Raw genomic sequence first — 67,016 nt, forward strand, 5'->3', positions numbered from 1 at the left:
GAGCAGTCCTAATGGACAGTGTGAGGAGCATGGGGTCCCTGGGGAGAGGACTTCAGTGAGGTGCTGGGGAGCTGTCCCAAGAAGGCATTTCTTCTGCTGGCTCATGAAGACCCAGGCCTGCAAGCTGCTTCCTCTCAGAAAGTCACGTTCCCAGGCCCAGAACACCTGGCCTCCCTCTACCCAGGAGCCAAGCCTGTGGGAGAAAGGAAAACTCTAGTTCTGGCTCAGGCACCCCCCAGCAGGAATGAGCCATCATCCCTTTCCAGTGCCTCATCAGTTTCTACACCTTCAGGGTGCCCTCAGAAGGGTTTCATGAAGGAGACTGGACCGGGCACCGGGGTCTACAGGTGGGCTGTAGTGGACTCAGGATTGGGCACACAGGGGCACCATCAAAGCCAAGCCAGAGCCCAGGAGGTATTGTCGTGGGCCAGATACTGGGTGCTGTCGCAGGCTCAGGGATAGGCACAAGGAGAATCATTCCAGGGAGGGGCCTGGTGGCAGCATCCCACAGTGACCCTGGCGGGCCGTCGCCATGACCACACTGTCTCCTTCTCGGGATCCTGCTTCCGCCCCAGCTGGGTGAGCCCCCAACCCTGGGGCAATGGCCCAATCCCTGCTACCATGAATAAACAAACCATGAGTTCTAGAATTCTCACACAGGGGAGACGCCCTGCCCCACCCCACCCCCACGTCCCTTTATGAGGACCAGTGCAGGCTGGGCACCTGCTAGCCATGGCGTGTGGGCCAGGAGATCTTCAGAGCCTCACATCTCCATTTTCCTCTGCCAGAGTTGGGACCCCACTGTATTTTGAAGGTAGGGCCTTAGGGACGTGGGAGAGAGGCAGGAGGGGGCTGTTTGCCTGGGTGCTGTCCTCATGCCTAGATTTCTCTGTATCCTGAGGGGCACATTGTCACCAGCATGGTGTGCCAGCCTAGGGACCCAGCCGGTGTCACAGCCGTTCTAGTTTGTAGGGTGGCCATGACCATGAGGGAAGAGCCTTATTAGAAACTGGGAAACAGGGGTGCCTGGGTGGCTCGGTCGGTTAAGCATCTGCCTTCGCCTTGGGTCATGATCCCAGGGTTCTGGCATCAAGTCCTGCATCGGGCTCCCTGCTCAGCGGGGAGGCTGCTTCTCCTTCTCCCTCTGCCCCTGCTCCCCCTGCTTGGGCTCTGTCTCTCACAAATAAATAAATAAAATCTTAAAAAAAAAAAAGAAATTGGGGAACAAGCTAACAACCATGGACCAGATGAGCTTGTTTGGGAAGTGCAATCTAGGAGGACCAGGACTTGGGATGACAACGTGAGGCATGAGTGACCGCTTAACGCTACCAACTTAAGGTCTCAACCCCCCTGTGAGCTGGGCTTTATGGTGTCCCCATTTCACGAGAGGAAACCAAGGCCCAGGGGACTTAAGTGACTTGTGGAGCCAGGATTCAACACCAGTTTTTAGTTGACTCTCCGGGGTGAAACATTTGGGCCACCGTGTGACAGAAGTCCTCTTGGCTCCCTGCTCTAAGCAACCATGTGTGATCTGCTGGTGGCGGCCCTGGCTCAGGTCACCCGCCCGCTGACCGTTCTTCCACTTGGCAGGACACATGCTCGCATGGCATCTGTGAGTAGGGACATGTCCCTCAACTCAGGGACCTCGCCTTTCTTTTTCCCCTCACTGCGCAACTCCCCTTCTCAGACCAGTGCCTTGTAGAGCGAGCGAGCGAGTGAGCAAGTGTTCTCCCACTCCCACTCTAGGCTGCCCCTAGACATCGGGGACATTTTAGGATGGTGAGGACGGGCACTGCTCCACAGAGCTGACTGAGGTGCCTACAATAATGTGGGAGTGGGGGTGGCAGGCTGTGACCTTACAGAGACAGAGGTCATTGAGCCACAATAGGTCTTCCTGTCACCACAGGTGAGTGTGGGCCGCGACATCAAGGTGCGGTTTGTAAGTGGGTGTGCTGTGACTTCCGGGCTCCAAGAAGGGGTAGAGGTCGTCTGCAGTGGAGTCCGTTTGAGCCCCCGAGTGTCCCCTCTGTGTGGGATGGTGAGGCTGGGCCTCTGGCGAGGTTGATCTGTAATACCTCATGCCCCCAACCAATCCATCATGGCTCCCCCCAGATGGGGGGGGGGTGCTGGCATCTCCAGGCTGAATCCTGCCATTCCTGCATGAGGTTTCGAGGAAGGAGGTTGGAGTTGGTGTTGTTTGGGACGTGAGTTCTGAGGAGGGCAGTTCTCTGAGCCTGGGGAACCCATGAAGGGTGTGGAGCGCAGAGGCGAAGCCCACGCCTGCCCCCTAGGACTGTCACTTTTTAGGTGCTGAAGGTCATTCTAAGGAACCCTGGTTCTGCAGGGCCCACAGCTTTGTGAGAAAGGAAAGGGCAAGCCTCTGGAACTCCTCTTCCCTCCCGGAATGGGACAGTGTCCATGGGGCAGGCTGTAATCTGAAACAACAAGGTAGCCATGACCCCATCACAGCACATGAGAGGAGCTGGAAATGTGACTCCCACTGGGGGGGAGATGGAACATAGGACGGCAAGCCATCGGACAGGGACACGAGCAAGAAGGGAGCAGGGAGAGAACAAGGCAAGACAAAAGTCCATGGAGATGTGGGGGCTCGTGAGGGTGCCCGTGGACCCCTGTGGAAGGCCCTGGTTGAGGGTAAAGGTGTCCAGCCACGGAAGTCTGTGGCAAGGGAGCCGGCCATCTACATGTCATTGTACCAGGAGCCTTGGGACATGGTAGAATGGTTTGGGGGGAATTTCCATGAGGCAGGGCCCACTAGGTGCTTCTGCTAATGTATATGGACCACCATAGATTATTAGCCTTGTTCTGTTTATTAATGAACCCCTCCACCAGCATTATGGACCCTCCCTAAGCAAGGACAAGCCTTGGTTACTGCTGCTGAGTCCCTGATGCTCTGCTTGGCGTGCACACGGAGGGAAACAGACTTTCTGGAACCACGCCAGCTTCCGACGGGTGTAAACACATGTCTAGCTTTGCCTCTGTGAGGATCCATGACTGTGTGTTAACAGCTTGTTGGCCAGCCCAAACTTGACAGAAGGCCATATACATAAAAAACCTTTTTATTTGTCTTTCATCTTGGTCTCCAACCTTTGCTGTAGAATTTCTCCCTTTCCTGTCCTCAACAATGTTCAGTTAATAAATACCAGTCCAAGATAGGCCAGTTCAAAGCCTCAGTCTCAAAACCAGTTCCGTGTAGCTCCTTCTGCTCCCACTCCTGTTGTTGGGGACAGGGAGGGGCAAGGAGGGGACCGACAAGCATCTCTACTCACTTCCTCATATGGTCACGGAGAGCACACCCTGGGGGGGCTGTGAAGGCGGGTGCTGGAGTTGGACAATGCCACATCCCTGCACAGCTACAAGCCATCCTGCTCACTTGTGCCCCATCACCTACCCCCTGACCAGCAACTCACTCCTGGGATGAGTCTCCTCCTTTGCTACTCTAACCATTTGCCTGTGTAAACAAGCACACAGAGATAAACCCTGGGGTGGTGGTTCCTAACAAGCCCTGGAGGGGCCGGCCGGTCCCCCTTGTTTGGCGGATTGCTCTATCAGGTGGGGCACTTGCTGCCTCTGGGCCTTTGGTTGTCATTTTTAGGGCTGTATGAAACGCCCTCGCCCACCTGTGCAATGGCTGGAATGTGGCCGTCTCTGCCTCGATGGTCTGCTGTGTACGGCGCTGGGAGGGCCGCTTGAGAACCTGCTCGGGGCTGGCACAGTCCCCTTTCTACCTTTTTCCTTAGAACCCTGGTTGCGGACCTGCGGTCACACCAACATCGCCTGCAAGATGGTGAAGGGGAAGCTGGTGGAGGTAGGCAAGTGGCCATGGCAGGTGAGCATCCTGTTTCTGGGCACGTACATCTGTAGCGGCTCCCTCATCCACCATCAGTGGGTCCTCACGGCTGCGCACTGCCTGCAGAGGTCAGTCAGGGCACCCAGCCAGTCCCAGGGGCTTTGCTTTCTGGCCTGGGGGCCCCCTCGGTAAATCTGGGGATCTGGGACTAGGGGCCTGGCTGGGTTACCCTGTGCTCAGTCTGTGTCTCTCCAACCACTTATGGCCTCACTGCTGGCAACCTGCCTCCTACCCGTGGCCTTGCAGATCCAAGGACCCCAAAATGTACTCCGTGAGGGTGGGAGTCCAGAGCCTCCCAGACAACGGCACCCAGCTCCTGCTCACCCGCATCGTGATTCACGAGGATTTCCACAACCTCATATCCCAGGACATTGCTCTCCTGAAGCTCAGGGACCCCATCTCCTGGTCCCCGCTCATCCAGCCTGTCTGCCTACCCAGTAACAGATTCAAGCCATCTATCGGAACCATGTGCTGGGTGATCGGGTGGGGACATAAAAGCACTGGAGGTGAGTGAAGGCAGGCAGAGGTCCCAAGACGCTGGCCTCTTCAGAACACAACTTCAGCATGGGGTCATTTGTTTATTCCCACCTTTTTTTTTTAAAATTAATTAATTAATTAATCTACTTGAGAGAGAGTGAGCAGGGGCTGGGGAGGGGGGAGAGAGACAAAGGGAGAGAGAGAATCCCAAGCAAGCTCCATGCCCAGCCCGGAGCCCAACATGGGACTTGATCCCACGACCCTCGAGATCATGACCTGAGCCAAAATCGGGAGTCAGACGCCCAACCGACGGAGCCACCCAGGTGCCTCTTATTTGTTCATTCCTTGATTCACTTGTTCACTCCATCAACAAACATTCCTGAGGGCTCACACATGCTGCACACTATCCTGACCTCTGTTGCTAGGAAGATACACACAGTGCTCTCGTGTAAAAGATGCACATGGCTTCCATGAACCTCCGTTGCCAAAGTGAAGTTAAATCTAGTGCCAAGCCCTCACCTTGCAGCATGGCAGGCAATCAATCTTTGGCTATTAATGGGGCTCTCTGTCTGCAAGTGGCACATGGGCCATGGTCTCAGGAAGCAGTAAGGCATTGGGCTGCAGTCATGCATACTTGTTAGCTCCAGGCACCAATAATTCCTGAAGATCTGGCCTCTGTGGGTGCCACCATCGAGTCCTAGAATCTAGGAGTGTTTGTGGGATCCTGCCTTCCAGGGGGTAGCACATTTAGGGCTCTGGGGTCTTGACATCTTGCCAGGTAGCCATGGGGCAGTGAGTGCTCAGCCCCCACCCTCAGGAAACCTGAATTATTGAAGGAGTCTCTCCTTGTCCTCATTCAGTGCCTAGATGTTGCTCAGGGGGATACTCTTGCTTCAGTCTTTTGAATGAGCTTAGGTTTTTTTTTTTTTTAAAGATTTTATTTATTTATTTGACAGAGAGAGACACAGCGAGAGAGGGAACACAAGCAGGGGAAGCGGGAGAGGGAGAAGCAGGCTCCCCGCAGAGCAGGGAGCCCGATGCGGGACTCGATCCCAGGACCCTGGGATCATGACCTGAGCCGAAGGCAGTCACTTAACCAACTGAGCCACCCAGGCGCCCCTGAGCTTAGGTTTTTTTTTTTTTTTTCCAAAAGTCAGGCTGTGGGGATGGGGTCTTTACAAATTACCATCCCAGGAAATGGCCCTGCCTCCCACCCTAGTAAATCTGGACAACTTCAAGATGGAGGCATGCCAAATGATTGAAGGGATGACGAGGCAGGATCTCTCTCTCTCTCAGTCTCTTCAGTAACCCCAAAGACTCCATACAGTCTTCAGGAGGTGGCTGTCAAGATCATAAACAGTGAAACCTGCCATCAGCAGTACCAGTTCCTCTTCTTGAAGGACCAGAAGGAGTTCATTGGGGAAGACATGCTCTGCGTCAGCTCAGAATGGGGCATGGACTCTTGTCAGGTGCGGGGTGTGTGGCCCAGGGCAGGGAGAGGGCTTTCAGGGGACATGTCTTCCTTTTCACAGGGCACTGTGTGACCTTATGAAAATCTCCTTTCCTTGGCCTTCAGTTTCCAAGTCTGTAAAATAGGGCAGAAAATATTCTTTGCACTTGTCCACAATAATGGTAATAATGGCAATGCATCTTAGGTCTTTTTTTAAAAATTTTTTTAAAAAGGTTTTATTTATTTATTTTTGAGAGAGCGAGCGAGTATGTGCATGCACAGGGGGTGGGGGAGGGGCAGAGGGAGAGACTCTCAAGCAGACTCCCTGCTGGGCATGGAGCCCAACGCAGGGCTCCGTCCCATGACCCTGAGATCGTGACCTGAGCCAAAATCAAAAGTCAGATGCTCAACAGACCTAGCCACCCAGGTACCTCAGTGTTCAGTTTTCTCATATCACAAACTGCTAGATAGTCTCACACACATCTCCCTATTTACACGTTCCAGAATTTCTCGACAGGATGCGTCTTGCAAGGAACTGGTGGGTCACAGGCTGTGCATACCTTCGTCTTTAATAGTTATTGCCAAATTGTTTTCCGAAGTTTTGTGTGAATCCATATTCTTATAGCAGTGTTTGAGAATTCTGTTCCATATTGTTGCCAACATTTTTGGTACTGGCAGACTATAACATGTTTTCCATTCTGTTAGATGAGAAACAGAGCAATACTATGGCATTGTGGTTACTGTGTTCATGTCCGCAGTTACTGAGCAGTTATGCATCTTTTCACATGCTCGTTCTCCATTCGTGATTCTTCTTCTATGAATCACTTTTTCAGATATTTTGCACATTTTCTATTGTTTGCCTTTTTCTTTTTATTATATTTTTATATTTTGGATATTGGTTCTGTGTTCGTTGTATATATTGCAAATATCTTGTCCCAGCTTTTCATTATGTTTACGCTGTCCTTTGCTGAACAGCAGTTTAGGTTTTATTGCAGTCAAATGTAGATCCGTGTTTTCCTTTCTGGTTTATGCTTTTTGCGTCTTAGTTAAGAAATCCTTCCTTTTCCTGAGGTCATAAAGACGTTTTCCTGTATTTTTTTTCTTAAAAGTTTGGAAATTTTGTTTTCCACATTTAGGTCTTAAGTCCACATGCATTCATTTTGTGAATGGTGTAAGATAGAGAGAGGACTATTTTTATTTACTTCCTCATGTGGAATTTCATTTGTCCCAATGGCATCCATTGCAAAAACTGTTTCCTAGATGTAAAATATGACATCATATACATAAAATGTGGAGGTGGTGGGGGTATAAAAATGTAGTGTTTAGAATATGTTCAAACTTAAGTGATGTTAACTTAAAATAGATTGTTATATATATAGGATTTTTTTTTTAAAGATTTTATTTATTTATTTGAGACAGAGAGAATGAGATACAGAGAGCATGAGAGGGAGGAGGGTCAGAGGGAGAAGCAGACTCCCTGCCGAGCAGGGAGCCCCATGCGGGGCTCGATCCCAGGACCCTGGGATCATGACCTGAGCCGAAGGCAGACGCTTAACGACTGAGCCATCCAGGCGCCCCTATATACATAGGATGTTATGAACCTCAGTGGTAACCACAAGTCAAAAGCCTATAATAGGTACCCCCCCCACACACACAGAAAGGAATCCAAGCAAAACACTAAATAAAGTCATCAAATTGCAAGAGAAAAGAACAAGAGAGGAAGACAGGAACAGAGAAGAACTATAAAAACAACCAGATAACAATTGACAAAATGGCAGTAAATATATAACTATCAGTAATTACTTTAAATGTAAATGGACTAAATGCTCCAATTGACTGAATGGATAAAAAAAAGCAAGACCCATTTATATGCTACCTATAAGAGACTCACTTCAGAACTAAAGATACATACAAACTGAAAGTGAAGGGATGGAAAAAGATATTCCATGCAAATTGAAGCAAAAAGAAAAAAAAAAAGCTGGAGTAGCAATACGTATATTAGACAAAAGAGATAAAAAAAAACCTTAATGTAATAAAGAAGGGCATTACATAATGATAAAGGGATCAATCTAACAAGAAGATATAACAATTGTAAATATCTATGCACCCGATGTAGGAGCACCTAATTATGTAAAGCAAATATTAACAGACATGAAAGGAGAAATTTATGGTGATACAATAATATTAGGGTACTTTAGCACACCACTTACTCAATGAATAGATTTTCCAGACAGAAAATCAGTAAGGAAACAGTGCCTTTGAACAACCCACTAGATCAGATATGCTGAATGTTCTGTATATACATATATTATATATATGTGTGTATATATATATACACACACACACAACATTCCATCCAAAAAACAGTAGAATACACATTCTTTTCAAGTGCACAAGTGCACATGGAACATTCTCCAGGATAGATTCCATGTTAGGCCACAAAAACAAGTTTCAGTGAATTTAAGAAGATTGAAATCCTATCAAGCATCTTTTCTGACCACAACAGTATGAAACTAGAAATCAGTTACAAGAAAAAAACCTGGAAAAAATAGAAATGTAGAGGCTAAACAACACACTCCCAAATAAGCAATGGGTCAATGAAGAAATCAAAGAGGAATTTAAAAAATACCTTGAGACAAATGAAAATGGAAATACAATGGTTCAAAATCTTTGAGATGCAGCAAAAGCAGTTCTTTTTAAAAATTTTTTGTTGTTTTTAGTTTTAATTCCAGTCTAGTTAAGATACAGTGTTATATTAGTTTTAGGTGTACAATATAGTGATTCAACAATTTTATGCATCATTATGCAGTGCTTATCATGCTAAGTGGACTATTAATCCCCATCACCTATTTCACCCATCCCCCCACCCACCTCCCCTCTGATATGCTTTATTTTAAATGAGTACCCTCAGTTAAAGTTACTATTTTTTTTTTCCAACAAGAACATTTTTTACTTGAAGCATATCTCATAATACATGGTTCTAAGAGATGTATAGAAAACATTCCATCCAAGAAAAATAGAATACAAATTTTCCTCAAGTATACATAGAAGAATCCCCTGATTAAATCACAAAAAAGAGACATGATAAATATTACAAATTTAAGACTGAAATCATACCAAGGATATTTTCCAACCACAATGAAACAAAAGATCAATAATAAAATAAAACTGGAAAATCTACAATGTAAATATTAAATATTTAATATGTAAATATTAAACAACACATAGAATATACAGAAATATACAGAATATACAGAAATCTGTTGCATTTCTATTCACTAATAATGAAGTAGCGGAAAGAAATTAAGAAAACAACTCCATTTACGATTGCATTAAAAGAATAAAATACCTAGGAATAGATTTAACCAAGGAGGTGAAAGACTCGTACTCTGAAATCTAGAAGACATTGATGAAAGAAATTGAAGACAACACAAATAAATGGGAAGATATACCATGCTCATGGTTTGGAAGAATTAATCATTAAAATGTCCATGCTACCTAACGCAATCTATAGGTTCAGTTCAATCCCTATCCAAAATACCAGCAGTAATTTTGACAGAACTAGAAAAAAAAAATCCTAAAATTTGTATAAAACCACAAAAGACCAAGAATAGACAAAGCAATTTTGAGAAAGAAGAACAAAGCTGGAGGTGTCACAGTCTCAGATTTTTCAAGCTATACTACAAAGCTAGAGTAATCAAAATAGTATGGTACTGGCACAAAAATAGACACAGATCAATGGAACAGAATAGAGAGCCCCCAAACAATCCCATGCTTACATGGTTAATTAACCTATGACAAAGGTTAATTAAGGAGGCAAGAATATACCATGAGGAAAAGACTGTCTCTTCAATAAGTAGTGTTGGGAAAACCAAACAGCTACATGCAAAAGAGTGAAACTCGACCATTTTCTTACACCATACACAAAAATAAACTCAAAATGGATTAAAGGCCTAAATGTAAGACCCCAAACCATAAAACTCCTAAAAGAAAACATAGGCAGTAAACTCTTGCCCATCGGTCTTAGCAATATGTTTTTGAATCTGTCTCCTCAGGCAAGGCTAACAAGAGCAAAACAAAAATGAAAACAATCCAGTTGGGACTACATCAAACTAAAAAGCTTCTGCACAGCAAAGGAAACCATCAACAAAATGAAAAGGCAACTTACGGAATGGGAGATGGTGTTTGCAAATGATATTTTCGATAATGGGTTAATATCCAAAATATGTAAAGAACCCATACAACTCAACATCAGAAAAACACCCCAAACAAACAAAAAACCCAAACAATCGGATTAAAAAATGAGCAGAGGACCTGAAAAGACATTTCTTCCAAAGAAGACCTACAGATGGCCAACACACACATGAAAAGATTCTCATCACTCATCATCAGGGAAATGCAAATCAAAACCACAATGAGATATCACCACACCTGTCAGAATGGCTAAAATTAACAACACAAGAAACAGCAGGACTCGGTGAGGATGCGGAGAAAGGGGAACCCTCTTGCACTGTTGGTGGGAATGCAAACCGGTGCTGCCACTGTGGAAAACAGTGTGGAATTTCCTCAAAAAGTTTAAAAGTAGAACCACCTTATGATCCAATAATTCCACTGCTGGGCATTTACCTGAAGAAAATGAAAACACTAATTTGAAAAGATATATGCATCCCTACATTTATTGCATTATTTACAACAGCCAAGATATGGAAGCAGCCCAAGTGTCCATCGATAGATGAGTGGATAAAGAAGACCTTCAATGTATTTTTGGACTTTTTTCTTTTCTAATAAAGATGTTTAAGGCTACAAATTTCCCTCTATATACTGCTTTAGCCTAATGCCACATATCTTAATATGTAGCATTTCTACTGTTATGCAGTTCTAAATATTTTCTATAATTCTCATTGTTATTTCATTTTGACCCACGACTTATTTGGAAGTGTTTTTTTTTTATTATTTCCAAATACATGTATGCTTGTTTGTTTTGTTAATCATTTCTGACCCAGTTGTCACGTGGTCATAAAATTGGCTCTATGGTGATACCAGTGATATGGAATATGTTGCAACTTGCCTAGTGGCCTGGTATGTAGTTTTTAATATTTATTTCATTGTTTTCTATTTCTCTTAATTTTTCTTCTGCTTCCCTTGGCTTGATTTGGTTTTCTTTTTCTGTCTTCGTGAGCAAAAAGATTTACTCTTTCTAGTTTTTGTCTTTAAAGTATTTAAAACCATGAAATCATCTTTTAATTAAACGTGGTTTCATCTCTTAAATTTTGTACTGTTGTGATTCCCTTATGACTACCTTATTTTAAAAAATATATAGTGTGATTTGAAAGGAAATGCATGCATCTCCTTAAAAAAGAGGTACATAAATAAAAAAGTTGGAAAATGAAACTTTCTTATAATCAAACTACCTAGAAATTTCTGCTCTAAGTTGTTTAGTTTCTATCCTTAACACTTCTTTCTATACATATATGAAACTCTAAGAAAGTTTTAGGTTTTTTTCTAGTTTTTATTTTTATTTATTTATTTTTTTTAAAGATTTTATTTATTTATTTGACAGAGAGAGAGATAGCAAGAGCAGGAACACAAGCAGGGGGAGTGGGAGTGGGAGAGGGAGAAGCAGGCTTCCTGCCAAGCAGGGAGCCGGATGCGGGACTCGATCCCAGGACCCTGGGATCATGACCTGAGCCGAAGGCAGACGCTTAACGACTGAGCCACCCAGGTGCCCACTAGTTTTTATCTTTAATGAAAGACTGTACTATAATTTTATTCTCCAAATTTTTTACTTTCACTTGAAATAGATCTTGAACTATCTTGGACTGTCTATATAAATACATTCCATTCTCCTTGAATACTGAACAACAAGTCTCTCATATTGTTATGTCGTAATCTATTTAACCATTCTCCTATTGATAGACATCTGAACTCATTTCAGTATTTTTCTACCATGCCAGAGTAAAAATCTTTGTTCATAGATCTTTGCACATTTGTTCAAATATTTCTCTAATAAATTTTTAGAAGTGTAATTACAAGATCAGTTGTATGCACATTTAAAATTTTTAAAAGATATTGACAAGTTAGCCTTCTCAAATACCAACAGTATATGAGTGCCCCTTTCTCTGTGTCATCACCAGCATTAGGCATTATTTTCATTTTAACTTTTGTTCCTCTGGTAGACTAAAACTTTTATTTCTGCTTTAATTTCATGAAATCGGGCAATTTTGTAAATTGCTTATGCAACAGGCTATTAAGTAGGAAGTTTCAACGAAATCATCAAAATACACTGTGTATCAGGATTCAAAGGTAGTTGTGTGACCGACATTCCACAATGTATGTGTATCACAGGATCAAGAGCGTAGAGAGGGAGGTGATTTTATGAGGAGGATCTCCCAGGAAACAGCGGCTTCTATGCACTCACTCTTCCCCATCTAAGGGATGGGGGTGCCTGTCCCACACTCAGATCTCCTGTGAGGGGTTTCAACAAGATCACTCAGAGTATGGAGTTTGCCCACTCAGGGGCAGAGTCGGCTGTCAATCTCCCCAGGACCAGGGGAGCAGGAAGTGCGTGGGGGATGAGCTGGTTCTCTCGCCTCCTCACTCTCCTCCTTTAACCTTGGCAGGTTCAGAAAACTGGTTAGCAGGATGGGGTTGGAGCGGTTGCTGAAGGGAAGGAACGGGGAAAACAGATCTGGCTTCCTCCTTCCCAGGCCTTCTGTTTGCCAAAAGCCCTAGACAGCAGTGGGGAGAAGTTTTACTTTAAATCAAACCTGGCAACTATGATTACATTAACCACAGTGAGCAAAGCCTTCTGGTTCTGCTCAAGCTCTTTCCCAGGGTCAGGGAAAGAACTCGACTTCTAAATAAATTGTAAAAGAACAAAGGGAGTCCGGACTAAGATGCTTGAGGTGTTCAGTGGACCCTTTACACTTTTCTCTGTCCTTTGCTCATGATTTTCTATTAAGCCACTTTTGTTCTTATTGATTTGTAAAATCTCTGGATATTATATGCTGTAGTAATTATTGGTAAAGGAACATCATGTCTTTTTCAACTTAACTTAAAATGGTTTATAAATATATACACTTTTTATATAAACACACATACACATATGGAGAGAGAGATTATAAAACAAATATGGTAAAACGTTAACAATTAGTAAATGTGGGTAAAAATATTATACTTGCAACTTCTTTGTGAGTCTCAAATTATTTTGAAATAAAAAGTTATTTAAAACTTTGGGAACTGGAAGTTTTAATCCTTCATAAAATGCTTTACAATATTTTACCCTATTTGTCCGTCATTTGCCTTTTTTCGGTGTGGACTTTTCTCCATAGAGAGTTATTTAAAAATTTATCATTATTTCCCTCGGTGAAGTGGTTTTTGTGCTGTGCTTAGAAGTACCTTTCCCTCCCTAAGATTATAAACTTATTCACTCATGCATGTTCTTAATTCTTTTCTTTAAATATTATAATTTTGATTCATCGGAAGGTTGAGAGAAACAATCTGTTTTATTTTCCTCCACATATAGCCAGTTTTGTAAATAATCTCTTATTGAATACTTAATGTTTTTTTGGCAATGAATTAGAAATGCCCCCTTTAGGGGCTGCCTGGCAGACTCAGTTGGTGGAGTGTGCCTCTTGATCTTGGGGTTGTGAGTTCGAGCCCCACACGCGGTATAGAGCCTACTTAAAAACAAAATCTTAAAAAAAAAAAAAAAAAAAAGGAAATGCCCCCTTTATTATATTCTACATTCCCATCTTATTTTGGTCTGTTTCTGACTCTTACAGTCTCATTCCTCTGCCAACACCCCTCTTCTTAAATTATTGTAGCTTTTTAATTCCTTTTTTGTTTGTTTGTCTGTGGTCAGGCAAGTCCTCCTTTATTATTCTCCTTTTAAATAATTTGCCTGGCTGTTCTCCATGTGCATTCCAACTGAACAATCTCAGTAGAGAGACTCCTTCTTTTCAGTGTGTATGCTTCTGATTTTTCTTGTCTACTGCAGTGCAAGAACTATATTCCAGAATGATTGCTCTGTCTTCTGAGAGACACTGTGTCATTTTGTTTTAAGTGTGTCTCTTGTTAAACGGCATAAAGCTGGATGCTGTTTTTGTTAGCATATCTGGGAGAATATCCTTTAATCCATTTACCAAGAGGAATGTTTCTTTTTGTCCCCCCTCCTTATGTTTTGGGTTGATTTTTTTTTTCCCACTCTACTTTTCTGCTGTAACAGTTTAGAAGTTGTCACGTCTCAATTTCACGTTGCTACTGGTCACCTTATATATTCCACACACGTATTTAGACCTGAATTAACAAATAGAGTTAATCAGCATCTACAACTTCCTCCTCAGCAGGACAAGACCTTCCTTCATTTTCACCTTCTTCATTTCCTTCCCCCAGACTCATCCTCTTGTTGAAAATATCTTGTTGACAAGAGCGAGCTGAACTCTTTTATTATATCTAAGAGTTTTTAGTTGACTCTCTCGGGCTTTGCAGGCCTACACTCCTAGGAGCTGTAATTAGTAACGATTTTGACTTTTTGGTTCTCACGATGTTTGCTTTTTTCAATCCCTTGGGCACGTCTCCAAATGGAGTTTGTAGCTGGGCCTTTTCTTATTGCTGGCCTTCATCATGAAGCACAGTGCTCATCTGGCATGTCGTCTACCAGGGAGAGAGCCATTCCATCCTGTTCTGCTATAGCATTTTATTTCAGGAGTGAATGCCTTGCTTCATAAAACGTGTTTTCTGCAGCTCTCAAGATCCTCCCTGCTTTGATCAAATGTGCCGAGTCAGCCCTGAGAAAAGACTCCTCATGTCTGCCTAGCTTGTGTGCCAGGATTGTCTTTCCCTGCTCACCGTGTCCTTCTGCTTCATTCATCTGTCAGATTCAGATTTATAATATCTTTTTTTTTTTAGAACATGTTTAATTTGTTTATTCATACAACAGACGGCCCGTGCTGGGCCCTGGGCCAGGCACAGGGCCCTGTGGGTGCAGGGCCCAGGAAAGGAACTGGCCTGGGAAGGAAGTGTCCTGCGTGAAACATCAGGGCAGCATGACCCACCTGGCCTTTGCATTTTGTTTTCTTTCTCCAGTGAGTCTGGGCTCCTTTTTAAGGAACGCTGAGGAAGGCACCCCCCTGTATCAAGATACAGAATCAAGACTATGCTTCACTTGAAAAATGTCAGCCCAAGTTCTGGAACATTTGAAACAATATAAATGATGTGCTCCTTGAATGCTGGACATAAGTTGCCCTCTGAAACTATGTGGGTCTGTTTTCTTTTGAGGGGTACCGGTTGTGGGCAAAATTTTAAGTTGTTTTGCCCATGGTTATTGGACTTACGTGATTTGCATTTTCTTAGAAATTACTCATTTCATCCAGAATTTAAATCCACAAAGAGTAGGTTACAAACATTCTTCAGATTCTGAAGAAGTGTATTTTCCCAGGATGCGGTTCTCGCCTCTTTTTTACTCACACCATGAAGTATTTGCATTTTCCTTCCCTTTCTGTTTTTCTTGGTAAGATTTACAAGGTGCTTACCTATTCTGTTTTTTTTTTTTTTTTTTTTTAAGAACTAGCTATTGATTTCATTTCTCAAGGCTATGATTTTCTGCTTTCTGATTATCCCTTTTTTGTCTTTATTAATTCCTTTTCAGGTGTCTTGAGCTGAATGTGTGGTAATACATAACTGAGGACAATAATGAATAACTTATTTTCATTCTCTCTTGTTTGATGTAAATATTTAGACCGGGACTCTTATGTGCAGTTCAGGCCCATATCCCATGGGCTTGGCCACATGTGGTATTCTTATCTCTCTACAAAATAATCATAGATTTTAATTCTGTTTTTACTTTAACATTTTTGAAAGTTAATTTCTTTTCCTTTGTTAGGGTAGTTCACATTTTGTCATGGGCTCTGGTTCTATTTCACTGTGGTAAGAGAATGTCCACATTTGAGATCTTTCTCTCTCCCCACTATTCTCTCTGGGTTTTTTTTTCCTATAGGCCCCCGGAGTCCAGTTAATCTTCTCTCTAGGTAAGGGTCCTCACGTTATCATCATTAGCTTGATTATCACTGTCTTGATTTTCCCCTTCATCTTCCATATTCTCACCCTGCAAAGGCACCTACTCAAATCTGTTTATTACATATCTTTAAAGATACCTGTATCTTTGAAAAATGCATAGGGTCACTGTATGTGTATTTTCACGTGCATAAATGATATCATGCTACTTATTCCCTCCTGTATTTGTTTGTTGAGAAGTCTCAATTTGTTAGAGAATCCACATTAAATGGCTGTATTCTTTCAAGTCCCTGCCCCCAGGTCCACATGCCCTATGTCAAAGTTCTTCCTTCCCTCAAACATCATTTTGGGCAGTCACTTTTAGTTATTACATGCCCTGTCTGATTACAAGTCTAGATTTAAATTTGATTTAAACTTTGCCAAGCCCTACCACATCTCCCTCCTTCGGTGCTCCTGGGAGGGGGTGGGGGTCCCCACCTCGCCAAACTGTCAGGGATCTGGCGACTGGGGTGTACACTCTGGAGTCTCCCTTAACTCTCTTCCTACCTAACTTTCTTTTCACTTCCATTTGCATGATCAGTGCTTCTCCATCCCCTCGCTTTCAATCCGCATGTGTCTTTAAATCTGAAAGTAGTCTTCTGTAGGCAGGGTATAGATAATTCTTGCTTTTTCATCTGTTCTGTCACCATATGTCTTTTGATTGGAGCATTTAGTCCATTTACATTCAAAGTCATTATTGATAGTTATATACTCATTGCCATGTTGTTACTTGTTTTATGGTTGTTTTTGTAGTTCTCCTCTGTTCCTTTCTTCTCTTGCTCTCTCACAGTTTGCTGGTTTTCTTTAGCGATATACTTGGATTCCTTTCTCTTTATTTTTTACATATCTATTATCAGTTTTTTATTTGTGGTTACCATTAGATTTGTATATAACATCTTCTGCATATAGCAGTCTCTATTAAGTTGGTGGTCACTTAAGTTTGGACCCATTCTTTACTCCTCTCCCCTCTACCCAACACTTTAGGTCTATGGTGTCATACTTTACATCCTTTTATTTTGTGAGTCCCTGGATTAATTTTAAAGATATAGTTATTTTTACTGGTTTTGTGCTTCCTACTTTTCTTACTCCAACTTATGGTCTTTTCTTTCCACCAAGGTGTCACCTTTAACGTTTCTTGTAGGGCAGGTTTAGTGGTAATGATTTCCTTGTTTTGTTTGTTTGGGACGCTCTTTATCTCTTCTTTTATTCTGAGTGGTAGCCTTGCTGGATAGAGTATTCTTGGTTGTAGATTTTTTTCCTTTCAGCACTTTGAATATATCATGCCACTTTCTTCTGGCCTGCAAAGTTTCTGCTGCAAAATCAGCTGATAGTTTTATGGGGTTTCCTTTGTGTGTAACTGTTTTTTTTCTCTTGCTGCTTTAAAATTTTTTCTCTTTTTCACTACTTTTTGCCATTTAATTACTATGTGTCTTAGTGTGGACCTCCTTGGGTTGATTTTATTGGGGGCTTTTCGTGCCTCCTGGACCTGGGTTTCTCTTTCCTTCCCCAGATTAGGGAGGTTTTTAGCTATGATTTCTTCAAATACATTTTCTGTCCCCCCTTTCCTCTCTTCTCCTTCTCGGATCCCTACAATGTGAATGTTATTACACTTAATGGTGTCACTGAGTTCCCTTAATCTATTTTAATTTACTATTATTATTTTTCTCTCTCCTGTTCAGCTTGATTGCTTTCCATTACTCTGTCCTCCAGGTCACTGCTCTATTCTTCCACTTCCTCTAAAATACTATTAATTCCATCTAGTGTATTTTTAATTTCAGTTATTGAGTTCTTTATCTCTGATTGATTCTTTTTTATGTTTTCTATCTCTTTGTTGAGGGACTCACTGGGGTCCTCCACTCTTTTCTCAAGTCCAGTGAGTATCTTTATGACCATTCCTTTATTATTATTTTTTAAAGACTTATTGATTTATTTTGAGAGAGACAGAGAGCACGTGCATGGGGCAGGGGGGAGAGGGGTGAGGCAGAAGGAAAGAAATCTCAAGCGGACTCCCACTGAGCACAGAGACTGACACGGGGCTCAATCCCATGACCCTGAGATCATGACTGGAGCTGAAATCAAAAGTTGGTACTCAACCAACTGAGTCAACCAGGTGCTCCATTATGATCATTACTTTAAATTCTCTATCAGACATATTATCTCCATTTTGTTTAGCTCTCTTGCTGTGATGTTGTCCTGTTCTTTCACTTGGGACATATTCCTCTGTCTCCTCATTTTGCCTAATTCTTTGTGTCTGTTTCTATGTGTTAGGAAAGTCAGCTACATCTTCTTCTATTCCAAGTAGGAGACTTATGAAGAAGAGGTTTTGTAGTGCCCTGCAGTATAATGTTCCCTGTTCACCAGAACCTGGCACTTCCGGGGTGTCTCCTATGTGTGTTATGTGCACCCTACTATTGTGGCTGAGTCATGTTTGCCTCCAGTCCAATCATCTACAATGGCTCTCTTTGCCTGTTGTGGGCAGGATTTGGTACCTATGTTGTTACTAGGTCTGTCTGGGGTTGCCATGGGCTTGCGTTAAGTCAGACCATGTATTTGCAAGAACCGTGGTAGCATTGAACTGCAGGGTGCTCTTTTTAGGTGTTGTCCCCTGAAAACTTTCATTGGTGGGTGGGACTTGCAGTCAGACCAGATGTCTGCTGTTGGATTGGTGTGTGTGGTTATCTTCCCCTCTCTCCAGGGCAAGAGTCACTTTGGATTGGTGCTGGCCCTTGTTGAGGCTGCTTGCACCCTGCCAGGCTTGTGGCACTGCTTTGGATGATCTCCCGTCAAAGGTGTGTTGGAGGAGGTGCGTCTTCAGGAGAACGTGGTGCAGGATGCACAGCCCCAGCAAGGTCTGTGCTGGTCCACTGCAGGAGGATGACCTGCAGCTCCCTGGGAAAACTCCTGCTGAGGCCAGCTGGGATGGAGGGGGTACATCCATAGAAGAATGTGGGGGTGAGATGCACTGTTAGCAAACTGGGTGGGGAGTGTTCTCAGGGGGCTGGCTCCTGCAGGTGTCCGTGTATCTAGGCTGGGAGGGTAGGGGTGGGAAATGCACCCGCCGACTCTTTTGTTTCTGGAGAAGTCTCCCAAAGATCCCTGCCCCTCCAGCACACACTCTGAGATTAGTAAATAAATCTCCTTCTCATAGACCCTAGGTGTTTTTTAAACTGCTACTTCTATGCTGTATCTCAAGGGCTGTTTGTTATGCTGTCTTTTTAAGAGCAGGGGCTCAATTTCCTATCACCCTCTGGCTCTCTCAGAGCTGAGCCACTGCTTTTTTAAAGTTCCAGGTGTTAAGCTCCACTGATTGTAAGAACTCACAAAGTTAAGCCTCTCTGGTTTTCAGAGCCAAATGATATGGGCATTTGTCTCTGCAGAGGGGATCCCCTGTGCCTGGGGTGGGGTCTGCTCCTCTCTCTTCCCTGCACCTGTGGCATCCCACCCTCCCACAGACAGTATTACAGGTCAGTTTGGCCCCTGACTGGGTCTCCATCCTTCCTACCCTCCTCAGTGTGGCTTCTTCTCTACATTTAGCTGTGGTGAGTCTGCTCTACCAGTCTTTGGGTCATTTTCTGGTTTATTTACTCTGATGTGGGTGATATCTAGGTGTATCCATGCGACGAGGTGAGCCCAGGATCGTCCTACTCTTCCATCTTCCCCAGAAGTCTCTCAACTCTCTTTCTCTGCTTGTTAATGTTCAGGGTGTCCTTGCATATATTAAACATTGACTTCTAGTTAGTTTTAGACAGAGTAAATGCCCTATCTTAATTCATCATCTATCTTCAATGAGATTCGGTGTCCTTCACTGACTAGTCATAGCTTTGATGTAATTAAGCCCAACACATCTCTCTGCTTTAAGTTTGTGGGCTTTGAGTCTTATTTTAAAACATATGCTTCATCTCAAGTCAAAGTCATAGTCCTACATGTTTTTAATGAGCTTTATCATTTTAACTTTTCACATTGACAGTTTTAATTCCTCTGGAGTGTTGTTAGGTAAGATCCAACTTCATCTTTCTTCATCGGTTTCCCCCCATTACAACAGAGATCCCCTTTCCCAGAGCTTGCTGGAGCATGTGCTACAACTCCTCACGTGCGGGCATCAGGTTAGCTCTCCAATGCATGACTGGTCTATTTTCCTATTTTTATGCCAGTGCCACAGTTTCTGTAATTACAGCTTTGAAATATATCTAACTCTCTGGTAGGTCATATCTGCCCCCAGCCTGACTCTCCCGTTTGCTCTTCTTTCTCAGACGTGTCATAGAATTCATGGACTCTTATCCTTCAATATCAATTTTAGAATCAGACTGTCAAGGTCCTGAAAAAAAAAAATCCACCTGGCATTTTATTTGGAATTGCTTGAACTTTAGAGATTAATGTAAGGAGGACCGACCCTGTAATCTTTTAAAATAGTTTTTACTCTCGGGCACCTGGGTGGCTCAGATGGTTAAGCGTCTGCCTTCGGCTCAGGTCATGATCCCAGGGTCCTGGGATCGAGTCCCGCGTCGGGCTCCCGGCTCAGCGGGGAGCCTGCTTCTCCCTCTGACCCTCTCCCCTCTCAGGCTGTTTCTCTCTTGCTCGCTCTCTAAAAAATAAATAAAATCTTTAAAAAAAAAATAAAATAGTTTTTACTCTCTATTGAAGAGACAAAAGCATATTTATAAAACATATATGGAGAATAAAGAATAACATAACCAACACCCAGACACTCCCTCCCCAGCCTACGAAATAGTGCTGCATTACCAGAAACTCTGAACCTTCCATGTGTGATAATCCCTGAGTTTCAAGATGAGCAGGCTCTAATTATGCTCTTGTTTTTTTCTGCTGGCTGGCATTTGCTCATGGTATCTCAACTTCCTGTGTGTGGGGTGATGTTTTAAAGAGTGAGGAAATGTTCTTGGGTGTTCTCTGTGAGAATCCTCTGGGTACATGACTAACCCAGGACCACTTTGAATGGCATCCTTGGCTTGGGTTTTTGGAACCACCCACATAGTGTGAATTCGAATCGCAAGTTCACATGAGGGCAGGTGCTCCCAGTTTCTCCTCCCTCAGAGGGCGTGGTCTTTTTTGGAGGTGTAACTTTTTGCAGGAGGTTTTGTCTTAGGCTCTCCTGCTTGTGCAGGCCTGGGTTTTGCCTTTTATCTCCCGCGCCGATGAAGGACACTGTGAAAACGGAAGCTCAGTTTCGCCAGATTTGACAAATAGCCTTGGGACCAAAGCCATGTGGGCTTTGCTGACCTCCCTGGGTTTTGGACTCTGAGGAGTCTTTATTTTCTTGCCGGCTCATCTGTGCATTTAAAATGAGAGGTTTTTAACCTCACACATATTTAGTTATCTACAGCAAGGTCAGGCAGTGTTCTGGTCCTCCATAGTGCAGAAAGCCAAGGGCTGAGCATTGGCATTTTTATGTTGTTTTCAGTCGCCTCACTTAAGAACCAGAATATCTCTTTACCTTGATGTAAGTCTTCATTTAATTCTTAGGTATAGTTTTATTATTTTTTTCCTTAAGTGTCTCATGCACTCTTCATTAGATTATGTTCTTTAAATCTTGGTTTGAATTACATTTACTATATATAGATATGTATATAAATATATAGAGAGAGCTGTTTTTCTGATTTATAAAACTTTTCAACAATTACAGAAGAGTATAGAGGAAGCTTAAAAAAATCATAAACCCACCTTCAGCAGACATAACAGCTATGACTTTTTGATGCATGCTGTTATAAACATTATTCTTATACATGCACCTGCTTTGCACAAAAAGAGGGGGCTGGTTTGCATTGCAAATAGTCACTCTGCAAGCAGTAGTGTAGGAAAGAAGGTGGTCAAGGGTGGCACGTTGGAGGCCCACCAGGATTTAAGGGAGGACAGAGGTGGGGACCGGGGGATTCTGGTCAGAGAGTTAGCAGGAGAATGAAGAGAGAGGCCAGTGTGATCCTGAGCTGGGGCCCAAGGGCAGAGCTTTCTAGTCTAGGTTCCTAGCCATGCCTCATTTTCAGGGGCAGCATAAGCCTAAGGCAGCTCTTGCTAAGGATCTGGCTCAAGAAGGTGTGAATTTCTGCAAAGCCTGCAGTGAGGCCCTGCCTCCCTCATGCCTCCCCTCCTCCCCTCCACAGGATAACTCTGGCAGCTCCCTCGTCTGCCAGGTGAACAACTCCTGGATTCAGATGGGGGTGGTGAGCTGGAGCCTGAGCTGCAACCAGCACCGCTTCCCAGGCATCTACACCAGCACCTCCTACTTCACCCACTGGATTAAGAGGCAGATCACGGACATGAGGTTCATCAGTAGGGCTGGCCCTGCCTTCCTGAGCCCAGTCACCCTCACTGGCTACATTCTGCTGGTGTCCTTGGGTTCCCTGTGGCTCCTGTGAGCGGTGTTTCTGGGGCAGGCACTCCCAGAGGCCGCTGCTTCCTTCCTGTCTGCCCTCAGGAGCTGTGCAGACCCAGGGAGCGCATGACATCAGGACAGAGCACCCTTGGGGGAGGGTCCCAGAGCCACTGGTTTTTTAAGTTGTTCAATGAAGATGCTCTTGAGTTTTGCGCCACAGGAGTCATCTTTCTTCTTGACTGTGGCCAGAACCCTTCAGAGCCTCCCCAGCCCCAGGAGGCCTGTCTGTCCTCTCAAGGGGAGCCTTCCCTGAGGGCCTTCCCTGTACCACTGCTTGGCACGTTTCCCGCTCTGGGCTGCAGTTTCCTCTTCTGCCAAATACCAGGTGGGACTCTGTGACCTCTAGTCCCTGCTTAATCATCTCAGCACCCCAGCAACCCCGGTCCCCATGGCCCTCCCCTGGGTCTCTGACCAGCAGTCCCCTCAGGCCTTCCTAAGAGAATCTGTCCTCTTCCCAAGAAACTCAATGACCGGACTTACATTTATGGACATCGTTCCAGAACCCGTGAACCTCTCCCAACCCTTCAGATCCCCCTAAGGGTCTACAGAACCTGACCAGTTCTTCTTCCTTCCCTGGCAGATGTGGATGATGATGGGGTGAGAGAAAGGGGCCAAGGCAGAGTGCTTGCTGGCATGAATCGTGGGAGGTGACGACCCCCTGAGCTTCTGAGCTGCCTCAGCGACCTCCATCAGACTCAGGAGGGCAAAGCCAGGCTAGCCCAGGGGAGCCAGAGCCCTGCCTTCTGAGTGGAGGTAGCCTGGGGGCGGCTCAGACCTGGGGGTCCTCCGGTTCAGAGCCCTTGTGCTTTGGGTGCCACAAAGGTAGTGGGTATGATTTGCTGTCTTTGAAGAGATTGGAGTGCTGAATGGCCAGCCTGAGTGTCTCCCAAGACAGCAGGTCCCGGCAAAAGTTAGAGTGTCCTGACTTGATTTCACGTTCACCTAGAATTTCCCAACAGCTTTGAACCAAAGCTGCTCATAGGATCTCCCACACTCCTTATTAAATGTGCTGTCAACTGAGCCATCAAAATGTTCCCCCAATTCCAACATACCTCAAAGTGGACTTCTGCTCCCAGAAGGGTCGGCTGGCTACTACCATCACTCTTCATCTGTGACTAGGAACCTCACCAACAGTTTTCCCAAGCAGATAGACCTGTCAGAGAAGAGCATTTGCTGAATGGAGGTGGGGCGGGGGAGGGGCTTACAATTATGCAATCTTCTTGGGTCAATTTCAGTGCCCTGGGGCAAAGCCCCACTGTAGTTACCAGGCTGGGGGTGGGGTGGGGGGAGGTGGGCCACTTGGGAATCCTGGAGGCCAGCCCCAGGGGTTGGGTCCCATCTCACCACGGGAAGGATGAAAGCACGAACCCAGCCCGAGGGCAGGGGGCTGCAGGAGCGAGGCGGTACAGGAACTGGCTGCGCTAGCCTGAGGGTCCCCAGGAAGTGCCTGGCCACGCGCAGTGAGCGAGACCGAGGGGCCAAGGAGGCAGAGGCTTGGTGGTGCGGGCAGAAGGGAGGCTAAGTCTGTGGGGGCGCCGGTGGGCGGCCACGGGGAGCGCCACCGCGGGTGGCCACTGGGGGGCGCCCGCATTCCCCACACTGCGGACGCCGGCGCGGGCAGCCGATGGGGGGCGCCGTCGCCAGAGGAGCACCCCGGCGCCGTCGCTGCTACTCCGGAATGGAGCCCCGGTACAGGACGCCGGCCCGCAGGCAGGGCCCCCCGGGCCCCGGGGCGGCTGCCCTTCCGCTGCTGCTGCTGCTGCCGCTGCTGCTGGTGTCGCCGAGGCCCGCGGGTGAGCCCCGCCGCGCCCCCCACCCCCATGCCCTCGCCGGGCCTGGTCTGACCCCCTCGCTGGGCCTCGTGTGACCCTCTCTGCGTCCTTCCGCAGGCTGCCTGGCGAGCCAAGCGCCAGGGACACCGTCTGCGCCTGCTTCCGTCGACCCTGGCGTGCCGTGTGCCCCCAGTGTCACCTGTCCCTCAGACGAGCCTCGCCTCCCCCGCCAGGCCCCCACGGACCCGTCGCAGCGCACGACCCTCCAGACCCAGACCGTGTCTGTTTCTAACGGCGACATCAGCTTTCTCAGTGAGTACGACGGACTCCCTGGGGGAGGAGGGTGCGGGAGCAAGCCCTGGGGACGGAGGCGGTCGCAGGAGGAAGGGGCAGGGAGGAGTGAGAAGAGAGGTTCCTTTTACAAGGGTTTACCGAGCATCTGCTGTGGGCCGGGCCTCCCGTCCCGGTGAGGTGGGAAGGAACGAGAGTCGGAGGAGCCTGTGGTGGGCTGCATGTTCCCGCCGCCCTGAACTGACCCAGGCTCCCAGCCAACGACTTAGGGGATCTGCAGCACAGCTTTCAGGGAGCCTCCCCGTGGGTGTCTCCGGGCACCCCCATGCGACCTTCTCATGTTGAACGAAGACCTCCAGAATTACTTCTTATCCTGGAACTCAGTGCACACAACTAAGTGGCCCCCGAAAGCCTCTCACACACGACCGAGTGCGTGCAGACACCCCCTCTCCCATGTCAGACTTGACACAGGCTGGTGCTGGCCCATGTACGCTGATCGCCCAATCCCCTACCCACCCCCTGGAAAACACTGGGGGCTGGGCTGCTGTGAGGTTGGATACGTGCATCTTCAGTTTGAGAACTTTTTCAACGTGGCTGCACCCACAGACACTCCCACCAGCCGGGAGTGAGCAGTCTGGGCCGGGAACCCTCACCAATACTTGGGGTCGGGGCCCCTGAATTTTGCCTGGCAGGTGGTGTGGAGCGGAGCCTGGCTCTGCTGCAAGTCTCCCCCGAGGACCCCTGGGGCTCAGCAGCTTTGGTGTTGGCCCGCTGCAGGGGTGTCGTCCTCGGGATTTATCTGTTCACGCCCATGGCCCGTTTTTCTCTTGGGTAGTCTCACTGAATCACAGGACGGTTCCCAGAGGAGGGAGAGGGGTCTGCCTTGGCCGAAGTACAGGGGGGCCAGATGGAAACACGGATGAGTTTTTGAAGGATCTGGTCAGAGCTCGGGGGGCCACTGTTGTACCAGGCTGGTGGCTGGGAATGCTCTGGGGCCCCGGGGCTGTGGGAGCAGGGAGAAGGATACCTGGGGAGCGCTGAGGCCCTTTGGAGGCTGCAGACCTCAGTCTTCATGTGGAAAAAGAGAAATCCCAGTGGGAAAAGAGAATCGCTGCGTGAGTGCGGGCCACAGCTGGAGAGGCAGGAGGTGGGGCTGAGGAGAGGGGAGAGAAGGCGCCTTGGGATGGGGCTGCAAGGTCCCATCCTGCATCAAGCTCTCACCTTCCTCCTCAGCCTGCGGCTCCTCGCATGAGCAGGACCCCACGCTCAGGGACCCAGACGCCATGGCTCGGCGGTGGCCATGGATGGTCAGCGTGCGGGCCAACGGCACACATGTCTGCGCAGGCACCCTCATTGCCTCCCGGTGGGTGCTGACGGCGGCCCACTGCCTGATCCAGTGAGTTGGGGCCTAGGTGGGCGGGTGGAAAGGTGTCCGGAGCCACGGGGCCCGGTCATCCTGCCCGCTGGTCCTTCAGCAGCAGCCGTGCCCTCTGCAGGGCGCTGTGGTCCCAGCCCCACCCTGGCTTCAGCTCTCCGCAGGTGGAGGCTGAGTCCTGCCGATTCCTCCCCGGAGGGAGGGCTGGGCGCTTTCTCCCCTCCCCTGGCTCCCCAGTCCTCAGCAGTCACGCTACAGATAGGCCATGGGGGCTGGGAAGCCACTGGCCAGGCCTCCGTCCTCCTAGCCACAGAAAGGAGGTCCTAATTCTTCCATCCCATACCGTTTGCTTCACTTATTCATTCCTTCCTTCCTTCCACCCACAGCCATTGACCCTCCTTTGAAGCCAGGCCCTGGCCTGGGCCCTAGGGGTAGAGAGGGGACACACACATCACTTCCCTTGGGTTGCTGGGGAAGATAGATGGGAAGACAGGTGCTCACAGGGGAGTCCGGGCAGCGTGAGGACCAAAGAGAGGGCATGCCCATGTGCCGGGGCCAGGGCAGTGGCCTGAGGGCAGCATCTGTGGAAGAGCCTGCTCCAAGCCTAAGGGCCGACGCGGAGACCTGAGGGCCATGCTGGGAAAGGAGGCTGGAGGGCGAGGCCGTGGCTGATTGATTGTGCCCGGCCTCTGCCACTTCCAGGGCCTGGCACCGGGTGCCAGACAGAGTCCAGAGTCTGGAACCAGAGAAAACTGGGTCCATATCCCAGCTCTGCCACTTCCTAGCTGTGCAGCCTTGAGTTGTTGGCTGGGCTTCTCTGAGCCTCGGGTTTTCTCTCCGTAAAGTACAGGGTTGTTGTAAAGGTGGGACCACACAGGGTGTGTGCAGGGCCCTGTTCACATCTGCTGGGAGAGAGAGGCTTGGGGTGGGGGCCGCGGGGGGCTTGAAGCGGGGGGGTGGCCTGCGGGGATTGACCCGGAGTGCAGTAGGGGGGTGGAGGCGGGGGTGGGGTGCCTGGAGCTGATGACAGACTCCCCTCGTTGTTCCCCTAGGCATAACTTTACCTATTCAGTGCGGGTGGGGAGCCCAAGGATTGACCAGATATCTCCGACTACCTCCGACGTCCCGGCATACCAGGTTATCTTGAACAAACGGTACCAGTCCCATCGGTACTGGTCCTGGGTGGGCCGGGCCCATGACATTGCCCTCCTCAAGCTCGTGTGGCCACTCAAGTACAACAAGTATGTCTGGCCCATCTGCCTGCCCGGCTTGGACTACGAGGTGAAGGACGGCTCCCTGTGCACTGTAACAGGCTGGGGACTCCCCAGGTTTGACGGTGAGTCCGAGCCTCCCCAGACTGGGTAGGGTGTGTGTGGGGGAGAGGACCCGGGTGCAGGCCGGGGTCTCCGTGGACAGCTGTTTCTGAAACGTCTTCCTGGCGGGCTCTCGTCTCCTTCCCCTTGGGGGTCTTGGCAGTGAGTGCATTGTGGCCATTCAGGCCTGAGGCGTCCCAGATTGCCCATGAGACCTCAGCCCCAGGCCAGGACCTATAAACAGGACTTCCTTGAAGGCAGAGGGGCACAGAGTAATATCTTGCTGTGTGCACGCAATCCCAGGATGTCCAGGATTTGAAGCAGAGCATCTTGCAGTGGGAGGAGCAGGGTTGTGTGACTGTAAAAAGTTCCCCCAAAGACCCCCTATGGTTGGCTAAGGGCAGTCTGCACCCCGAGTTTGGGAGCCCCCTGCCCCCAGTGGACCTCAAGCCCTTTACCATCCCCAGGGATGGAGCAAAGCCCAAAGAGCAGGAGTGTCATCCCAGGCCCATTCAGGGAGCATTTCCTTATGAGTTTTAGGAAGGCCCGGTCCATTCAGGGAGCCCCTCTTTTTCACAAGACAGGTGTTCTTCCCTTTGACTTCACGGAGTCATCTTGCCTAAAAGCAGCCCACAGCGGCTCCAGCCTGGGGGTGGGGGTGGCTGTTTGTCTTTCTTGTCATGGCCCATCTGGGGAGTGGCTGGGGATGGTTGGAAGACTGGCCCCCGGGGGCTCCAGCTAGAGACAGAGTCACACTGGAGAGAGAGAGGAGGGGAGAGGGGGAGGGAGGGGAGGACTTAGTGCCTGGGGCCCACAGAGGGGGGGTCTGGGCTAGCTAGGGTGGAAGAGGCCTTTGGGGAAGGCTTGAGTGAAGGACGGATTTGGACCTGAGAGGGGCTGGGCAGGCCTTCGAGATGGAAGAGCAGAAGCCAAGCTGCTGAGGTAGGAACAGACTCCGTGGGCTGGACTCTGTTAGGGGTGAGACCAGGCCCAGCGAAGCCAGGCTGAGGGCAGCCTGCTCCAAAATCTCTAGGAGGGGCTCTTCAGAGGCTGGAGGAGCGGGCCAGGAGCAGCGAGGACAGCCACCGGGCTGGCAGCAGTGAGAGCGCCAAGCCTGAACTGTGGGGGTGACCTGTCCCTGCAGGCGTGTGGCCCCAGTTCCGGACCATTCAGGAGAAGGGTGTCACCATCCTGAGCAGCAAGGAGTGTGACAAGTTATACCACAAGGTCTCCAAAGTCCCCTCTCTGGTTCGGGTGGTGGACTCCCGGATGGTCTGTGCGGAGGACTTGGACAGGGAGAACTTCTGCTATGTGAGCACCTCCCTCCTTGCTCCCTCACCTCCAGGGCCGCCTGGAGAGGTGCCGGGGCGCAGGGCAGCCGAGCTCAGAGGGGAGGGGAGGACGGAGGGAGAGATGGGAGAGGAAGATCGGAGAGGAGAGAGAAGGGGGGTCGGAGAGAAGAATGGGGGTGGGGGCCTGGCATGAGCGAGGGGAGGTGAACCCCTCTGAGGAAGGTCTCCTGCATCTGGACCTCGAGGGCACCTCTCAGCTTGGTGGCCCCCTGGGTTGCGGGGGGTGCTGTGGGAGAGAGGTGGTGTGAGCCGGGGCACGTCTCCCTCCGGCCACCCCCAGCCCCCCTGACCCTTTTTGTTCCACACCCCTCCCCACAGGAGATAAGTGGGGAGCCCTTGGCCTGTTCTGTGGACACCACGTGGTACCTGGTGGGACTCGTGAGCTGGGGCCCAGGCTGCCGGAAGAGCGAGGCCCCGCCCATCTACCTGCAGGTCACCTCCTACCAGCACTGGATCTGGGAACGCATCAGTGGGCAGGCCCTGCCAGCCCCATCCAGGGCCCTGCTCCTGCTGCTACCGCTGCCCCTCGGCCTCCTTGCTGCCCTCTGACAGCCTCGTGCTGTCCCCCGGGGGGGCCATCCTCACCCTCTGTGCCCAGAATGCTGCAGGTGTAGCTCTCCCCACCCGGCAGGGCAGGGCAGAGATGAGGTGCTCAATTAAATGCTTCTCTTCTCCAAGCTGCCTCCTTCCTGGGCCTGCTTGAGTGGGAGGTGAGCCAGCCAGATGGGGGTGGGAGGGGGGACTCCAGACTGTTCTCTCCTGAAAGGTGCAGCGCCGCGGGGTCTGCCTCCGTCTATAGGCTTGGGGTGGCTCCCACAGAAAGTAGAGGGAGTGTATAGGGATGATACTGGGGTCTAGAATGTACTATCCAGGCTGAAGCTGGGCTGCCGGGACGCAGTATGAGGCTGGGGTAAAGGTCCGTCTCTGTCTGGGCGGGGGAGGGGAGCGTGTTTGCTGTGATTCTCTAGTGGGAGTCAGGCTCTTCTGGCCAGTGGCTGGAGCACACCCTGTCACTGCCCTGAAGCCCTGTAGTGCACTTTGACCTTCCAGCCCCGCGCCCTGCCTAGAGCCTGGGGCAGGTGCCCACCGGGCTCAGATGTTACCCGTCGGCGGCCGTGCCTGTCCCTGAAAGACCAGTAGAGGCCCCAGGTCAGAGGCCAGGGGGCAGGGCAGATGCAGCCCAGGTCTGGACTTGCCCCAGGCTTCTCTGTTGGACCTCAGGACGCCCCTGCCCCTCTGGGCTTCTGTTGCCTGGGCCACACAGGAAGACTCTGGCCTGAATGCGTTGTATGACCTTGGCCGCAACCTTAACCTTCGGCGGGAGAAACCCGCGGGCCGGACCGTGAGGGCAGAGTCAGGGTTCTGACTCTGAGCCCACCGCAGGGCCTCTGCAGTTTCTCTGCGCCCTCACGGCACCTGTGTCTGCCCGGATCCCTCTCCTTGTATCATAGTCATCCAGCTCCGGGGCAGGATCCGCACTGGACCCCTCTTGTGTCCCCAGCATGGGGCTCAGGCCGTGGAAGGCTTACTGCAGGCCACAAAGTGGCGGGGAGGGGAGGGGACAGGGGGCGGCTTCCTCCCGCGGTCTCGATGCCCAGCTGGCTGCCACCTCTCCCTTCAGCTCATCCCAGTTCAGGCTGGGGGAACAGTCGGGGAGGGAGCTTCTGCTTGGCCAGCGCCCCTGTCACGGCGGCATCACCCTCCACGTACATGCTCCAGGGACAGGGCATCCTGAGGGGTCGTCTGAGTGGAAGGCACTCAGCTTTATTTACACATCTCGGCAGGCCGCGGGGCAGCTCCCCCAGCTCAGGAACCCTGGCGTTTCCAGGCCCAGATGTGCGCGCCTCGGCAGGGGGTTGCCACCCTCCCGAAATGCCTCTGCTGTCAGTCTCCGGGTGGTGTTTGGGCCTTCCCCCTCCGGTCAGCAGTGACTCTCTGAGGTGCGAGAAGCTTGAGGTGGTAGAAGAGGAGGCTGTGTGCGGCTCTCCTCATCGGGCGGAAGTCTGCTTGCTGCCTCAGCCCCTGAGTGCCCTCTGCCGTGACCCCCTGGGGCCCTGACGGACCCCCACCACCTGGAAAGGACTTCCGGCACAGCCCAACGCTCCCCTTGGCTTCTCCAGGGCTCCCTGGATCCCCGAGATGGGGCCCCGCTACCCCCTTTCTTCCCTTCTCCCTTTGGCCTGCTGGCCTCAGCCTTCTGCACCCCTGAGTCACCCCTGCAGCCCCAGCCCCGAACCCCCAGGCCTCGTGCTCGGACTCCCAGCAGCCTCAGCTCCAGGGCAGCGGCCTGGCCCATGGTATCCGCTGGGCTGGAGTCCCCCTGCCTCCAGGTGGGCGCTCTATTCACCTCCCGGGCCAGGACCCCTGCTGGGCCTGGAGGAGCTCCCTGGCCGCCAGGGCTGCTCCCCGGAGAAGTCTGAGAGCCTCCCCTAGTGACCCTCTTCTTCCCCGTGGCCAGCCTGGCTGTGGCCTCACACCCCAGCCCCTTCAGTTTGGCCATTTCCTTCCAAGAGGCAGGCCACGTCCCGTCATGCCCTGTACAGCCACTGCTGTTCCTGGCAGGAGGGACCGAGGCGTGTCTGGGTGGGTGCGGGGCCACTCCACTCCAGATCTGCAGAGGGACAGTGGCCCAAGACCGCCTTTGCTGGACAGCCATGTGCGTGAGGTGAAAGGAGCGGAGTCCAGGCTGGGAGGCGGGACGCCAGGTGCAGTCTGGTCCCTGCCCCCGATGGGCTGTCACATTGGGGCTTCAGCAGCCCCCCTCGGAGCCAAGAAGAGGGTGTTCTGCAACCTCTATGGTCCATGGATGAGCTGGGAGTCTAAGATGCCTGGACCCCAGCCAGGACTTGAGCCCCAGGGCTAGCCAGCACCAGCTGCCACCTCCAGGAAGCCCTCCTCATTTCTCCCCTTTCTTCTTCTTGGCCTCATTCTTCTCATCCTCCTCTACCTTGATGGCCACTGTGTCCACACTGTCCTTCTTCTTCTTCTTCTTCTTATCCTCTGTGGGGTGGAGGAGAGGCGGGTGGCAGGAGTGAGGCCAGGGGTCCTAGGGCCCACACCAGGGAGCTGCCCCGCGGCCTCTCCCACCTGCAGAAGAGCTCCTTGTGTTACGTGCCTCACTCGGGCCTGTTTCTGCGCTCTGGTCTCCAGGGACCAGAACCTAAACACCAGGGGAGGGGAGGAGCAGGGCCACTCTCGGTGGCAGGACTGAGGAAGTGGCTGGCTCAGCTGGGACAGGTGGTGGTGGGGGGGGAGGGGGCTGGCCCACCCCCACCCCGGCCTGCTCACCTCCAGGGATCTCCGTGAGCTCGTTGAGTGGGGGGACCGTCTCCAGTTTGTCCGTGTACATCTTGGCTGCCTTCCGCTGCAGGTAGCGGGCTTCAATCTCCTTCCGGGTCCGGGGCACGCGGCAGTTGAAGACGCAGCACAGAGTGATGACTGTAGGGGGGACAGAGCAGGCTTGGCCGAGGCTGGAGATCAGACACCCCAGGAATGGTCCCCACATTTCAGACCTGCCCTCACCTGCCTACATGTGTCTCACCCAGGAGTCTCTGGCAGGAGGCTCTGCGTTTGGACGAGACCCCTGTGGGCTCTGGGGTTCTTTCCAAGATCTCTCTCCTGAGCGGGGCCGACTTTGGGCAGGCACACAGGGGCCCGCTCTCAGAGGGGCCTGGCGCTGGGCTTTATGTGCTGCAATCGCTGTTCTTAACAATTTCTGAACAAGGGGGTCTCATACTTTCATTTTGCACTGGCCCATAAGTCCTGCCTCTGGTCTTGCTTTCTGACTAGATCGAGGCCCCTGGAGGGCAGGGCAGAGGCCTGCACTGGTGACTCGAGCTACAACCACCCCGGGGCTGTCCTGTGTTCCCACCCAGGCCTCTCGGCTCCTACTGCTTCCTCCCCAGGCTCCTGGGAGGACCTCAGACACCCGAGGACGTGGCCGTGTCCTCCTCAACCTTGCTGAGGACAAGCCTGGGCTTCTTCCGGCCGCGAGGGCCCACCAGAGGGCACAGACCCTGCCCTGGGCATTCACCCCAGACAGTTATCCCAGGGGCGGTTTTCTGCTGAAGGCAGCTGTGCCCACGCGAGCTGGGCCAGGGAATGGAGCTGGCCTGTCTAGTGATGGGCAGGACAGGGCAGGGCTGCCAGGACCCGGCTGGACTAAGTTTATTTTTCTAAGACTCCACAGTCTGACCACCTTGGCCCCAGCCTCAGGGGAGGGGACGGGGCTGCTTCCTATTATAAATCGGATGACAAGACATAACTTCCTGGCAGACTCCTGGGGGCAGGATGGCCAAGCAGGACAAACAAGGCCTATTTTAGGGAAGATGGATCAGACCAATGTAGCCGGGGCTGGAGCACCCGTGGGGGTCAACATGTGCAACCCCTTCAGCCAAATCTTGTGGCCTCACTAAGTCTCACCCAGGTTCACAGAATGGAAAAAAAAAAAAAAAAGAAAGAATGAATGAATGCGTGAGATGGTCTCAAAGCCTTTGCTCCCGAGGACAGAACTGGACTCCCGAATGGATGGATGGGGGAGCTGCCAGCAATCAGGACCTCTGGGGGCTGCACGAGACCCCAGCAGTAGGTCTGACTGTACAGCGCTGTCCAGGGGCAAACAGCAAGCTTTTCTTATCCAAAGAGCTGGGTTCTAGTCTTCTCTAGGCCCCGGTGTGTATGCCTACGGGCCCTGATCCTGCTGGCTTGGGTCACCTCTTCCAGCCACCCTCCGGGCATGTCGTCTCACCATGCTTACTCAGGCTCGCCACAGAGGCTGGTCCCAGGCCCCAAGGGGCCTGGGCTTCCAAGGGAGCTCAGCTCTTGGCACCTGGAGCAGGGCTCAGACGCCGCCTCTCGCTCCAGGCCTGCCCCACCCAGCCTGGCCGGGTCACTTCTCGTCAAAGAAGGGAAAAAAACAATGTGTGTTGGATGGAGTTCCAGGGCCCAGACAGGGGCTTGGAATGTGAGTCCCAGGCTGGAGGGACCTCCAGAGGCGCCCCCATCCAAGCCCAGCCCCTCTGCACAAGGTTCTGGGGTGACACGCCCCAGACAGCAACGCCACCGAGGCCCAAGCCAACTGGGAGGTAGGAAAGACGCTTTGTCCCCAGGAGATGGGGCTGTGCCATCCCTACTCCTAGGGCCCTGCACGGAAGGTAACGAGTGGTAACCAGCTGCTCAGAGGTCTTTGGGACTCTCCTTTACTCTTTTCTAGAAAATAAGAGCTGGTCTGTGTGCTTTATGTCCAAGCGCCTCTTTGGGTCTGACACTGCAACCTTCTTGTGTGGCCCTAGGCGCCTCCACCGTCTGGGGCCGAGCAGAGCCCGGAGAGGCCAGTGTGTGTTTAGAGGCCCCTTGGCGTCCTCACTCCTGCTCCCTGGAGTGCCCCAGAGTGGCTCCCTGGACCCGCACCCTACACTGCTCCTGCAGGCAGATGCCTCCCTGAACCCTGCCTCTTGGTGCTGGGGTGCAGGGCGGTGGGGGGGGGGGCAGGTGGGTCCACGGTCTCCTCCCTGGACACCTGGGCTGGGGCTACAGCCACAATCAGCTGTCCGTAGGGCCTCCGCTGAGAGGCCTGACTAGTTCTTGCCTTGGTCAAGAATAAAATGCAACCTCTTGGGGCGCCTGGGTGGCTCAGTCGTTAGGCGTCTGCCTTCGGCTCAGGTCATGATCCCGGGGTCCTGGGATCGAGTCCCACATCGGGCTCCCTGCTCGATGGGAAGCCTGCTTCAACCTCTCCCACTCCCCCTGCTTGTGTTCCCTCTCTCGCTGTGTCTCTCTCTGTCAAATAAATAAATAAAAAAAATCTTTAAAAAAAAAAAAAAGAAAAAAAGAAATGCAGCCTCTTGCTCAGATCCTGCTCCCACCCCAGCCATGAAGAAATGGTGATGGTGGGGTGTGGATATTTTCCCCCAAGGAGGGCCTCCCTGGTGTCAAGAGAAGCACATGCCCATCAGATGTCCTTGTCTCCCTTGGAGTCCTTACATGTGGGTGGGTCCTCCGCTGGGGTGCTGCCCTCCAGGGGACCTCATCCTGGGACAGCTCCAGCTAGAACTTAAATGCCATTTTCGCTGCCCTGACCTGGGGTGCACGCAGTGAAAATCCTGTAGGGGTTATCTGAGCCCTTGTGCGGGGTCCATTTCCTCCCACCTCTGCCTACATCGTCCCGTCTGCCTTTTTCAGCTGCCCACCTGGCAAAACCGCACGCATCCTCTCACTGATGTGCGGCTAAGAGGACCCTCCTCTAAGAAGCTTGTGCGGGCAGAGTGGGTCTTCTTTCCCTTCCTCGCCGCGTCTCCCCGCATCCTTTGGTGTGTGGGAACCTTCATCAGACTCTACACTGTACCCTGGCAGCCTCCCCCATCCATTGGCATTTCTCTGCCCCCCTTTCTCCAACTGCAGACCCCTAATCTGGAAGGGCTGAAGGAGCATGCCAAACCCATTTCTGTTGTGAGTTTGCATCCAGCAACTCCCAGTCCCAGGAGAGGAAGGGGTCTCCTGCTTTTAATTGAGGGGGGTGTGAGTCATTCCAGGGGAACGGGAGTTGACAAGACACGGTTTGCAGCCTGGGAGCCACATCTGCCGGGCGTCTGGGGAGCCTCTAGGCTGAGCTGCGGCCAAGGATGGCCTTGCTGGGGCCTCTGGGTGTGGGCCCTTTAAGCAGGGCAAACTGCAGGAAAAGCATCAGGAGGCCAGCGATAGGGGAAAATGACACGTCCTCATCCTGGTTCAGTGGAGTCCCCTGTAATTATCGTAATTGCCATGTGGCTGTGTCCCAGTTGGGCAGAATACTTCAGGTCACCACCAGCCTGTCAGCCCTCCACAGGGACTTTGTGTAGATCAGGAGGTGCCAGAAACCACAGTGGGCCTCCTGCGGGCGACTGGCCTGCTTGCACTGCCCGGAATTGTTGCTCTGAGCCCCTGGGGGTGGTGCTGGCGGGGGTGGGGGGAGGGCAGGGGGTGCTGTGCTCCTGCAGCTGCATTGGCGGGGGGGGGGGGCAGGGAGCAGCTACTCACTGATGGACAACACGAAGAGCGAGAAGATGCCCACCACGTGCCAGAGGCGCATGTCCCAGAACACCACCGTCTCCTTGGTCAGCGGGGGCGGCTTGGGCTTGGGCGGGGCCGTGCTGGGCTGCAGGTCGGGAGAGAGGGAAGTGAAGCCAGGCAGAGGCCAGAGGCTGGGGCTGGGCCGAGAGAGAGGCCCAGGTTTCAGCAAAGTCTCAGTCCAAGCATTCCAGAATCTCCTAGAATCAAGTGTCTTAGATAGTCACAGCCAACGCCCTAGATCCTGGGCGGTTCCAGGTTTAGAGCAAGAGAAGAAAGCAGAGCCCCAGAACCGTGGAGCCTGGGGATTCTCGGGGACACCAGGGCCTGAAGGGGCAAAGGTGGATGGCTTGTCCCAATCAGGTTCAGGTCCCCTTCGGGCAGCCTGTTAGTCTCCCCTCCTGCTCCAGTCCTGGGCCCCGCAGGCTGAGGGGGTCTCAGGACCAAGGCCAGAGACAAGGGGAGGCTGGTACTCTCCTTGGGGGATTTTGCTCCCAAGCATCCTCAGTGTGGGTGGGGTGTGGAGCTGGACTCAGGGCCCGCGGCTCTGCTGCCTGGCCAGGACCCCCACCGGGTGACCTCAACAGTTGCCTATCCTGCCAGAGTCACCTCTTCTGACCAGAGGCTAGGCCGGAGTCCTCCCAGGACAGGACGGGATAAATCGTCTGCAATGCAGCAGCGACACCTAGAGGCCAAACATTGTAAGCATGTCTGGAACAAGCCTGAGCAGAGCACAGCAGGCCACCTCCCACCTTCCCAGTGGACGCCACCTTGCCATGGGAGTCTAGGGGACATGGCCCTACCCTGGGGGACTGAGGGAACAAGGCCCTGCCCTGGTGGGTCTGGGCAGGACCAGTCCCTAGCCTGAGGGGCTGAGAGGGATAGGACCCTATCCTCACCAAGTTTGACTGAGGGAGGGGGGGTGGTGGTGGTTAATGCTCAGAGGGAGAGGACACTGGGGCATCTGTGGGATTCACTGTCTCCTGATTAACTGAATAAGGACAGACCTGCAGTCTCTTCTGGCTCTCTGGGAAGGAAAGGCAACTCACACCTCAACCATCCATCCAGTCTTTCCCCTGGTCCATGAGCATGGATTGGGCACCTACCACAGGTCAGGTGGTAGGTTCCTCACTCAAGAACACCGCCCTTCAGCATGTCCCAGGTAATCTGTGTGCTTGGGATTGGTACATGATTCCCCAGCTCTTTTCTCTTCACCAGGGTGAACTGGGGTGGGCGACTTCTTACCTCTAGGCCTCCATTTCTCCGTCTGTAAATTGAGTGGGGTGGTTCCGGGGGGCTCTCTGGGAAGCTCTCTCTACCTAATCAGAGTGGTAACATTGACGAGAAGATACCCCTCCTCAGCATCATCCCAGGGGCCTGGATCCACTTGCAGGGTCAGACGCATGTACGTGGGGTCAAGGAACACGTGTGTGGGGTCAGGCACCTCTGTGGGTTCAGAGCGCATGTGTGTGGAGTTGGGGCACATATTTGTGGGTACAGAGCACACGTGTGGTTGGAGTATGCCTGTGTGGTTAGACTTATGTCTGTAGAGTCAGGGCCAGGGTCTGGGCAGTGGCGGGGTTCCCGATCTTAAGGCTCAGTGTTTTTGGTCCGGCTGGGCTGTATGGCTGGAAGACTCTGAGGTCCAGAGGAGGGATCTCAGATTTTGAGCCCAGGCAGCTGAGAGCCCACTTCTGACACTTTCTCGTTCTAGTCTTGTTTCAGGGGGAACTGAGCTTATAATCTCACCTTGATAGGGATCTTGGGTAGGAGGTAACAGGTAAGAGTCGGGCATCTCTGTGGTGGGCACTGCTGGAGGTCTAAACTCTAAAGCTTGGGAGCCCCGGCCTCCGTCAGCTGGAGAATGATGCCTGTAGGGGCTGTCGTGGGTGGTGCTGTGGACTCCAGCGCTACCCATCTTTCTAGTGCTTCCCTGGATCCCCTGGGCTCAGCCAGGCCCTTGCTCAGGCTGTAGGCAGATAGCAGGCAGATGGACTCCAAATGCAATTTCCCTTGATGGGCAGGGAGAAGATGTGTTCCTGGGGGCTGAAGGGAAGAGTCCTTGGCTCAGAACTGACATGACCCCCACCCTCAGCCTTCTCCGGCGCCCAGGCCAGCTCAGTTTCTGCACCCGAGGCCTCAGGGCAGCCAGTAAGGGGCTCACGTACACTTTGTGGGGCTCAAGCCAGCCTGGCTCCCCTTACAGGGACACTGGAGCTGACATCTGACTCCAGCCCAGCCTTTTGATCACACCCCCTGGTCAGCAGCACAGACAGGCTTAGTATCGGGGTACAGCGCTCTGTCTTGTTGTCCCTCGGACCCTCAGGTTCAGGGCTGTGTCCTCTTAGGTCCTCAGGATAAGACTCTGTCCTCCCTCTCCCATCCTGTCCCCTGGCACCTGCCCCCGAGGGCTCTCCTGGGCGCCTTGCTGTCCCTTGCTCTTCTGTCTCTCTGCCCTCTCTGCCCCGGCCTACAAAGGCTCTGAACCCTGCTCCTCCCTGGCCCTGCCTCTTGGGCCTTCTCCCTCTGGTCTCTTGCTCCAGAATTCTGGTTCTGGTCTGCTTCTTTGGCTCCCCTTCACAGCTCAGCAGGAATGGGGGACAGAGGGGACAGGGAGGCTGCAATGGCCCCCACTCTTCTCCTCCCAGCCCTTCCTGTCCCCAGCCAAGCTCCTGGCCAACCACCCCAGCCACCCTCCTTACCTCTTGCTGGGCTATCTCAGCAGCTCCCCCAGCTCTCCCAACTACATGCCCTCTTCCAATTTATCCTCCTCCTTCCACACCAAGACTCATCCACGACTCTTCCCCTGCTCAGATACCTTGGCTGGCTCTCCATTATCACCAGGACCAAGTAAGACCCCTGAGCCCTGGGTCCTGCCCTGCCGGCACCTCCCCTCCAGGGCCAAGTGCCCCACAAGGAGCTGAACTCAACACATGGCTGCTCTATAAAGGGTCTCCTGACCCCACCCTCCAGCTTGGCAAGTCCTCACCTCCTTCTTAAGGCTATGTCTCCCCCATCAGGCAGGGGAGCCTGAAGGATCTCTGGAAGCAGAAGCTATTTCCTCCAGCCGACCCTAAGACCAGGGACTAGATCTCCCCTATCAGACTAGAGGTCACTGAAACCAAGGACTATACCTCCCCCACCTCTCCCTGGCCCCCATTAGACAAAAGGTAAGGGCTGAGCAAAGCTGTATCCCCAGACTGGGAATCCTTATGATCAGGGTGAGTCTCCCCCACCAGACTAATGATCCTGAAATCTGGGGCTGTGCCCTCCCATCAGACCAGGGAACCTAAGGTTGGGGGCTGAGTCTCCCCCACAGCCTGGAAGCGCTGGGGGCAGGGCCGTATCACCCCAGGAATCCAGGTCTGCTGGGGCACTTGGAAGGGGAAAATCCAGCTCCCAGTCGGAAGGGCGTCCCCTAAGCCTCCGGCCGGCTGGCCACAGCCTCCCTGACCCCTCCGCGCCGCCCCGCCTCACCTCCACCAGCTGCCCGGCGACCCTGGCGAGGCAGAGCCCCAGCGCGGCGCCGCCCAGCGCCCAGAGGGGCCCCGCCATCTCCGCGCCCGCAGCTCCGCGCCTGCGGCCGCAGGTGGGGAGACCCGGCCGCGCGGGGCCGGGCACGGGTGGCCCGGTGACTGCCCCGCCAGCCGGCGCTCTAGGTGGCGATCTGGTCGCAGGCCGCGAGTGGGCATCATTTATTCATCGTCGGTGTCCGGTTCCAGTGCCGCCCGCCCCCACCTCCCGGCGGGTGGAGGGCCCGCCCCCTTGCCGGGGGATCAGAGTCCCGATCCCCCTTCCCCCAATCCGACAGCCGGGCGGAGGGGTGGGAGTGGGTGGGAGGGGGAAAACGGGCTGGGGGCGGGTGCTTGCACAACAGGTCCCACCCCCCCACCCCCGCCCCACTCGGGCCTCAGTTTCTCCATCTGGGGCAAGGGGAGGGGCTTGCATCTGCTGATCTAGGAGGCCCTTCCCAGTCTGACGTTCTGAATTTGAAAAACCCTACTGGACTCAGGCTGGTGGCGGTAGTTGGGGGGGAGGGGGTTGGCAGGCAGGTTGCCATAGGGACAGGCGCTCAGGGATGTCCTGGGCTTTCTGGGCTGGCTTTCTGCCCAGAAACGGCTCTGGTCACTCTGGACACCAGAGCTAGAGCGGGGGATGGGGACCAGGGGATGGTATGGTCAGAGTCTCTAGTTGCGGGTACTATGGAAGGTTCCTGAAGAAGGCAACATCTGCTGCCCCATGGGACGGGGAAGGCTCCACCTGGAGAGCCTGGAGGACCATTTTCTACTCTGGCTGACCCTGAGCCTCTGCCCCAGTCTGAGCCCCAATTGTCACTCCAGTCTGAGCCATGATCCTGACCTCACACTGAACCTGGCCCACATGTACTCTGGTCCTCACCCCAGGATGAGCGTTGACAACCCAGGGATGGAGGGAGGGAGGATCTGAGGAGCTGTGGAGACCAGGAAGGCTCTGGAGGAGGAGGAGGGAGGTCTGGGGTGGGGAGACTTCTCTGGTCCATCCTTCCTCCTCTCCCCTTTCCTCCCTCCCTCCTTTTCTTCCTTCCTTCCTTCCTTCCTTCCTTCCTTCCTTCCTTCCTGCCTGCCTGCCTGCCTGCCTTCCCCTCTCTCCCTCCTTCCATTGTTATTTATCTCTTGCCTGCTGAGTGCTGGAGAAGCAGCCCAGCTGTTGGACCCCTTCATTCTTCATCACCATAGACAGTGGAGCAGGCTGAGGTGCTTTGGGCATTGGGCCCAACCTCAGAACTAGGGACCCTGTAGATTCAGAGCCCGGAGATGCAGCAGATGGGCAAGGACCAAGGCAAGCGACAGCAGAGACCAGAAGGCCAGCTGTGGACACTCACAGGGGACAGGTCTGGGAGAACATAAGGCAGGCAGAAAAACAGGAGAGCCACTGGCAAAGGACAGCTGGCCCAAGGGATCCTCACCAGTAGGTGGCCAAGTTTGGGGGCTGGGTGGGCTGGGCCACCCCAGGCTCCCCAGGCTTGCCCTAGCCAGGCAAACAGGAATTCTACTAAAGCTCAAGTCCCTTGCTGAAGCTCCCACTGTCATAGGCCATCTGTCATAGGCCAGGCTTGAGAAAGCCACACTGACCAGCCAGGGAGGTCACCCTTGGGACACACAGGGTCAGAGAGGGCTTGGCTGGAATGGGCTGAGGTTAGTGGGCCTGACAGTGGCCTTGGGCAAGCCATTACTCCTCCCTGCTTTGAATTCCTCATCTGTGGAATGGAAAGGACAAGACTCTCATCAAGGGGCTGTTGGGAGGATTATATTGAACTAAGGATTATGGGAGTGCTGAGCAAAGGACAGCTCAGCCCAGGAGAGGTGGGGCGCCATTGTTTCCTGTAAAGTTCAGTCTTTCCATCCAAGAAGTAGGGCAAGCTCAATGAAGAAATCTGAAAGGGAATACAATCATGTGTGTCCCTATTGTCCCCTGAGATGGCCATTGTTCCGCATGGGTTCCATTTCTTTGCAGGCTCTTGAACATAGTTGAGATCTCACTGTATACTATACCTTTTTACCCAGGGCTTTTACCCAACATGAGAATCCTAGGTCCCTATGTCTCCCAAAGGCTCTGTCAAATACTTGCACACAGGCTTTGAAGTCAAACTGACTTAGAAGAACAGGGTGTCCTGAAACAGGACAGTTTTAAGCTTTTATAACCTCAGAAGTATAAAGCCACAGATTTATAAGAAACACAGTTTGGAAGTTTATTTATTTATTTATTTATTTAAAATTTCCTTTTTTTTTTTTTTGCCCTGTAGAGATAGCAGAAGACTGAAAAAGTTGAAGTTATTATCCAAAGTTCACAAAACTAAAGTAGCATAAAGAAAATTTAAGTAATGAAATTTTCAAACTGTGTTTCTTATAGATTTGTAGCTATATACTTTATAACTTCTAAAGTTATTAAAGCTTAAAACTAAGACTCCTGGGGCATGATCATCTTGACAGCTGTGAGACCTCAGTGGGCTACTTAACCTCTCTGAGCTTCATTGCCTCATCTGTAAAATGGGTATAATGACAGTATCATGGCACCTGAACATCACAAGCCTTCAGGCAATGCTAGTTGTTCTGACTGTTGTGGTTATTGTGGATTTTGTGCAGTGTGATATTACAGGGTAGTAAAACTCAACGGCACCTCATTCGGTGCCCTATTGTCAAACATTTGCATTTTTCCCAATTCTCCAAAATGTGAAACACCACGGTGAGAGAAACACCCTGAAAGCTAAAGACTTTTCCATCTTTGAAGGCTCTTCTTCCTCTCCTCTTTGTACTTATGAGGAATTGAGGCCAGAGAGGGGTTGTGTCTTGCGTTAGGTCACACAGGAACTGAGGCCTCAAACTCGGTCTGTGGCCCTTAACCCAGGGTTCTGCCCCCTGTCCAGTACTATTTCTATTTCTTATGAGGTCCCCAGATCCCCCTGCACCCTATCCTACCAGTAGGGCCCATCAAATCTGGGGTGGCAATGCTCTAGACCCTCAGACTCCTCAGACTCCCCAGCCAGGCTCCCCTGGAAGACAGTGTCCCCCCTCCATGCATGATGGCATGAATGCTGGCCTGTGGAACCCTGTTTGTCCTTTGTGTGCTATTTTTAGCCTCTGTGGGTTTCCGGTAGGGACCCAGTCCAGTCTCCTGGGCCTCTGGTTTGGAAGCCATGGGCAGAGTCAACTGATAGTGGCCAGGGGAAACTGCGACAGTTTTTTCATGGAGCCAGAAATGCCAGGGCTCAAGGCTCAGCTCTGGTGAAGCAGAAGGTTGGGAGTGGGTATCCTCCCAGTCGCAGAGCTAGGCTGGGATCCGGGACATCTTGGACTTAGCCAGGGCTGGAGGTGGGGCGGGGTGGAGTGGGGAACTGGGCTGCCTAGGCCTGTGACACAGTGGCTGGGGCCTGCTGGGAGCTGGCCATATCTGACCTTGTTGGCCCCAGGCCTGGCCCAGAATAGCTCTGGGGCTGGGCTGGGCTGGGCCTGGTGAGACGTCTGTGTACAGAAGCATGTGCTTGTGTCCCAGGGCTCTCATGGACACAGCAGTGCACGCGTACTCTGCACTTGCCTCTCTGTGGGTCTGAGTGTGAGTCTTAGTGTGTGTTCTGTGGTGCAGTATGTAAGTCTGTGTCCATGGGGATGGGCACATGGTCTGCATGGGTCCATGCACCGGGCTGCCTCCTGAGATGTGCTACATGGGAGTCCTGCGAGTGTGTTCAATAGTAGATGGGTCTGTGTGCACACCACACATCCCCGTGGCTGTGGGATCTTACTTGTGCGCAGGGGATGTGGGAGTGGTGTGCGTGGGTGTGCACAGATCTGTGGTGGGACTGGGCAGGGACCCTTGGCTATGTTGCAGGGGACCAAGGGCAGGGGGAGGCTGTCTTTTGGGCACTACTTGGGGCATTACAAATGACTTGGCCCTATCCGAGAGAGAGAGAGAGAGAGAGAGAGAGAGAGAGAGGCTTGGCAGGTTTTGCCCCATTTCGCAGATAATAATACTGGGATTGCCAATGCTGGTGAGGTCACCCAGCCTGGGGGTGGGTGGTGGTGAAGGGAAGACCAGCCCCCAGGCTTCCAATTCCCTAGATGAGGCTGAACAGGAAGTCTGGGCCGTGGGGAGGAAGCAGAGGGGGCCTGTCCCTTCCTGCTCCAGCCCGGCTCCTCCCTCAGCTACAGGTACAGATGAGGACACGGAGACCCAAAGAGGGGAAGGGCTGGCCCAGAGAAGCCAAACACAAAATCAGCTTCCTCCTGCTCCGGACTCTGTCCTTCCTGCCTTGCTTGTCACACATGGTGAGAACACACACTCCTGGAGAGTCTTTGCTCTCTCTGCATGTGGCCATGGCCATTCTCCAGCCCTTGACCCTTCCTCCCAAGCCCCAGAAACCCCTTGCCTGACCATCCCCATGTGCCAGGGGACCCACAGACCCACTGAGACTCTGCTCCTCTGGGAAGGAGCCCCTTGAACCATCATGTGCCCCCTCCACTGGGGATCTCTCTTCAGCTTGGCAGGATGGGGCATGACTCCCAACCCCTCAGACTTGAGTAGGGGGTTGGTGGGCCACCCTTTCTGCTCTTCCACTGCCTGTACCAGGCCTGTTGGCCTCAGTGTTGTCAGCCATGAAAGGGGCAATGACTCCTGTCATCCCTTGGAACCCGTGTCCCAGGGGAAGTGATGCGGGGGGACTGGCGTGTCCACTGGAGGGGGACCAGGCGGCACACAGCAGGCTCCTTTGTTCCAGGCTGAACCACTGTCCTCCCCCTCCTGGGATTAGGCTTCCACCACCCTTTCCAAGGTCGCAGGTCCTGGAGCAGACAAGCGCTGGCTTCTCGCTCTACTGGGCCGTGGAGACCCAGGAGTGGGGGCAGGGGGACTTCCCCAAGGTCACATAGAAAGGAGTGGCGGCTGGCCCTACACATCTGGCCCAAGGGACCGCGGGGCAGCCTCGGTTTCCCCCACTCTCGGCTCCAAGTTTCTTGTGATTCGGTAAGGGTGGAGGAGGTCACGGGGCTGCACCCAGGCCCCAGAGCGCCAGGGGCGAGTGCACCGGAAGGCCCCGCCAGGACCAAGAAAGCCAGGCTGCTTCCCGGAAACTGCCTGCTGTCCTGGGAGCCCTTCCCGGGGAAACCAGGCTAGCCCGGGCCTGCGTGAGTGTGTGAGCGAGCGGGCGAATGAGTGAGGGAGTGTGTGTATGTGTGTGTGTTTCAGGGGGCGGAAGAGTCAGTCCCCCTTCTCTCGCTCCCGCTGGGTGCCAGGAGCCTTCGGACCCCGGAGAACTCCGGGGAAAGGCCTTAAGAGTAGACCTCCGGCGCGGGGCGGACCGACGCCGCGTCCCACCTCCCGCCAGCCGGGTCGGTCGGCGCCCGCCCCAACTTCTACAAGCAACTCCCGAGAGCGGGGCGGGGCGAGGGGGCGTGGCGGCCACCGGGGGCGTGGCGTGGCGTGGCGGCCGCCGGGGCGTGGCGGGGGCGTGGCGGGCGCCGGCGCGGGGCAGCGTGCGGGCGGCGGGGAGCCGCGGCGACACTCCCGGCTCCCGGCACCGGCACCGGCACCGCACAGGTGAGGGCGGGGCGGAGGTCGCGCGTCTGTGGGCGGGCTCCTGTGCTCCGCGTTCCCCTCACTCCAGGTGGGACTTTCGCCTAGCGCCCCCTTGGGCCGGCTGGTCGCCGTCCCTGCACGACTCCACGGTCCCAGGCGGCACTCACACGGGGGCCGTCCGAGTTTGTCCCAAGGCGCCCTCCGTGCCAGCGGGCTCCGGCGTCGTCGTCCTCCCTGCCCCGTGGTCACCCGGCTCAGGTTTAGGGGCAGCGCAGGGACAGCCTCCGCACCCCGGCCTGGGGTACGAGGGCCGCCCCCTGGACCTCACCCAGCCTGGGAGACTGCCAGGAGGAGGTGGCGCCTGCAGTGAGACCGGCATGGGCAAATGCCTTGTGGCTGGAACAGGATCCCATGTTTGGGAAACTCTGGGGACTGCGTGTGCGGGGGCAGGGAGGAGCAGAGAAGCTGTGAGAGACTGGGAGTGGGGCCGGGGGGGCGGGGGGGGGGGGGAATGGGGGGGGAGATGTCTAGGACAAGAAGCTGAGAGCTATGGAGGGCCAGAGAAGGGGTGCTGGGGGAGAGGCCAAAGTGGAGACTGAGGGGTCAGCTGTGGCAGTTGGGCAGCCCCTCTCTGCTCTACTACTACACTTGCTGGTTGTTTTAGGCCACCCTGGGGCAGCCCAGGAAAAAGTCTCTGTGGCAGGCAAAACTTCCTTGCCGGTCCAGACCAGGAAATACCAGAGTGGGTGCCATGACAGGGTGTGGCCCAGGGGCCTGAGGGGCCTGAGGGGCCTGAGGGGCCTTGGAGAGGGTAGGGGAGGCCTCAGTGACCCTGCCTGAGAGCAGTCTGGCGCAGCCAGAGGCCAGGAATGCAGGGAAGGAGCAGGTCTGGCTGCTGGTTAGATCGACATGGGGACGGGCAGCTGACTCACCTGGGCACGCCGAGACTAGCCAGTTTTGTCCTCACCCCGCCCCACAGGGAGCACCAAGGCTGCCTGAGGAGGTAGGAGGCTGGGCCCTGCTGGGAATTTGCTACGTGCCCTGAGGCAAGTCGCCTGGCCTTTCTTAACCACCTCGCTCAGGTGAGCCTGGTGGACCAGGGAGCCAGAGGCCTGGGTCTGAGCCCTGCACATGCTCTACAGATAGTGTCTTGACCCTCCGGTTCCTTCCTAGGCCTCAGTTTCTCCTTACGTACCTCATGTGCAGCCTACCACTAAACCTGGGTAGAGGGCGAGGGTAAGTAGACTATGCCCTTGACCAGAGCTGGGTGGGTTGGGGGTATGACGGGTTTGAGCAGGTATTACTCCTGCTGGGTCCCTCTCATGTTATGGCTTAGCACCTCCCCTCACCCCCAGACACACTCATGCCTGGTCTGCTCCCTGCTCTCACACCTTTGGTTGCCTCCAGGATGAAGCCCCAAGCTCCCTAGCCAAGGAGCAGGGCCCCATGGTCACCACCAGGCCAGATCCCCAACCTCATCTGCAGCCTTCCCCCCACTGCCCACAACCTCACCAGCCATGCTTACTTCTGGCCTTTCCTCTGGGCAGTGTGCCTCAGTTTCCTAGGGGTAGACATCCCTTTGGGGCCACAGATCTGGAAGGGTCCTAGAGTCATGTCTGCCAGTCTGGGTCTGTAAGACACATCCTGAGGGGTCCAGGCCGCTTTGAGCGGGGAGGGAGGCTGAGGACCAGGTCTCCACACCCAGAGCAGCTCCTCCTACCAGTTTGTCCTTTCTAGGGAGGGCTTAGTTTGAAAGCTCTGATCTAATCAGACCCCCATTTCATAGAGGAGGTGACAGAGGCCTAGAGAGGAGCAGGGCTCTGGCTAAGCTGGAGCATGACCAGGACTGAGCAGTGGGTAGAGGGTCAGCAGGGAGTCCTGTGGGAGCAGCTGAAGTGTGGACCACGGGTGCAGGCAGGTTGGTAGGAGGAGCCCTGCAGGGGGGAGAGGGGGTAGTCTGAGGTGGAGAGGGACAGAGAGCTCCATGTCCTCGGTGCGGGGTGGCTGGGGTGGGTCCCAGGTCAGTGCAAGTGTGGGGGATACTTGGTATTCAGGACCTCCCAGCCTCGAGCTATTGACTGCAGGTCTGCACTTGCCGTGATCTGGTTCCTAGTCCACACCTCCTGTGCCTGCTGCACCCTCTTCCTCTACCTTTAGCCCGTGTCCTCACCTCTCAGTTCAGACCACGACTGACTGGCTGCCAACTGAGGATGGAAAAGTCACCCCCAAAGGGCCTTTCCATTCTGTCCGTTTCTGGAGATAATGGGGGAGGGTCAGGCGGACCACACTTGCTGGACTCTGGCCCCTTGGCTGGGCTCTCCTGGTCTGCCTGAGTTGACCTGGAGCGACCTGCCCTGCTGCCCCAGGTCAGGGAGGGGGGTGCGCGGTTTACTGGGGCTGCTGCAGGGGCCCGCAGAGAGAGCAGGCCACGGCTGGGTGTCTAGCTGCTTCCCCTTCCTGCCTGTCCCTCCCAAGGCCTCGCCCTCCTGAAGCCGAGGCAGCAGGAAAGGTGGGGCAGGAATGCCTGGGCCTAGGCCCTTGGCCAGAGTTCTGAGGCACCCGTCCCACTGCCCCAAAGCCTGTTCCCTGGGAGCTGTAGATTTTGCCCGGGGCCTGGAATGCCCTCTGGTGCCCCTGGGGCTGGGTTGGGAGGGATGAGACCCCTTCCTCTTCGCCCTTTTGGGTCTGTGTGTGTTGCCTACCCATTCCAGCAGCTTCAATTGTATCTCCCACCCCACCCCACTCAGCTAACTGTGGAGCCTCAGGGTGTCAGAGCCAGGGAGAGGCAGTGCAAGGGTCTAGGGCTAAAAACCCTCCAACTCTCAACCCTGAGACATCTGGTCAGGTCATTTGGGCAGATGAACTTTGCTTGGTGAGGGCACCCAGCTCTGGTGGGAGAGGGCTGTGTCTGCTTGGAGGCTGGGGTGGGGGGGCGGGGGGTTGGAGCCCAGGCCCCTTGCTGCCCCTCCCTCTCATCAGAAAGCCACATTCCCAGGGGATCCCCTGCCTGCTTGGTGGGTACCTCACTCCAGGGTGGGAAGGTCAAAGACTCAAGCCCACCTGCCCACCCCTGCAGCCCTTCCCTCTTTCCTCCGGGCACAGTAGGGTCAGCGGGGTTGGGGGGCACGGAGGATCTAGCTGTCACCCACACTGACCTCACCCTCCCACTGCTCAGCACTGTCTCCTCTACAGCTGTCATCACGTCCGTCTCTGCAAGTCTGGCTCTGGGTCCTACCACTCTCTTGCCCTGAGATCCTCCATGGCTCCTCCCATGGCCATTTAGGCCACTCTTGGTGGGCCACCCTCGGAGCCTGGGCCCTCATGCCCATGATCCTTTGCTCTCATGGTGTCCCCACCTGCATGCTTTGTCCTCCTCTTTGTCTCTTTATTTCTTGCCTATTCATGATGGCTCCAGCAGGAGAGCACCTCCCTATTCCCCCAGACCTCTCCTTGCTTACACAGCCCTTTGGGTGACAGAGGGTCCTGAACCATGGCCTTGAGAAAAAGGCTGGGTTTCTCTGACAGTATGTCCTCGTTTCCAGAGACTCGGTGGAGAGGGAGTGAGGTCAGAGCACCATCAGATACTACTCTGAGCCCTTGGGAGCCATAGTGGATGTGTGAGCAAGGGAATGAGCAGGCCAGAACTGGGCTCGAAGAGCACCTGCCTTTTTGGCTAAAAAGGGATGCTTCCCTGAGCAGTTCTGAGGCCTCTCTCCCGCTCAGTCAGGTCCCCGCAGCTGGGCCCAGGGGCAGAGCAGGGCAGGGGTCAGTGGCTAGTCCAGAAATTCCCCTTTGAGGCTGCCCGGGCCGATTGCTGACACCTGTTGTGGGCAGTCTCGGGCACACGGACGGAAGACGTGGCCCTGACCCAGCTCTCGCTGGTGCCCTCACTCCAGCCTGTGCCCTGTTCACAGGTCCTGAGGGCAGCGCTCTAGCCATGTGTAGCCCAGAGGAGGAGGCCCTGCTGCGGCTGGAGGAGGTCTTCTCGGCTACCCTCGCCCGCGTCAACAGCCTTGTCCTCCTGCCCCTGCTTGAAACCAGTGAGTCTCGGCTTGGCAGTGGCAAGGGTGGGGGACACAGGAAGCATCCTGGGGATCCCAGTCCTACCTTGTTAGACCTCCTGAGGCACAGCTTTCTGCACCTCAAATGGGAGTGGGGACACTTGGTGTCGGCATCTTCCAACGGGCCTGGGGCTCTGGCTCCAGCCGCTGGCTGCTCCCTTCTCCGAGGCGCCCCAGGGGTCGGGCCGTGAACCCCTAGCCTAGACCCAGCTGTGCACAGAGTCAGAATCCCACCTCTTCCAGGGCACGGGCCTGATTCTCTGCCTGGATTCGCATCCTGCTCTCACCAAGGTCACTTCCCACTTGTGAAGTGACCTTGGTCAGGTGCCTTCCACTTGGGGGCTCTGTCCGAGCATCTGTGGGTGCCAGGGGACCACGGGATCCTACGGACCCCATATCCCAGACCTGAGAAAGCTCAGAGACTCGGGGCAGCTAGTGTACTTGGTGCCCCTGGGTCATGAGTGCTGACCCTGTTTCGTGGGGGGGTGGATATGTGCCCCACTCACTCCTCAAGGGTGCTGCCCTGCGCTCCAGCCTGCCCATCCCTGCTGAGCTCAAGGGGCCACGTCGGCTTCCTGGCCTGTCCCAGGGACCCCGAGGAGGCAGGACCCCGGCTGCAGCTCCCAGGCTGTGGGGCGCCGCGCCCCCCTCACATTGCGGTTGTGCCCCCCGCCCCAGCCCCAGAGCCCTCGGACCCCCAGGGCAGAGAGTGCCTCCGGCTCTTGCAGCGGCTGCACCGGAGCTCCCAGCGGCTCTGGGAGGTGACGGAGGAGAGCCTGCACTCCCTGCGGGAGAGGCTGTGCCACCAGGACACCGTGGGTCTGGAGTCCCTGCTGTTGCTGCAACATGCAGAGCGCGTCCTGCAGGTCCACTTGGAGTAAGACAGCGAGGAAGGCTGGGGCTGGGCCTGGGCCTGGGCGCCGCCGGGCACCAGGGCTCACCTGGGTCAGGCTTAGGCCAAGGTTTGAGTTTAGGCTGCGGTGGGGCTCAGCTGGGGTCGGCCTCAGGGGCTTGGGCCTCAGCCCGGCACCGGCTCAGACACCCCAGACCTGAGCGTTGGGGCCTCCCAGGGGAGAAAGACTGAGTTGGAATTGTCTGGTTGGGGCGGGGCTGCAGCCACTCAGCGAGCGGGATCGGGATCCAGGGACCCCGGCAGCCCAGGGGTCTGGGTGTGAAGCTGTGGGCGGGGCCTGCAGGCTGTCTTCTTTGCTGCCCGCAGGTACATAGAGTCCTACACTAGCTGCGTGGCGGTGCAGGCCTTTCAGAAGGCAGCAAAGAAGAGGAGGTGAGCCCAGGATGTTGCAGGGGCCCTCTGCGCAGGCAAGGGTGCCCGGGAGGGAAGGTCGCGGGAGTCCCAGCCCCAGAGCAGAGTGTCACCGCCCATGACTCATCCGGAGCACTCCTGGGTCTAACAATTCCACACTGCTCTGCACTGGAAGAGAGGGAGGGAAGGCTGTGGGGGCCGTGAGCACAATCCAGATATCCACTGGCCAAGCTTGACCCTGGGAAGGAGAAGGGGGGCCGTCCTGTTCAGGGGGGGTGGTTATTGCCATTGACTCTCCAATAGGGCGGCTGTATTTCTCTGCTAGGAGAGCAGTTTGGGGTCTGGGACTGCTCCTGGGATCTGGAGGCTTAGCTGGGGCGCGGAGGGCGGGGTGGATGGCGGTGGGTTCGGGAATGGAGGAAGGGAGTGAAGGCGGTGTGTGGCCCTCCCTCCGCCCAGGGAGTTCTGGCGGGGCCAGCGGAAGGCCCTGTGGCAGCTGCTGCCGGGCGTGAGCTCCGAGGCCTCGGTGGGCACCGCGCTGGCCCAGGCCCTCCGCGAGCCACTGGCCCATCACGTGCAGCAGTATGTGCTCCTCCTGCTGAGCCTCGGGGACATGGCTGCAGAGGTAAGTAGCAGGGACGTTGGGGGGCCGGGGGCCGCTCACTGGGCCTGTTGCTTGAAGCTGAAGGAGGAGGGAAATAGGGCCCCGGCTCCGGGGACTCTGCTTACTCAGGGACCCCGGTTTGAGAAGGACCTGGCCGCGCTCTGGGGACAGGGCTGTGTTCTGCAGGGTGGGGGGGTGGGGGAGGGTTTGACGGGGCTTGTCCTTGCCCTGGCCTGTCTGAGGTACATGGCTGAGCCCTAGTGGGGCCGGCAGAGACCCAGGAGCAGATGGAGAGTCATGTTACTGGGTGTGAGGACAGGTGGCCCAGGCCCAGCGGCCCTCTGGAAGCACCCTCCCGCTGGCCTCTGCCTGAAGGAAGGGCTGGCAGGGAGAAAGGGACAAACTTCAGCTTCGATCCAGACCTTCGGAGCAGCTGGGGCCCAGCCAGGGCTGGGGCAAGCATCACAGGGTCGGGGGGAGGTTCTGACAAGCTCTCCCCCCTCGCCCCCCACTCATGAGCTGCCCTGTGTCCCCACAGCCTCACCGCACTCGGGAGCTGGTGGTGCACGCAGCCACCCTCTTTGGGAACCTGCAGTCCTTCCTGAGGCAGGCACTGGACCAGGCCCTGGCCACGCAGGCTCTCTGGCACTCCCTGAGCAGCCGGCTGCGAGTGAGTTTGAGGCCTGACGGGCGGGGAGGGAAGGGGCCTGCCGGACTCTCCGTGCGTCCGCTTCCCCGTCTGGGAGTGGGAGCGGTGGCGCAGGTGGCTGGGAGGGCCGTCTGTCCAGCCCTGCTCAGACGCTCGTGGAGCACCTTCCCGGCCAGGCGGTGAGCTGGCTCTGGGGAAGAGCAGTCAGAACTGACCCTCTGTCCTGGGATGCCACCAAACAATCCTATCCTCACATCACTGCCCCCGCTGGGGGGGAAAGCCCCCTGTGCCCTGGGAGGGCGTGACAGGACTGGGGCATAGTGTAGAGAATCAGGTGAACAGGCGAGGGGACAAGACTCGCCGGTGGGAGGCGGGGACTGCAGAGCCCCAGTGAGTGTTGTCGGGGGGTCGGCGGGGGGGGGGGGGGGGGGGGGGGGGGGTGGGGAGGTGGGCGTCAAAGCAAAGCTTTAAGACAAGTTGAGCTGCCCCTCCAGACCTTGGACCTTGGTGTCCATCGCTGAGCTGGGGGCCTCCAGGAGATGCTCAGATGCGGGGGGTGGGGGGCTGGTGCTCCCGGCAGAGGAGCAGGTACAGCCACCGGGATGGGGGTGCCTGAGCCCGTGCCTCCCTGCTCTGCTCCGCAGGATGTGCTCTGCACCCCTGCACGCCGACTCCTGCAGGACAGCCAGGACATGCCCGTGACAGTCGCCCCGCTGCGGGCGGAGCGCGTGCTGCTCTTTGACGATGCCCTCGTCTTGCTGCAGGTGGGGGTGGGGCTGACCAGAGGTCCTGGGGCCGCAGTGGGGGCCTGGGGTCTGGCTGAGAAGGCAGTGGGAGGGAGACAGCTGGGAGCGAGAACTCGGGGCTCGTGGGGAGGGGATGGGGCCCGAGAGGCAGGCAGCGCTGGGGTGGGGGCAGCAGTGGACTCATCCCTGCAGGAGGGGCGCGCTGTTGGGCAAGGCTGCTCCAGGTGCGTCCCAGCCCCAGCCCTGGCCAGCCGGCATCCCTGCTAAACATACCTCGGTTTCCTCATCTGGAAAATGGGATGCTTGGGAGTGAGTTTCTCCTTCCGCGGATGCCGGACAACTCTTAGTTGTCTTCCTCACATAGGAGAGGAGCCCCGGATGGGAGGTCCTGGGTGGCTCTGGGTGGCTGAGGAGGGCTGGATGGGCAGGGCACACACGAGGCTTCTAGGGAAGAGCACCACTTAGAAGCAGTACCTGGGCTCGGGACATCAGCAAAGTCAGCGGGGAGCCAGGCCGGGGGTTTGGGATTGTTCCCTGGCCTGTAACCTTGACTGTGCCTAGTTCCCCCCAGACTCAGACTGTCCCTGTGATAGCCGCAGCACTGTCCTCTCTGTCCCCTCAGAATGTCAGTCTGGGACTCCCCTGCAGACAGGGAGGCTGAGGCCTGGCAGGGAGGCTACTTGCCCAAACCTGTGTCTCCTGAAACCTGATTTTGGGGTTCTGATTCAGTTTGAGTTGGCCTCCACTCCCGACTTCACGTTCTGCACTCCAGGTACACTGATGAGATGCTGTCGCTTAAATGCGCTGCACCCTTTCCTGCCTCTGGGCCTTTACATGTCCTGTGCCAGGCCCACTCTTGTCCCTGCCTGTGTCTGCCATCCTCCTCCTGCCCTTTGGGCCTGGGCCTGGCGCCCCCTCCTCCTCCTGGAGGCAGTGACCGGCCTGCCTAGGCTGGGCAGGAGGTCTCTACACGAAATATTTTAGAGGAAGGGGTGTTCATCAGCTCTCAGAGCAGGGACGGCCTTTCAGGTAGAAGGAGCAGCGTGAGCAAAGGGTCAGATTGAGGGGGGTTGGGGGCAGGCTTGAGAAGGTGTGAGTGTGGCAGGGCCATGGCGCCTTGGTGTGGCAGGCACCAGGAGTGGGGACCTGTGAGCCGGGAGTGGTCTGTGTGGCCTCAGGGGTCCGGCTCAGCAGCGAGGTCTCCATCCCCCAGGCGGTAGGAGCCTAAGACAGGTTTCCAGCAGGGGCCGATGGTGTCCGGCTGCAGCCATGATGGAGCAGGATGTGGGCGGCGGGGGGAGGCTGCTCCCAGGTTCCCGGCCAGCCCTCAGATGGGAAGGGAGACAGAGGGGCTGCCCTGGAGATGGGGAGCAGGCTCAGTGCTGGGCATGTTGGACTGAGCGGCCAGGGGACACCCAGTGGTGTTGGCAGCAGGTTGGTGCCTGGGCCAGAGCAGTAGGGGAGTGTCTGGGCTGGGCCCTAGGTGACGCCGGTGCCCCATCTTCTTCCAGGGTCACAGTGTCCACACCTTTGATCTGAAGCTGGTGTGGGTGGATCCTGGGCAGGACGGGTGAGCAGCCCCCTCCAAAGACACTCGGGCCTTCTCTCCCTCCACCCTCATGAAACTGCCCACACCCCAGGGCTGGGGCCTCCCGAACACCCTCCCGGACAGAGCTGGGGCCTACTCGTCACCTCCATCTGTCTAGGTGCACGTTTCACCTCCTCACACCTGAGGAAGAGCTCTCCTTTTGCTCCAAGGCCCCCCAGGACCGGGTGAGTGTGGGTGAGGGGGGAATCGGGGCGGTGGGGTGAGAGGAGTGAGGAGGGGCGGGGGAGGGCACAGGTATACCACCCTGGAGGCTCCATGGGAGTGGCCAGGCCTCTGGGCTCATGGTCAGAGCGAGGCGCAGTGGTCAGCCTGGGGTGAGGCATCAGAATGCCACAGAGTACAGGGCGTTTTTCCCTATGAAGCCAGGATCGAGGCCTGTGTGGGTCCCAGTGGTTCTCTCTGGCCCCTCTGGGCAGGCCCTGAAACCGCACACGGGGATCTCAGGTCTGGATGCAGGGCCCTAGGGAGCAGTGCGGGGCAGTTGGAGTTTCCGCCAAGTGCCAGAACAGGGTTGGGGTGGTGGAGGGGTACTGTCTGGAGCTACCCCACAAGGCTTCCCAGAGGGACCACTGGCACAGCAGTGACCTCTCCTCTGTCTCCCCTGTCCCCACCAGGTGGTCTGGCAGTGGAAAGTGACTCAGGCTGTGTGCCAGGCCCTGCGTGGGAAGAAGGACTTCCCTGTGCTGGGGGCGGACCTGGAGCCTTCTGAGCCCCCTACCTGCCGCTGCATGGCATACACCTTCCGTGCCGAGGGCCGGCTCTGCCAGGCCACCTACGAGGGCGAGTGGTGTCGGGGCAGGCCCCATGGCAGGTGAGTGACTGGGGCTCCGGGCCCAACAAGGCAGGGCTCTTCCTGGGGGTCTGAGGGGCAGACAGGACCTAATCACCTCCGGGCACCAACCAAAGGCTGTTCCTTCCCGCATTGGTCGGTCTACCCACAACTGTCTCCCAGTCTGTCTTAAGCCCCGTCGGACAGGACCGGGCCCATTGTAGGTCTGTGCCGTGTAGAGTCTTGATGATGGTGATGAGCCCAGAGCACGTGGGAGAGACTTCAGGTCGGCAGTTGCTGTTCTTGGGAGGACGGAAGGATAATTCTCATGTCCACGTAGCACTAGCTGGTAGTGGAAATGGTTCGCAGACCTCCTATCTCCACCAGTCTTTACAAGAACACTCTGGGGGGAGTGTTCTCGCCCATTCTATAGGTGCAGAAACTGAGGCCAGAGACTGGCATGACTTGCCCAAGGCCTCAGGGCAGGTTCTAGGTCTGCGTGACCCCGCAAGCAGGGGGCTTTGGAAGAACATGTGACTCCCCCCCCCGCCCCCCCCCCCCCATGCTATACAGCTGGGAAAGCCAAGGCCCAGAAAGCAGAAGGGCCTTGCCGAGGTGATGCTCACAAGCACGTTAGTTTCTGAGACCTTGCCTAGTTCAGAAAGGGCTTGAGGAAAAAATGAACAAAAAAACCCCAGAAAAAACGATGCTGCGTCAGAAGAGGGGAGGAGGATGCTAGAAACCACTGACTAGCATTTGACTTAAGCTTGAAGTTTAGCTCGGAGCTTTCTGTGGGTCAAGGGAAAAAGGGAACCTGGATGTTTCCAGAGCTCTCCCCGTGGGGTGTGGGGAGTGTGCTGGAAGCTGCTGGGGCAGTTGTGCCAGGAGTCAAGAAGAGCTGAGAGCCCCTGTGGGTCAGAGAAGAGGGCTGGCTGGGGGCAGAGAATCCAGTCCAAGGGGAACGTAGGCCTCCGAGAGAGTCTGCTGTGGAGGTCAGCCGGGGGGTCTGTGTGTGTTGAAGGGTGGGTCTGGCGGGCCTGATATGTGGACCGTGGACCTCGACTGTCTTCCAGAGGCACCCTGAAGTGGCCCGATGGCCGGAATCACGTGGGGAACTTTTGCCAGGGCCTGGAGCATGGGTAAAAGGCTGGGGCTGCTGTGGGAGTGGGTGGTGGGCAGGCGAGTGGCTTTCGCCCCCGCTGCCGTCACCAGCCTGGCCCCATCCTCGATTCCCAAACCTCAAGCAGGAACTTGAGGTCATTTGGTCCAGCTCCCCTTAGTGCACAAAAGGGAAAGCCCAGAGGAGGGGGCGGGCCGTGGAGGGAGTGGTCAGGGCCCCAAGGTGCTCCCAGGGTGCATGAAGGGCGGGGGGGGTGGGGCTGGCGTTCTGAGAGTGGCCCTTGGGAAGAAAGGACGCCTGAGCACCTGCGAGATTGTCCCCATTGTCTGAGAGGGCCCCTCGGAGGCAAGGACACTCCGGGGTGGCATGGAGGGGTGTCGTGGGATATCTTGGGTCAAGGCGACGGCCCGGGTGCTGACTGCCCTCCCCGCACGCACACTGGCAGCTTCGGCATCCGCCTGGTGCCTCAGGGCCCCGAGGACAGGTTTGACTGTTACAAGTGCCACTGGCGGGAAGGCAGAATGTGTGGCTACGGCATCTGTGAGTAAGTGCCCGGCGGCCTGGTGGCAGGGCAGGCGCGTGGGGTGGCCACGTCCCCCGGGCTTCACCTCGGGGGGGCCGGGCCAGCTGTCGGTGGCCCTCTGCAGGTACGGCACCGATGAAGTGTACAAGGGCTACTTCCAGGCGGGCCTGCGACACGGATTTGGGGTCCTCGCGAGTGCCCCGCGGGCCCCGCAGCCCTGCAAGTACACGGGCCACTGGGAGAGGGGCCAGCGGAGCGGGTACGGCGTCGAGGAGGACAGTGCCAGGTGAGTGCTCTGCCGCCGCCTGCAGGGTGAGGGCAGGCTCAGGGCTCAGAGCCCCTCAGAGCAGGGTGCCTCAGGGCACGGGGCCCGTCGTCAGCGGGTCCAGTCCATCTGTCCCCCCAGAGTCCCCCTGAAGCCCCTCACTTCCTGTCCACAACCTTGGTTGAGGCTGAGGTTCAGAATGAGGGGGCCCTGGGCCCCCTGACCGAGGACCCCCCCCCCCCCCCCCGGGCCCCCCCTTGCGCTGTCTGGGGGGGGTTTTTGCCCCCCCCCCCCCCCATCTAGCCCCACGTAAGGCCCACAGCCCTTCCCAGCTCTCTGGGCTGTGAGACAAAGCCCAGGGCTCTCGGCCTGGCATTTGAGACTTCACCCCCTGCTGTGCTGCTCCTGCACCCCTCCAGCCTTCCAGACCACTGAATGCCCCCTCGTACCCATCATATCGGTTGTAGGCTCCTACCTCCATGGCTTAGCACTCCATCTGCCCTTCCTGCCACCTCCCCCAGGAAGCCTGCCAGGATACGCTTCCCCAGGCAGGCTCCCTCCCTCCTCCACCCTCTCTTCCTCTTGGAGGTCCTCACTTCTCTCTCCCCGTGTGTGAGTTGAGTGGGTTCAGGTGATATCATTGCCCCTTATCTGCTCTCCACCCACCCCAACCGTGCCAGCAAAGCACACAGAAGTGCCCGGGAGTGATTCTGATCCCACTCTGGCTGCTCTCCAGGGGCGAGCGCTATATTGGCATGTGGCAGGCCGACCAGCGCCATGGCCCAGGGGTCATGGTCACCCAGGCTGGTGTCTGCTTCCAGGGGACCTTCCAGGCGGACAAGATGGTGGTGAGTGGGGTGACCTGTGTGTGCCCTGAGCTACCCTCTCCCTGCCCTGGGGCTGAATTCTGGAGCCCCCCCCGCTGCTCTCAGGGCCCCAACGCTGAGCAGAGGCTGGACAGGGGTGGATGGGGCAGGAAGCTGGGTTCCTAGGTGCTAGAAGGAGCCAGAACCTCAGCAGGAATGCAGATCTGCCAGCCACCGACCCTGGCCTTGGCCCTCCCAGCCTCAGTTTCCCCATCAGCAACTCAGGTTCACTACTTACTGTAAACATTCAGGGAAATTAGTAAGAATGAAGTGCATGGTAACAATGATGCCTGCAGCCTCTGCAGTGGACATTTATAGACCCCTGACTGGAGGCTTGGCTCCGGGCTCAGCCTCCTGGCACGATCGTGGCATCCTCCCAGTAACCCTGCAGATCATGTCACTGTCCCCAGCGTATGAATGACATACGTGAGGCTCGGGTCAGAGAACCTGCCTGGTGTCACATTCTATTGAGTGGCAGGGCTGAGACTCATCCCCAGGTCCCCTGAGCCCAGGCGCACCAGCACCTGCCTCCTACCTCACCCACACCTGGCCAGATGCTTCGGCACATAGTAGGACTCTGGCCTGGGACTGTTACTGTTATTACGGCTTGTACATTGGCTTATGCTCCACTTTGTTCTGGAAAGGACTGAAGGAGGAAGAAAAGATAAGAACAGACACAGAATAAATTCAAGTAGGACACAAATTATATCCCATTGGGCCCTGAGCTTCCTGGCAACCAATGCAACAAGGGAGCGTGGTCAGTTCTGTCGCCAAGGATCAGTGACAGGGAAGTGGGGATGGCTGAGGAGAAGCTCAGCACTTCTTGAACCATAGGTGGGGAAGGAAGGGCCCCCAGGAGGCTTCCTGAGAGAGGCTGCTGGAGAGAAGGAGCGAGGTCCCAGGGAGTCCTTCGGGGTAACCCAGGGATGAGGTCCATGGGGCTGGTGCTCAGTGCTCAGCAGGCCAAGGGCTGGCATCCCACCTTGGCACAGTACTGGGAGGTGTGACAGGGCTTAGGACTGTTCTGCCCCTGGGCTGATGCCTACCTCCTGCCTTCCTGCCATCCCCTCCCCACCCCCAGTCTCCTGGCCCTTCCCCTGCTTCTACTCCGGCTTCCTTCCCTAGGGCCCCGGGATCCTCCTCTCTGAAGATGACTCCTTGTATGAGGGCACCTTCACCAGGGACCTGACCCTTGTGGGGAAGGTGAGGACCACCGAGACCCACTCCACTCCCGCTGAGGCCTTGGGTGGAGCCTATAATCTCCCCGCTTGGACCCAGGACTGAGGGTGTGGGCAGTGGGTGGGAAAGGTAGGGGAGGGCCTCTCCCATCTCCATGGCGTCCAGAGGGTGGGCGCCATGATCCCTCCTGCTGTGGAGTGGGGATTCGATCCTGGTGGGAGGCAAGAGGGGCAGGTGGACTTGCCGTGGGTGCACAGGGTGCTGGTGGCCGGGCTGTGACTCCCGACAGGGCCCTAGGTGCCTTGGGTAGGGGCCCCTGGAGTGACTGTCCTTCAGCATGGTCCTGCCCAGCTGACGCAGCAGAAGGCAGTTGGGCCCTGCTTGGGCTTTTGGAAATGTGGGGGCTGTTTCATTCACCTAATGACTGGGGGGCACTGTGGCATCTAAAGGGGGGGGGAGGCCAGGAGTGCTCGGAACGGGACAGGCCATGCAGCGGGAGCTGCCTCTCCCAGGGCCAGCATACTTCATGCCTTTCCTAGGCCTCTTCCTACTTCTGGACTTAACCACCACCCCCCCCCCCCACCACCACCACCAATTCCCACAGCAGTGGTTCTCCTGCTCTGACCTGAGGGTCCCTTCCCCTTCCCCTCCCAGTCTCCCACCTCTGAGCTGAGCCCCTGGGCCGTTGGCACAGCTCTTGGTCAGGGGCTCCTGCAGGTGTGGAGGATTATGAGCCCCTCGAATGATGGTGGGAAGGCGACCTATCAGTCCCTAGCCTCCGTGACCCAGGATGGACAGGCACGAGGCCTGTCCTGATTGGGGGGAAGGGCAACTGGACAGACAGACAGACAGGCGTCCCTGCTTCCCTTCCCTGGTTTGCAGGGCAAGGTCACCTTCCCCAATGGCTTCACCCTGGAGGGCTCTTTTAGCAGCGGGGCAGGGAAAGGACTGCATACCCAGGGTGTGCTGGACACAGCTGCCTTCCCACCAGATCCAAGCAGCACCCGTAAGAGGTGAGAGCCTGGCTGGCCGCCTGGCCTGTGCATTCTGGAGTGAGTGTGTGTGTGTGTGTGTGTGTGTGTGTTTCCACCCCAGGGATGCAGGCCTCATCAGGGAAGCTTTTCTGTATTTCCTCTTAGCTCTTTGGAGAGTTCAGAGAGCTCAGGTCACACAGCCCTCAAGTCAGGGACTCTTAGGATCAATGGCTGTGGCATAACTTCACACACTACAAAACCAGAGAAAAATATTATGCAGAGGCTTTGCTTAGACCCTGCTTTATTTCTGGGAAGGATACACGACAGTTTGTAAAAACAACACAAATAAACAAGAATAAAAGGGAGAATAAAAGTATGAGTTGAGGGGCGCCTGGGTGGCTCAGTTGTTAAGCATCTGCCTTCGGCTCAGGTCATGATCTCAGGGTCCTGGGATCAAGCCCCGCATCAGGCTCCCTGCTCAGTGGGGAGCCTGCTTCTCCCTCTCCCACTCCCCCTGCTTGTGTTCCCTCTCTCGCTGTGTCTCTCTCTGTCAAATAAAATCTTAAAAAAAAAAAAAAAAGTATGAGTTGAACTTAAAGGAAAGGAAGGGACAAATAAGTCCTATAATGGTTATGACTGAGCATGAACCTAGCTCTGAGTTCCCTGGCAGCCAGGGTGAAGAAGGAAACTTGCAAAGTGGACTCATTGTTGCTATCATGGGGTCTTTGAGAAGGGGATTGACTTCTTCCCCATGGGGACAGCGTTCTTCCTTGGAAAACTATAGTTCAAGTGGTGACTTTTACCATGTCTGTTGAGGTGCGGGTGGTAGTTCTAAATGGTCCCAGGCGGCATTTCAGTTGCGGGGAGGGAGTAGAGTTGATTGCTAGAGCCTTCATCCTTGCATGCTTCTCCCTGACAGCAGGAGCTGGGAGTAGACAGCAAACCCCAGAGGTGTGGCCAGGCCTGGGTGGGGTGCAGGTGTAGGAAAATCTGTGAACGTGGAGTGGAGGGCGGGGCTCCCTTAGGCACACACGTGGCCAGACCCCCAGGCCTGCTGGCCAAGACAGGATCAAGCTCAGGAAGGAGCCAGGTGTGGTGGGAGGATCCTGGATTCTGGGCCCTGTTCTCTCTTAGGCCAAGAGCCTGCTGTCTGGACTTGGCCTCCAGCTCTCCAGATCTTTCTGTCTCCTTTCCAGGGCTCTGTGTGTCCCTTTCTCCTCCACTGTGGAGTAGATTCTCTCTGTCCCTCTCTCTGCCTCTGCTTTCTTCTGGAGCCTTGGAGGTCAGCGCTCCCCAGTCCACCCACCCTTCCTGGGCCCTGACTCGGGGCCAGGTGGGACGTCCCCATCTCTCCAAGGGCCTGGACTGGGGTCCTCACCACAGCCCCATCCCTACCTCCCACCACTGCGCGCCCCCCGCCCCCACCTCTATCGCAGGCAGCTAGGTGTGGGCGCCTTCCCCGTGGAGAGCCACTGGCAGGGTGTCTATGGCCCCTTCCGGGACTTCGTTAGTGCTGGCTGCCCTGGGGACGAGCAGGAGGCCCTGCTGGGCTTCCACGTGCAGAACTCGAGGGAGCTGCGCAAGTCCCAGGAGTACCTGTGCTGCGAGAGGTAGGCACAGACACGCGCACACGCATACCCGTGGGGGCATCCGGAGGGCCAGGGCGGGGGTTCGTGGGGCTCCGAGTGAGCTGGGGAGGAAGGCTTCCTGGAGGGGGCGGGCCGGGGCCCAGGTGTGGGTGAGAGACGCGTGTGCCTGGTCCCCCAGGACCCAGCCCGAGCCCTGTGCGGACAGAATGGAAGGCATCCTAGATGAGCTACTGCTGCACCGGGAGCCCAGGGCCCTGCGGGAGTGCCTCAGGAAGGTGAGGGCCCTAGGGTAGGCGGTGTGCGCGGAGGGGGGCCTTCTCACTGCCCCCGGTGCTGACCGCTTCTCCTCAGAGGGCCTCAGTGCTCCCATCTATGAAATGGGAGCAGCCTTGGGAGCCTCGCTGGGGCGTGCTGTGCTCCAGCTCCTGGCCCCGAACTCCTCTCTGTTGCCTTTGCACCTGCCAGGCTCTGAGCAACTCGCTGCACCCCCTGGGAAAGCTACTCCAGACGCTGATGCTGACCTTCCAGGCCACGTATGCGGGCATTGGGGCCAATAAGCACCTGCAGGCACTGGCCCAGGAGGAGGTGAAGCAGCACGCCCGGGAACTCTGGGCTGCCTACAGGTGAGCGGGGTGGCACATGGGGACAGCCGCAGCCCTGTCTGTGACGGCAGGCAGGTAGGGCTCTGTCCTTGCCCGATGTCAGGTGCTCTGCCTAGCGCCCTGGGCGGGAATGGTGCCTCCGGACTGAGAAAGAACCAGAGAGTGGGTCAGTCAGTGTCCCGCTGGTGAGCAAAGGGGTTAGAAGGTAGGAGGTTATAGCAAGGACTGCCTGTAGCCAGAGTCCAGGCCTCGACCAGGCCCTGGGCTGACCCCTGACCCCAGGGGACCTCTCAGCCTCCACAGGCTGAGCCTGACTCTGGACTCAGACCCCATCTCCAGTCCCGGCCGAGCTGAGACCCCATCTAACATTACAAATGGGGGCCCCAGATGCTGCAGTTCTAGCACTCTCGGGCTGAGGTCCTGTGCTCCCAGCTTCCTAACTACAGAGGTCTGGGAGGCTGGGCTCCTCATGCTCCATGGCTCTGGAGGGTGGAGCCCACCGCCCTGGTCTTTGGTGACTCGGGTTCTGGGGGAAGTGGCAGCTACACAGTCTGTCTTATCGGTTTGCAGGGGTCTGCTGCAGGTGGCCTTACAGCGCAAGGGCCAAGCTCCAGAGGAGGACGAAGATACAGAGACAAGGTGACCGCTCCCATGGGGTCTGCAGGGTCCCCAATCTGGGGGCAGCCAGGCTCAGGACCACCTTCGCTCCTGGAGCCTCCCTTGGGGGATAGCGGTACTTCCGGGGAAGTGTTGGGGGCTCATGCTACTGACCAAGCATTGTTTGTTGACCATTTGAGGATCAGAATGACCCATGACCCCTTCCTTGGGTCACCTGGGCAGCGGCGCCGCCACCAGGTGCATCTTTTTTTTTTTTTTAAAGATTTTTTATTTATTTGAGAGAGAGAGAGTGAGCCAGAGAGAGAGCACAAGTGGAGGGGAGGGGCAGAGGGAGAAGTGGACTCCCCACTGAGCAGGGAGCCCGACACGGGGCTTGATCCCAGGACTCTGGGATCATGACCTGAGCCGAAGGCAGACGCTTAACCGACTGAGCCACCCAGGCGCCCCACCAGGTGCATCTTTGTTGTAAAGGCGCCATCCCAGCCTCCTCTCTCAGGTGTGCAGAAGGTGAGCCTCTCTCAGGGCCTGGCAGGGGCTGAGCCTGAGGCCACACAGAGCGGGATATAAGTGCATCATTAAATCTGTCTCCTCTGTCCCCCAAGACCAAACCTTACAGTTTGCCTTCAGATTTCAGGCCCAGAGATTGCGATCAGGGAGGCCTGTCTCCACATTGCAGGAGACGTGGGAGATAGGGTTAGATGTTAGGTAGAACTTTCCCCCTGGAGTCCTAGGAAGCCTAGGAAACGAGGAGGCAGCACTGGACCAGCCTGACATGGCTGCTGAGTGCTTTGCTGCAAGTCCCTTGTCTATCCGGGGCCCTGGTTTTGCTTTCAATCACATGGGGATCCAATCCTGCCCCAGAGTTCATAGTGATTCTCAGCGTCTAACAAGAGGATCAGGGGGCCACGGATTTCAACCGAGGGAGTGAATGACTGAGAACAGGCTTCGGAAGCGTTTTCTAGAGGATGGAGGAGGCAGGGACGCTTTTTGCTGTGGGACAAGGAGCTCTATGGGCTTTTTGAGGGGCAGCCCAAGCAGGGATCCCTCCCCCCTGGGCCCCACCCTGCTCGCCCCCCAACCTGTCCTGACTACTGTCACTCAGGGACCTGCAGGTGCATGGCCTGGTGCTGCCCCTTATGCTGCCCAGCTTCTACTCAGAACTCTTCACTCTCTACCTGCTGCTTCATGAGACGGAGGACAGTCTCTACAGCCAAGGCATTGCCAACCTGAGCCTCTTCCCTGACACCAAGCTGCTCGAGTTCCTGGACGTGCAGAAGTAAGCCTTCCCTCCTTGCCGTGTTTGCCAGGGCCTGTGTGCACAGAGGGTACACACGGAGTTCAGTGGTCTTTGGTAGAAAAGGGGATGGTGTTCATTGGCTCACATATCCACAGAGTTCTAGGATTATGCTGGTGTGGCTAGCTTCAGGCATGGCTGGATCTAGCTGCTTAACTGCGTAGTAAGGGAAGCAACTTCTCTTTCTCTCTTGATGTATCTCTGGCTCCCATTTATGGTGCCAAACATGGTACCAGCCACTCAAAGTTTATACTCTACCAGCTCCATCCCCCACTGTGCCCCAGGGAGCTGGTGTCCCCTTCCTAACAGCTCTGGCTGAAGTCCCTCACTGGCTTGGCTTGGGTCTTGAGCCTGCCCCTAGATGTTGGCTGTGGCCCACATTGGCCAGTCTACCTCAACATCTACTACTGGGGCTGGGGCGAGGTGTCCTGCTTCCAGCAACTGGACTGAGAGTGGGGGAGGGGAGGTCCTCAAGGGGAAACTGAGGACTGTTCTGGGAGCAGGTCCCTTTTACCCTCAGTTGCTAAAACATCCTTTCTCCTCAGTGCCCCTTCTGATCCACTGATGCTACAAGTCACCACCTGCCCGATGGAGGGCAAGGGTGCTCTCTCTGCCCCACACCCAGTCTCCCTTGTCACACAGCCATGATGCTTCCCACCCGCCCGCTCTGAAACCCCGTTTCCCCTTCCATCGTGAATGTCTCCTGCAACTGACTAGTCACCAGCTCAGAGACCTGGGTGCCAACAGCTTCCCAAGTGTCCCCTCCTCCCCACCCCCTCCTGCTGCCTCCTCCATGCTGGCCTCCCTGCTCCATTGTCTCCCCAGGTCCCTGCCCTGTGCTGCATCGCATGGCACCCATGTCCCTCCCCGTTCACCAGCCTGCCCCAGCTCATCAAGCCTCCAGAACAGTCTCTTCCGCTGTCATTCTCTTGCCCAACCCCCGGGACTTTGCTCACAGGGTCCCTTGGCCTGCAGTGCTGCCCCTCACCCCTATCCAAGTTTTGGGGCACTGTCTTCTCCAGGACTCTTCCCAGCCTCCCCTTGCCCTGTGGACCATCGTGGACCCGGAGGCCATCTCCTGAGCTCAGCCCTGCTGGGGGACACGGTGTACAGGGAATTTGCCCTCTGACCTCAGACCCTGTCCCCTCCTCCTGGTAAAGGTTCTGTGTCACACTTGTTTCATTTCAGGCACCTGTGGCCCCTCAAGGACCTCACGCTGACAACCAATCAGGTGAGAAGGTGGGTCCGTTACCTGCCCCAGGTAGGGGGAGGCCTGAGCCTTGAGCGGGGCCCCCAGAGTCTGTTCAGCCTTCTGAGCGGCGCTCCGCCTCCCTGCTACGGAGGGGCCTGGGCAGCACTGGCCAGCAGGTGTGGGGGGAGACACCGGCTTCCCGGGTTGTTCTGATCTCCCGTGTGGGGGAGGGGGCCGTTGCTGGCCCACCACGAGCAGGTGCAGACCCAGGCTCCACCCCGCTTCCTGGCTATGCGGCGTGGGCGGGATACTTATCTCTCGGAGCTTCAGTTCCCCCGCGGATGAGAGTACTGGCCGCTGAGGCGTTGGTGCCCCCTCATGGGAGGGTCGGGAGGGGGCAGGGGGCCGCTCCACACGAGGTGGTGGCTCTCGAGGTGGGCGTGCTGGGCCAGCAGCATCTGGGAAGCCTTTAGAAAAGCAGATTGTTGGCCCCCCCCAACCCCAGACATAATGAGTCAAACTCAGAGAGCGGACCTGGACTCTGTGTTTCAACAAGTCCTTGGGTTGGAGTGCCGCTGACGTGGGAACCCACCCCCTGTGGTACCCAGTGGCCATTGGGATCGTTATCTTCCTTCCCAACCTCCCGGAGACCATTATCCCACTTTACAGTTGAGTAAACTGAGGCTCACGGTGGAGCTGTGACTTGCCCTGGGTCACTCGGGGCTGGGCTCTCCTGGAGCCAGTGATGGGGAATGGTGGGTGGCAAGAGCTCTGGCCCTGGGAGGGAGGCGGTGACAGGGCTGGGGGGACCGTGGCCTCATCCATCTGTTCCCCCCCATGGCAGAGACTCTCCCTGGTCAGGAACAAGTGCTTCCTGTCAGCCACTGAGTGTCTGCAGAAGATCATGTGAGTCCACGTCCTGGGCAGGGTGGGGGGCGGGGGGCAGGAGTGTGGGGGCCCCTGGTTGGGGCTGAACCCGAGGGCCTTGATCTGGAGCCCGCCGCCCTGCTGCAGCACCACGGTGGACCCCCGGGAGAAGCTGGAGGTGCTGGAGAGGACATACGGGGAAATTGAGGCCACCGTGTCGCGTGTGCTGGGCCGGGAGCACAAGCTGCCCATGGATGACCTGCTGCCGCTGCTCATCTACGTGGTGTCACGTGCCCGGTGAGCCCCAGCCGGGCCGGGGGCTGGGGGTGGGCTGCGGGAGGACACCACCTCCCATCCTGCCCTGACCCCCAGCCCAGACCCGCTCGGAGGTCTTTGAACATTGGGGTTTATGGACACAGCTTTTCTTGGTATGGAGCGGGGGTCTGAGACCCAGAGAGGCCCCACCTAGGGTCCCGTGGGGGCCAGGAGCAGAGCGGGGACCACAGCCCAGGTGTCCATCCACCCAGGCCAGGGCTCCTTCCCCGGCTGCTTGGTGCCTGTCCCTGATGGGCCCCCTTCTCCCTCTCACTGTGGGGGTGGGCGTTCTCCAGAATCCAGCACCTGGGAGCCGAGATCCACCTGATCCGCGACATGATGGACCCCATCCACACAGGAGGCCTATGTGACTTCCTGCTCACGGCCCTGGAGGTGAGGGACAGAGGTGGTGGATGGAGGCAGAAACACCCTGGCCAGTGGGGCAGATGCCTTCCCTGCCCTGGACCCCAAATTCACTACTTGTATGTGCTTCTGTGGGCGGGACCCCACAGAGTCCCTGGCCCTGCCGTTGCTAAAGGGGCTGGAGAAGGGCCCCCAGCATGTTCCAGGGACATGCCCATGCATCCCTGGGCATAACAGGAGAGGGGAGGCCCCCCTTCCTTGCAGACTGTAGCTGAGGCTGAGTTGGAGATGGGTCGGGGTGGTCCCAGGCCAGGGAGACGGGTGCCCCCTGGGTATTGGTGTGTCTTTGCATGGGGCCGGGGGAGCTGCCCCTCAGCCTCGCCTCTTTCCCGCCAGTCCTGTTACGAGCACATCCAGAAGGAAGACATGAGGCTGCACCGCTTTGCTGGTCGCTGGGACTCCAGGGAGCCCTGGTAGCTCGGCCGCCCCGGGCCCACTGCAGAGTGGAGAGGGGCCGCCACCGATTTCCCCGGGAAACAAGCATGGCCCGGCCTGGCCCTCGCTGCCCGCAGAGCAGACGACAGGCTGGGGCCCTGGAGGTGGCTCTCGGAGGAGATGAGCAGTTCAGTGTCTCCCAGGGAGATGAGGCTGCTGCCCTGAGCGCAGCCCACTGTGACCCTGGAGCCGGGGGCTTCCCTTCCCCCTCCCCCTGCCACTCGGTCAGTCTCGGACCACCTCCTTGACCTGCCTTGGCTCACGGGCTTTTTTGCCCCCTGACCCCGCCCAGGCCTCAGCGTTGCTGTCTGTACTGTATCCCAGTGGCTTAGATGGTCCGTGACGGACCTTCCACGCATCTTGCTGGATTCTGGAGTCCTTCTGTAAGTCTGCCATTATTCAGCTGGGCTGAAATCCTCACATCATCGTCGGTGTTGTTCCCTGTTTCTCCACTCTCGGTCAGAGGCTCCAAGTGGCTAGTGACCGCTCTGTGTGGTGGAACTCTTGTCCACGAGCGGCCTCTTGGGGACCTGCCTCCTTCCCCCTTCCGGGGCTGAGCTGGCCTCTCAGGGAGGCAAGGCTGAACAGACTCCCGGGCCACCTGACCTGCTGGATGGCCTCGGGCCA

At 55.4% G+C, this 67,016-nt stretch overlaps 4 protein-coding genes across 8 annotated transcripts in view; 3 read left to right on the top strand and 1 right to left on the bottom strand.

Annotated features, from left to right (window-relative positions):
• Positions 1 to 732: 732 nt before the first annotated feature.
• LOC110577671 (putative serine protease 46) lies at positions 733 to 22,216 on the top strand. The gene is made up of 5 exons (XM_021687072.1): positions 733 to 814; positions 3,759 to 3,936; positions 4,115 to 4,374; positions 5,651 to 5,814; positions 21,962 to 22,216. The coding sequence occupies exons 1-5, from the start codon at positions 733 to 735 to the stop codon at positions 22,214 to 22,216; spliced, it is 939 nt and encodes a 312-aa protein (XP_021542747.1).
• A 1,641-nt stretch (positions 22,217 to 23,857) lies between these two features.
• PRSS50 (serine protease 50) lies at positions 23,858 to 29,013 on the top strand. The gene is made up of 6 exons (XM_021686982.1): positions 23,858 to 24,026; positions 24,123 to 24,317; positions 25,530 to 25,692; positions 26,724 to 27,007; positions 28,129 to 28,295; positions 28,655 to 29,013. Exons 1-6 carry the CDS (start codon positions 23,858 to 23,860, stop codon positions 28,883 to 28,885), a joined length of 1,209 nt encoding a protein of 402 aa, XP_021542657.1. The 3' UTR covers positions 28,886 to 29,013.
• A 2,219-nt stretch (positions 29,014 to 31,232) lies between these two features.
• Positions 31,233 to 38,935, bottom strand: TMIE (transmembrane inner ear). The gene is made up of 4 exons (XM_021686983.1): positions 38,858 to 38,935; positions 35,351 to 35,468; positions 31,625 to 31,774; positions 31,233 to 31,336 (listed from the first exon to the last, which is right to left on the bottom strand). Exons 1-4 carry the CDS (start codon positions 38,933 to 38,935, stop codon positions 31,233 to 31,235), a joined length of 450 nt encoding a protein of 149 aa, XP_021542658.1.
• Positions 38,936 to 44,375: 5,440 nt separating this feature from the next.
• ALS2CL (ALS2 C-terminal like) overlaps positions 44,376 to 67,016 on the top strand; it is a 27,752-nt gene continuing 5,111 nt past the window's right edge. Inside the window, exons 1-29 of one of the 5 annotated variants that reach the window (XM_021686969.1) lie at positions 44,376 to 44,446; positions 45,405 to 45,507; positions 45,599 to 45,661; positions 48,340 to 48,465; positions 49,165 to 49,363; positions 49,706 to 49,771; positions 50,210 to 50,375; positions 50,893 to 51,024; positions 51,648 to 51,767; positions 53,261 to 53,319; positions 53,456 to 53,522; positions 53,973 to 54,169; positions 55,201 to 55,266; positions 55,693 to 55,791; positions 55,895 to 56,056; positions 56,772 to 56,883; positions 58,027 to 58,104; positions 58,963 to 59,093; positions 60,491 to 60,664; positions 60,822 to 60,918; positions 61,109 to 61,266; positions 61,816 to 61,884; positions 62,966 to 63,139; positions 64,346 to 64,388; positions 65,194 to 65,255; positions 65,364 to 65,513; positions 65,828 to 65,924; positions 66,291 to 66,516; positions 66,682 to 66,712. In XM_021686969.1, the coding sequence (XP_021542644.1) occupies positions 48,363 to 48,465; positions 49,165 to 49,363; positions 49,706 to 49,771; positions 50,210 to 50,375; positions 50,893 to 51,024; positions 51,648 to 51,767; positions 53,261 to 53,319; positions 53,456 to 53,522; positions 53,973 to 54,169; positions 55,201 to 55,266; positions 55,693 to 55,791; positions 55,895 to 56,056; positions 56,772 to 56,883; positions 58,027 to 58,104; positions 58,963 to 59,093; positions 60,491 to 60,664; positions 60,822 to 60,918; positions 61,109 to 61,266; positions 61,816 to 61,884; positions 62,966 to 63,139; positions 64,346 to 64,388; positions 65,194 to 65,255; positions 65,364 to 65,513; positions 65,828 to 65,924; positions 66,291 to 66,371 (2,862 nt within the window). In that variant the 5' untranslated portion in view covers positions 44,376 to 44,446; positions 45,405 to 45,507; positions 45,599 to 45,661; positions 48,340 to 48,362 and the 3' untranslated portion in view covers positions 66,372 to 66,516; positions 66,682 to 66,712. Of the gene's footprint in view, positions 44,447 to 45,404; positions 45,508 to 45,598; positions 45,662 to 48,321; positions 48,466 to 49,164; positions 49,364 to 49,705; positions 49,772 to 50,209; positions 50,376 to 50,892; positions 51,025 to 51,647; positions 51,768 to 53,260; positions 53,320 to 53,455; positions 53,523 to 53,972; positions 54,170 to 55,200; positions 55,267 to 55,692; positions 55,792 to 55,894; positions 56,057 to 56,771; positions 56,884 to 58,026; positions 58,105 to 58,962; positions 59,094 to 60,490; positions 60,665 to 60,821; positions 60,919 to 61,108; positions 61,267 to 61,815; positions 61,885 to 62,965; positions 63,140 to 64,345; positions 64,389 to 65,193; positions 65,256 to 65,363; positions 65,514 to 65,827; positions 65,925 to 66,290; positions 66,773 to 67,016 lie in introns of those variants that run through there. The other 4 variants (XM_021686965.1, XM_021686970.1, XM_021686966.1 and 1 more) reach the window with 4 other exon arrangements.

Source organism: Neomonachus schauinslandi, chromosome 1, assembly GCF_002201575.2.
Source record: "Neomonachus schauinslandi chromosome 1, ASM220157v2, whole genome shotgun sequence".
Taxonomy (NCBI): Eukaryota; Metazoa; Chordata; class Mammalia; order Carnivora; family Phocidae; genus Neomonachus; species Neomonachus schauinslandi.

Coding starts and splice junctions, on each gene's coding strand:
- LOC110577671 (XM_021687072.1), top strand. CDS start 733: ATGGCGTGTGGGCCAGGAGATCTTCAGAGCCTCACATCTCCATTTTCC. Junction 815..3,758: donor GACCCCACTGTATTTTGAAG/GTAGGGCCTTAG, acceptor CTTTTTCCTTAG/AACCCTGGTTGCGGACCTGC. Junction 4,375..5,650: donor GGGACATAAAAGCACTGGAG/GTGAGTGAAGGC, acceptor CAGTCTCTTCAG/TAACCCCAAAGACTCCATAC.
- PRSS50 (XM_021686982.1), top strand. CDS start 23,858: ATGGGGGGCGCCGTCGCCAGAGGAGCACCCCGGCGCCGTCGCTGCTAC. Junction 24,027..24,122: donor GGTGTCGCCGAGGCCCGCGG/GTGAGCCCCGCC, acceptor GTCCTTCCGCAG/GCTGCCTGGCGAGCCAAGCG. Junction 25,693..26,723: donor GCGGCCCACTGCCTGATCCA/GTGAGTTGGGGC, acceptor TTGTTCCCCTAG/GCATAACTTTACCTATTCAG.
- TMIE (XM_021686983.1), bottom strand. CDS start 38,935: ATGGCGGGGCCCCTCTGGGCGCTGGGCGGCGCCGCGCTGGGGCTCTGC. Junction 35,469..38,857: donor TCGCCGGGCAGCTGGTGGAG/GTGAGGCGGGGC, acceptor CCCGACCTGCAG/CCCAGCACGGCCCCGCCCAA. Junction 31,337..31,624: donor GCTCACGGAGATCCCTGGAG/GTGAGCAGGCCG, acceptor TCCACCCCACAG/AGGATAAGAAGAAGAAGAAG.